Source organism: Nuphar pumila, chromosome 16 (assembly GCF_984573655.1).
Source record: "Nuphar pumila chromosome 16, dmNupPumi1.hap1.1, whole genome shotgun sequence".
Classification (NCBI taxonomy): domain Eukaryota; kingdom Viridiplantae; phylum Streptophyta; class Magnoliopsida; order Nymphaeales; family Nymphaeaceae; genus Nuphar; species Nuphar pumila.
The window spans coordinates 2,548,848-2,614,838 of record NC_143264.1 but is presented as its reverse complement, the minus strand read 5'-3'; the positions used below and the strand labels follow the sequence as shown (position 1 = coordinate 2,614,838).

General features: G+C 37.1%; 1 protein-coding gene and 1 long non-coding RNA gene across 2 annotated transcripts; both read left to right on the top strand.

The window, feature by feature from the left end:
• The first annotated feature begins 24,189 nt into the window (after positions 1 to 24,189).
• On the top strand, positions 24,190 to 26,953 carry LOC149812665 (disease resistance protein RPM1-like). Its single transcript, XM_089992270.1, has 2 exons — positions 24,190 to 24,992; positions 25,918 to 26,953. The coding sequence occupies exons 1-2, from the start codon at positions 24,190 to 24,192 to the stop codon at positions 26,951 to 26,953; spliced, it is 1,839 nt and encodes a 612-aa protein (XP_089848396.1).
• Positions 26,954 to 28,078: 1,125 nt separating this feature from the next.
• LOC149812664 (uncharacterized) lies at positions 28,079 to 33,479 on the top strand. Its single transcript, XR_016428287.1, has 2 exons — positions 28,079 to 28,332; positions 33,266 to 33,479. It is a non-coding gene; the product is annotated as an uncharacterized LOC149812664 (long non-coding RNA).
• Positions 33,480 to 65,991: the final 32,512 nt, after the last annotated feature.

Here is a 65,991-nt window from a genome sequence, read left to right as displayed (position 1 = left end):
TTTACCAATCGGGGCTCTGCTTGGTAAGAGGAGCTAGCGTACGTTACCTTCTGTTGGGACGTTGTAACTTCAAATCCCAATGGTTTGAATCTTAAAATGCAAGATGTATGTAGGGATAGAGGATAAGGATGAGCCTTAGGCCTATTTGGATATTCAGGGTAACATTGTGCAAAAAGTTTTTGCCGTCGTATAGTAGATGGGAAATCATTTTGCCGCTCGGATCAAAAGAGAGAAAAACCAAAGGGCAGACCAAAAGAGAAATGGTTGAAAGAGGACGGCAAAAACTTTTGTCATCCGGTGATTAGATGGCAACAAGGTTTTACTGTCTTGCTAGTGTGTGTGTGATTTCACTATTAGGTTCTAAAACATTATGTTTGCTTTTGTTTGCATATGTCTTGCATCTGCACTCATGGTATGTTTTGCAATAATGGCTCTGTGTCTGTAACTCTATGTGGATGTCCACGTGCATGATAAAATGGGTGAAGGTTTATATGTTTTCTCTGTAACCTTTGGGTAGGATATAAGACCCTAGTCTCACCCAAGTTTCAATTAAGACCCACAAATTTTCTGTGTAAATATGATAAAAAAATAATACTTTACCAGTTCTGGTTCATGTAGTTTTTATCGGGTCCGAGTATGATTTTTCTTATAATAGACCCGATTAAACCTGAGTCCAAACCCAATACCATACTCAAAAATCTAGTCAAGTCTGATTTCACCTAAGAGGCATGAACAAAAAAGGTGGTCCACCGTTTGCTCTGTTTTTTTTAACAAAAACAACATTTACTGGGCATTGACAACCCAAGAGACGATAATGAGTGAGCAAACAGTGGTAGTGGCCCTTGAACAACATGACTTTAGGAGGGTGTATCATGAATTTTTGCATCAAACAAATTTAAGGGTTAGAGAGATCCTTTACAATCACCCATCCCATTTGGCCAGGCAAGCAGCATTGCGATCCCAAGGAAGCTTGACTCCCAAGCACCATTCCTCTCTAGTTCTCCATACCTTATTCCAAACCACTAAGTGAATGTGAGTATTGAAAGGTGTATCGTACCATAGAAAGTTCTTCATGATTCTTTTTATTTTCCATATCACCAAAACAGGAATAAAGAAGCATGACATCCATTAGATAGGGAAGATGCCAAGATGGATTTAATAAGCACTAACCTTCCTGCTACTCCAATTTTCAAGCCTGTTTCAAAACTTTTTTAAGAGTGGCTCACACAAGGATGCACTAAGCCGTCGTTTAAAGAAAGGCAAGCCCAAATACTTGATAGGAAGTTGAGCCTTTTGCCAATTACAACTGAACCCACTTCGATGCATCTGATTTTGAAAAATGTTAAAGGGAATGAAAACCATGGTTTTAAAACCCGATGACTTGTCACTTGGCTCGTTTTGAGTGACTCATCACTTGGTGATTCGGCCAGGTCATGTTAAATTTTTTTATTTTATATGATATATATATATATATATCATGTATATTTTATAGTATCTTATCAATATATTATATATAATATGCATTATATGATAGTTTTTTTATAATATTTTAATATATAATATTATTAATGCATGTTACAAATCTTCTCATCTTACAGTTACATGATTTCATACTCATATAAATACGTTTATTTTTCTTTACTTTGTAAAAATTCTCCTCAATTATTTTAATCATATTCGAAGGTTCGTAGTGTGCGATCGTGAAAAGGTCAACCCAAATATGTGGCAAATCTCCTTGGTGATTTCAACCATATTTGAAAGTTTGCAATATATTTATGTGAATGTTGTGAATCTTTTTAGTTTGATTTTAACCATATTTGGAGGTTCTCAACGTATTTGTGCAAATGTCACGAGGTTCGTACAAATATGTTGTGAATCTCTTTGATAATTCTAACTAGATTTAAAATTTCATAACATATTTGTGGGAATGTTAAAAAATTTGCACAAATATGCTCTGAAGAGAAAAGTTGTCTTAAAAAAAACAAAAATCGATGGTTTCAGACATGATGGAGATTTCGGTATATATTTAGGTTTTGCACAGTGTTATTTATATAGGGCAATATGATCATTTTTTATTTTATTATTTTGATGAAAGTTTTTGTGTTTTTTTTTTTGCTAGAAACCATGCTGCTTGATTTTTTTTGGAGACAATATACATGACATTTTGATTTTTTTAGGCAATAATTTAGACAAGTGGCTAATTTTTTAATCAAAAGAAATGATGAAATCATTGAAAAAAAATGTTGATTTGTCATTTTTTGAGTCTTGGTAGGCTACTTTTGTGAGAAGTTTTTTTGACTTGTTCAACTCACAAAATTGGAACGAAATGATGCCAATAGTGTAATGTCCTTTTTGTCATGTACGTGTGGACAAGTCTGTCATTGATAAAGATATGGACCGAATTATTGATGTGCACGATCTTGCTTGACTTGAATGATGGACCAATTGCAATAAAGTCTTCTCATGTTCGTACAAATATGCTGTGAATCTCTAAATATGGTTAAAATCATCAAAAAGATTTACCACACATTTGTATGAACGTTATCTTGCGTGAAAATCTCTCCGATAAATATCCTTACCAAGATAATACTTGAACATCATAGGTGACTATGGTTTAAAGTTATCCATAATTTTTTAGGTCAAATCAGAGACGAGTTCATATTGTGCCCAAGTACAGGCACACTTCTACTAGTAAAACTGATGGTAAAGCCGAGTAGGTTGTCTCAAATCAAGGGGAGTTTGAAATGTTCTAGTGTATGCGGTACTTTCTAATCAACAAGTAGATCCTTGTGAATTATCCTCATGGAGCTTCTCATGGTCATTATTGCACCAATTTTTTTATGGTTTTTATACACTTCTTCAATAAAAAATTCTAATAACTGTGAAAATTTAAACTCTAATTTCAAGTTATACTAAGAAGCGAGAATTCTTCAAAATACATTGAAACTAAAGCAAACAAATAGCAACGGTGTGATCATGTGGCAACTTGATAATAGGGCTTGTAAACAAGCTGAATGAACTGAAAAGAGGGTGTTTCAAGCTCTGCTCATTCTTGTGGTGAGCTCATGTTGAGCCTGAGTTAAACAAGCTGAGCTCGAGTCAGCTCATTAACCAAGACTTTTTAAAATTGAAAAATAATAGAAATTATACTTTAAACCGACTGGCGCGTGCTCAAACTGGCCAATTTACAAAATAAATACAGTTTTAAATCTGTAAGTGGGAATTATACTCTTGAACTTATTGTTTAACCATCTGCACTCTACGTTGCAAGATATATTTATTACCAGCGACCAGGTTTCCGTGCTGGGTGCGGTTTCTTCAGGTTATAAATCCGAAAAAAAGAGTTAATGGTGGGAAGATACCAACAGAACTGACAATGTGCTGAAGAATGTCATTGAATATACGGATGTAACGTGTTCCCTATGTGGTGGATGATGTTATTTGTCATCTTATCCTCATATTCCTGAAAATAGTGATCGCATTTATTGATTCCTGATCAAGTAAAATAAATATAATATTGTTGAAAGCAATATTGATATTTAAAAAAAATCATGATATATTCGGTTACCATTTTGAGTGCTTTGTTTTTATATTTTTAGTTTTATATAAATTATGAAAAAGAAAAGGAAATATTTTTTTGTTACTAACTTAGGGCTTCTATTTAGAACAAAGTTGATGATTTGAAATGCAGGACGACACAAGGACATCAAGTTTGTATTAATATGGTTTCATGTAATAGTGAAACCATAATTAGTATTACAAACTGATCGCATAATGGTGAATTATGTCACATCCTAATCTGAATCTCAAATTCAAACTGTTGATCTGATCTGAATCCATTGAGATAGGGTTGAATTCAGATTGAAAAAATATGTGGTACTACTCGATTAGGTAAATAAATGTTAAAAACAAGCTCTTTACATGCAGGATTGCATTTTGATCCGAATCCAACATTGATCAGAACCCAATTTGGATCCAAAAACAATTTAATTTGACATATGTGATTGTGATCCAAATGCACATTCAGAACTTACTTTAAGGATCCAAGTCTGACATTAGCATGTTGGGTTCATGTTGATATTCAGCTCTATCCAACATGTTTTTCTCTCTATCAAGGGTAGAGGTGTCAATGGATCAGGTTTGACTCAGACCATGGTGAAACCAAACCCAAACTAGATTTGAGATTATGCTACCGAACTTGGGTCTAATCGGATCCACCATAAGAGAAACCATATCCAGGATCCTATAAAGATTACATGAACCATATCTTATAAAATAATATTTTTTATCATTTTTACATTGAAATTGGGGATATTAATTGGAACTCGGATCAGACCAGACACTACAACAAAGCAGTAGATTAGCGACGACCACATTCCGTTGCTAATCCGTCGCTAACAGGCGTAGCGACGTATTAGCGATGACGAGGCGACGGTATGCTTACGTCACGAATTTTTCGACGCTAACTGGCGACGGATTTATTCCGTCGCCAGGTCCGTCGCTAATTGCGACGGACTAACGAGCGCTGTATTCCGTCGCCAATCCGCCGGTACTAAACGGCGACCACGGCTTGGCGACGGATTTACGTCCGTTGCTAGGCCGTCGCTAGATTTATATGAATAGCGACGGATGGTTCCGTCGCTAATCCGTCGCAAACACGAAAAAAAATTAAAAAAAATTTATTTGAAAATTAAATACCGAGAACGGTACAATTTATATTTTCTGTAAATAAAAAACAAACCACACAAAAATTTGCATATAAAAAGAATCTACAACAATTAATCGTTCCACCTTAAAATTAACAAGTTTAATTATTTACAATTCAACAATTACAATTAGGAAACATAAAAAAATAGAACTTCTTCAACACAGTTCTCTAATCATCGCCAAGATTTTTTGCGTCTTCTTGTTCATTGCCTTTATCTGTCCCTTCAGCACCGCTACGCTGATTATCGCTAGCAGCCTACACAAGAAAAGAACAGTCAGTATTGATAAACAAAATATAATGAAATAAATTACACACTATATGTGATTCTATCATGTGCTCATGTGTGTTCTAAGGCAATAAAAAAACTCTATATGTGATTCTATCATGCTCATATGTGCTCTAAGGCAGGCAAAAAGTTATATATGTGATTCTATCATGCTCATATGTGTGCTAAGGCAGTCAAAAAATTGAATATGTGATTATAGCATGTTCATATGTGTTCTAAGGCAGCTAGAAAAACTCTATATGTGATTCTACCATGCTCAGATGTGCTTTGAGGCAGGCAAAAAACTATATATGTGATTCGATCATGCTCGTATGTGTGCTAAGGCAGTCAAAAAATTGAATATGTGATTATAGCATGCTCATATGTGCTCTAAGGCAGGCAAAGCAAAAAAATTTATATGTGATTCTATCATAAATGATATATGTTCTAAGGCAGTAAAAAAATTCTATATGTGATTTGTGCATGCTCATATGTGTTTTAAGGTAGTCAAAAAACTGAATATGTGATTATAACATGCTCATATGTGTTCTTAGGCAGTCAAAAAACTGAATATGTGATTATAGCATGCTCATATGTGCTCTAAGGCAGGCAAAAAAACTATATATGTGATTATAGCATGCTCATATGTGCTCTAAGGCAATAAAAAAACTCTATATGTTATTATAGCATGCTCATATGTGCTCTAAGGCAATAAAAAAACTCTATATGTGATTCTATCATGCTCATATGTGTGCTAAGGCAGTCAAAAAACTGAATATGTGATTATAACATGCTCATATGTGTTCTTAGGCAGTCAAAAAACTGAATATGTGATTATAGCATGCTCATATGTGTTCTAAGGCAGTCAAAAAAACTTTATATGTGATTCTATCATGCTCATATGTGTTCTTAGGCAGTCAAAAAACTGAATATGTGATTATAGCATGCTCATATGTGCTCTAAGGCAGGCAAAAAAATTTATATGTGATTATAGCATGCTCATATGTGCTCTAAGGCAATAAAAAAACTCTATATGTTATTATAACATGCTCATATGTACTCTAAGGCAATAAAAACACTCTATATGTGATTCTATCATGCTCATATGTGTGCTAAGGCAGTCAAAAAACTGAATTTGTGATTATAAGATGCTCATATGTGTTCTTAGGCAGTCAAAAAACTGAATATGTGATTATAGCATGCTCATATGTGTTCTAAGGCAGTCAAAAAAACTTTATATGTGATTCTATCATGCTCATATGTGTTCTTAGGCAGTCAAAAAACTGAATATGTGATTATAGCATGCTCATATGTGCTCTAAGGCAGGCAAAAAAATTTATATGTGATTATAGCATGCTCATATGTGCTCTAAGGCAATAAAAAAACTCTATATGTTGTTATAGCATGCTCATATGTGCTCTAAGGCAGGCAAAAAACTCTATATGTGATTCTATCATGCTCATATGTGCTCTAAGGAAGGCAAAAAGTTATATATGTGATTCGATTATGCTCATATGTGTTCTAAGGCAGACAAAAAACTGAATATGTGATTATACCTGAGAGGGACCTGGAATCGAAGATCCCCTGTTCAGAACAAGATTGTTGATCTCATTTCGGAGAAAGGGGCGACGGTGTCATGGAAGTAGTTATTCAGTGATTCTGTAACGATCTGGCGTACATCATCACCGGAAAGAATAGTCTGCTGCTTGGAGCTTATGTCGGCGCAAGAAGTCGGTGAGCCGTAACTGGAAGAAGCAATAACTGGTGAAGTGTTCATATTACTCCCAAACTCGAACACACGACCTTTTTTGGGTTCACCTGCTGCAGTCACCCATGCTGTAGGATCAAATGATGGATGCTGAGTAGCGTCATCGCCATATCGCTCTATCATCTGTGGCTCATATGCCTCCTACAAAATAATGTTTAAAGTATTCATTAATAATTAATGATAACATTATGATAACTTGCATATATATTGCAACGATTATTAATAGAATAAATACATACCGTTGTCGTTCTCGCCTTCTCTGATACGAAGACACCCGTGGTCTTCCGTTTATGTGTTTCAACAAACACATCCTTATATGGTACACTGCCTCCTTTTTCTGCTTCCTGCGAAGTTAAATGACAAAAGATTTAGTACACAAGTTTGCAACAATACTTATAAAATTAATATTATATATTGATGAGTTACCATTTTCTTCAGGTGGCTCCCAAATGTCTTAGATCCACCTGTGTGTAGATGGGCTTCGGGCATCTTCGATCGATTTTGTGCAGCCTTCGCAGAGCGATTTCTAAATGCATCTCCCGCCCACTTATCGCACATTTCATCCCAGTAATCTCTCCTGATAGTAATAGGGCCATGGCCCTTCCACAGTAATGGACCATCTACTACGCCAGATGTTTTTTTTGCTGCAGTCTTCATAGTGTGCAGCATGTCTGCAAATCGATTGGCAACCACCTTCTGCCACACCTTCCTTGCATCATTTTCTTCCACGGTAGTTGCGAAGCGATTCGAAGCCTACAAATATTTTCAGAAAGTTAGTAGACATTACTTAAATAAATTAAATATGAAACACATTAACTATGAGGAACAACTGTATACCGTGAATGAGGACCACAATCTGTCTAACACCTCCTTTGGGTACTCTTTCCATTGAGCAACCGGTCCTGGTAGATGTTGAAGAAGTGAATTTCTAATCTCCCGTACTACTTCTTGTGGCTCAAACCTCGTGCTGCATATGAATTGTTACACAGTAAATATCAATATAAAATATTTATAAGATATGCAATAATTGAAAACAAAATACTTACGGTCGATTATCGATATACACTATTCGAATGAGTCTTCTTGTGCCAGACTGAGAAGACCCTGCTTCCTGTGTTGGCTCCTGACTTGTGTGATCAACTGGTGTAGGTGGGTCATCTATAGGCGAAACATCATCTGTAAAAAAATACGTTAGAAGTTCTCAGAATGCGCATTTGAACTAATCAAGCATCCAATTAGTTAATCAATATACCTATCACAGGAGCCCGTGAAGATAAAGGTTGGGCCTGGCTACTACTGGATGAGCGACCACTGTAACCTCCACGAACCATATTGTAACAAATAACATATGTCATACAATGCATTCAAATAATTCACATCAAGTATTACAATACATTCAAGTCATTCGCATCAAGTATTATAATAATTCAAATCATTCATATCAGGTACTGCAATGCATTTAAGTCATTCACATCAAGCATTGCAATGCATTCAAATCATTCGCATCAAGTATTACAATGCATTCAAATAATTCAAATCATTCACATCAAGTATTGCAATAATTCAAATCATTCGTTGCATAAATTATAATACATTCAAATAATTTAAATCATTCACATCAAGTATTGCAATGCATTCGAATCATTCGTATCAAGTATTACAATACATTCAAATAATTCAAATCATTCACATCAAGTATTACAATGCAATCAAATAATTCGTATCAAGTATCACAATACCTTCAAATAAAAATTTTAATCATTTACATCAAGTGTTGCAATACAACTCATGCATTCGCATCAAGTATTACAATACATTCAAATAATTCAAATCATTCACATCAAGTATTGCAATGCATTCGAATCATTCGTATCAAGTATTACAATACATTCAAATAAAATTTTTAATCATTCACACCAAGTATTGCAATACAACTCACATCAAGTACTGCAATGCATTTAAATAGAGGTTTGTAGTATAAGATTTTGCTCACTAGCTTGAGAATTCTTCCTCGTCACTAGTTTGACTTTCTTCTTCTTCTTCTTCTTCTTCTTCATTATTTGCCCATCCACTTGGTACATCATTTGGATCACATTCCTCTATGAATGTTTCATCGGCCAATGGAGATATGACATGCATATCATGCGCAACATCGTGACCATAAGCGAAGTCATACACATCATCTGATTGATAGTAATCGCTATCTTCAACTAACTCATCTTCCTGTAACTGATCATACTCGGGGTATAGTTTGGACTTCACCTTGCAAACTGCCCACCATTCATTTCTATCTGACTTTTTTATACTCGGATATGAAGTATAATAAACTTGTTGAGCTTGCGAGGCTAATATGAATGGTTCATATGTTCCAAACCTGGATTTATGATTCACCTCCACAATGCCTGAAGCTTTGTCGAGTCTTGTTGCAGTTGGATCAAACCAATGACACTTGAATAAAGTTACCCTGTTATTCATGCCTAAGTAAGTCAACTCCATTATTTCCTCTATAACACCGTAGTAATCATGTTCATTTTCACCGTAGTTGCTACCCTTGACACACACACCACTATTTATCGTTGATTTGTTTATACCGTAATCTTTTGTATGGAATCGATAACCATTTACGATATACCCGTTGTAGCATTGCACAACTTTGGTCGGACCATTTTCTAAATCACATATTTCTTGATCTTTAACATCACCATGGCGAACCTACACACAGACATAAACAATGATTGTGATCACGATCAATTAAGTAACTTAGTGTTGTTTATAAGTACAAAATTTATGTTAGCTTCTTTACCAACTGTTTCAACCACTCCACAAACTTAGTTTCACGTTCTTTTTGTACTTCTTCATCAGTGAAATGTGAAACTTCGCTTTGCAACTCCAGATCAAATCGTCTGCAAACCACAAATACTTATATTACCGAGCCATGTATCCACATATAGAACATAAAAGGATTTATAATTGAGTTGCATATACATATACTTACTCGATGTATGGGTCGATCGCTGAGCAATTAAAAAGAATATAGATGTGTGCTGCATCTTGCTCTCGATATGTCAATAGCCTTGATCGGCAACTACCAAATGCATGCCCAAGTGGTTGAAATATCGACAGCTTGTCAGCTACAGTTACTTGTTCTCCATCATCGTTACGGGGCGGGCATGTGTAACGTGTTGGAATATGAGGTTCGAACATAGATGAGAAATTTGAAATCTCTTCTAAAGTGTACGCCTCACAAATAGAGCTTTCTACTCTTGTTTTATTACGAACCTTTTTTTTAGGTCGAACATACATCTGACAAGAATATACATTTCAAATTTGAAATATCTGTCATTAAAGAGACAAATATAAATAAACATATACCTTTCAAATGGGTACATCCATCGATATTGCACAGGGCCACCAACCCTTAGTTCATATGGCAGATGTATGATCAATTGTTCCATAACATCGAAAAATGCTGGTGGAAATATCTTTTCTAGCAGACAAACAGTGGTGATGACAGAGTCCTCGAGATTCTTTACATCTAATACTACGACCTCCGATGCGCACAATGTTCTGAAAAATCCGCTCAACTCAGACAATACCCCGCATATAGGTTTGTCTAACATATCATGGAATGCTAGGGGTATCAATCGTTGCATAAAGATATGACAATCATGGCTCTTCAACCCATATAACTGTCCATCGTCAATCTTCACAGCCCGAGCAATGTTAGAGACATATCCATCTGGAAATCTCAGTTGTCTCAACCATTGACATACATGTTTTATTTGATCAGGTCCGAGCACGTACTTTGCCTTTGGTTTCAGTACTTTGCCATTATACTCTTTGAGTTCCAATTCTGGTCTTTTACATATTAATTTTAAATCCATACGGGCCTTCGGATTATCCTTCGTTTTTCCTTTAATATTCATTACTATATTGAACACATTATCAAACACAATTTTCTCTACATGCATCACATCCAAATTATGTCGTATCAATAGGGTCGGCCAATACGGTAGTTCCCAAAAAATAGATTTCTTCATCCAATTGTGATCCTTCCCAAATCCACGGAAGGGTGTAGGACTGCGGGCATCTGTTAATACATTTAGAAAGTATCGCAATCTTCTTAGAATCTCTATGCCAGACAATCTTGAGGATGGACCTTCTGTTTCAGTTGTGCCTGCTTTAAACACATTCTTTTATCGTCGGAACGGATGATCGCTGGGTAGAAATCAACGATGGCACTCAAACTAGCAAGGCTTCCTTCCATGCCTCAATCTAAAAGCTTTGGAATCCTCCATGCAGTACAGACTAGCCAACCTCCCATGTGTGCTCCAACCAGATAGCATACCATATGCAGAAAAGTCACTGATTGTCCATAGAACAACGACCTTCATGTTGAAATTTTGTTTTTTGTGGGCATCATACGTTGTAACACTGTCATCCCACAGTACTTTTAGTTCATCAATCAATGGCCTTAAATTTACATCAAGATTTTGGCCAGGTGAGGTCGGACCAGGGATCAACAGAGACAAGAAAAGATTTGGACGTTTCATACACAAGCTTGGTGGAAGGTTGTATGGAGTTACAAATACTGGCCAACATGAGTATGGAGTTGATCTACCCCCAAATGGATTAAATCCATCTGTACATAGACCGAGTCTAACATTTCGCACTTCCGTTGCGAAGTTCTGATGAGTACGATCAAAGTGCTTCCAAGCTTCAGCGTCAACAGGATGCGTGATCTTGTTTTCATCGTGTCAAACTTTATTTGCATGCCATCTCATGTGTTTATCTGTCCTTGAAGACATATACAATCGCTGCAATCTAGGAGTGATAGGAAAGTAGCGGAGCGACTTGTATGAAACTTTCTTTGATCTCGTGCTACCATTGCCTCTTGTCTTTGGCTTGAACCGAGGATGCCCACATGACGGGCATGATATGTTGTTTTCCTGCTCCTTGAAATACAACATGCAGTGATTTGGACAAGCATCAATCTTTTTGTAACCCATACCTAGAGCGTTGACCATAACTTTCGCACGATAGAAATTTTGTGGCAATTTCTCATCTTTGGGCAACATACTCTTCAAAATCATGCACAAACGGTCAAAACATGATTGACTCAAATTATACTCGGACTTCAAATTCATTAGTTGAAGAACTGCAGACAAGATAGTGTGACTCTCACAACCGTTCCAAAGTGGCTCATCAGCATCTCTAAGTAAATCATAAAATCTACTAGCTGCATCGTTTGGTGATTCTTCATCTACGGCAGTTCTTAAATCACTAGAACTCATAGTAGAACCCAGTTTTGTTCTTGCGGCATCAAATATCAAATCCGTATATGGATTATTGTGCACCACATTCACCCGTGCATCAAAATCGTTTCTAAATTCTTCTCCATGAAACATCCAGTTTTGATAATCACTCACAAAACCCTTCCTGTATAGGTGATGTCTAACGCTATGAGGTTCTACAAATCGATTATTCTTACAAATCTTGCAGGGACACCTAATCTAACCTGTAGGATCCACTGTACTGACACTTGCCGTTGCAAATTCAATAAAACTGTCAACATCATCCATATATTCATGCGATAACTCATTGTCTACTATCCTACGGTACATCCATTTACGGTTTGCAGTCATTTTTTTATAACGTTACGAATAATAGCCTAACGAATTAAAAGAGAACAATCAGAATGCTACGATGAGGAACATATCAAATTTATCATGCAATATATGATGTCATACAATAACAAGAATTTTGATGCATGCATTGATAACTTAATATTTTCATGTGCAAACTATTAATGACACGATACAATCATTTGAAGCATGCTTTCATTATACAATTTCACATGGAAGTCATAATCAAATTGAAAGTAACTACATGCAAGCATGGATACAATTACATCAAACATTGCAATCATTCATATCAAACAAATGGCAAACATGTACCTGCAGCAAACACACTTCAATATCTCACTAACTACTACCATGCCTAGCATGGACTCCGTACTCCAAAAATAAGAACACTTCAATATTCATACATTAAAATCATGCTCAGCATGATCTCCAAACTCCAACAAAGCAACCCTAAATATTAACAACTAAGTGAGTGTGTGAACAATAAAGTGTTACATCTAATCAATTAAATAACATGTGATACGCTTGCATCACTTACTCACCACAGGTATTTACCCAATTTGCATTGTTTTTGTCCCTTACTTACCACAAGTGGCTGAGCACGAGCTGGTTCCGTTGAAAAATCTGCACAAAAAAAATGTTGTTTTAAAATGAAGTCACCACGAAAAAAAACCCTTTCAAACTTAGGACAATAGGATCCTGCCAACTCATCCTTGGGCGGATATGGATCCACGAATATCATATTTGTAGGAATTGTGACTAAATTTGCTAGAAAAGTTATAAATTGGGGTCTACCCCACCAGTATTCTAGTATATGAAGTATGAGATCTAGACATAACTACACTATTGAATTATCTGCACTAGACCTAATACCTCTAGCCTAGCTAAGCCAACTTAGCCTAGCATAGGAACCAAATCTCCTATCTCATCCACCTCTGGTGCTCACACCTAACTATAGTACTGCTCGAGTTTCACCACGCTGGTTACTTCTAGGTTCTATCCATTAACAACACATCACTGCTCATGACTTGAACCAGTTAGAAGTCATTCAGATGACCTCCCCATTGTAATGGAGAAAAAAACCTTTACAAAGAGTCGATGAATACTAGGGATGGCAGAAATTGCCATGAGGAAGGTAAGAAGCTTGTTTCAAACAACTTTTTTTATGCTTATGAAACCTTATAATGACACTTCTCAAAAATGAAAAATTTGTTTTTCTAAATGTGAAATCAAACTTTCTTGATGTTGAAAATGCACTTAACATTAGAACTTTACTTTTTTTAATTATATTTTTATTATCAGACCTAATGGGCAGCGCCGTTTGGAAAATGAGGTGTGGAGGGGCCCCGCTGAGCATTCAACGGGGCTCAACTCTTGTGGAAGATGAGTTGAGGTGGCTCTAACGATTGGAGGCACATGTAGGTGACTCCGATGAGGCTCCGACGGACAGGGGAAAGGCTCAGGAGGCTGCGGATGGAGAGGTGTGAGGGTTGAAGTCGAGCGCAACGAAGGAGAGGGTGCAATGGGAAAGGGCTTTTCCTTGCCGAGGTCGACCCCCTGACGAGGTCGAGCGCCTGCCGGGGTCAACCCTCTACCAGGGTCGACCCTCTACCAGGGTCGACCCCCTGCCGGACATGACAAGGGGTTGACCCCCTGCCGGGGTTGACCCCCGGCCGGACACGTCAGGGGGTCGACCCCCTACCGGGGTCGACCGCCTGGCGGAGTCGACCCCCTGCCGGAAAACGCAGGGGGTCGACCCCCAATCCATTTAACGGTGGGGCTCGGAAATACCTGCGCTTCTTCCGGGCGGCGGTGGTGGAAGGTTGACGGAGATCGACTTCCGGCGAATGGTGGGGGCCGGCAGAGAGGTCGACGGGATGGATAGGGCGACCGAAGGAAGAGGGCGACAGGAGGGAGAAGGCGGCGGGCGGGAGCGGGAGCAACGAAAGAAGAAAGGAAAAAGAGGGCTGGGATTAGGGGTAATGCGACATTTCGTGACGGCTTAGCGACGGATTAATTCCGTCGCTAAGGCCGTCGATATTTTGCGACGGAATTTTATACGTCGCAATTCCGTCGCTAACTGCCGTATTTATTGCGACAAAATATTCTCTCGCAAAATCCTTCGCTAAGTAGCGACGAATTTTGCGAGGGAATATAATCTGTCGCTAGTTTCGTAAAATTCTCCAATTATAGCGACAGATTCATTTCTCTCGTTAATCCGTCGCTAAGTAGCGACGGCATAATGCCGTCGCTAAATTCTGTCGCTAATCAACTGTTTTTTTGTAGTGAGACTCTGGTATGAAATTTCTTATTTTTTAGAGAATTGGTCTGGTATGAAATTTTACCAAACATACCTGGCTTCATATATTAATCGGATCCTTTAGGTCCAACCTGGATTCTAATTGGGCCTTCTTATCTATCACTAAACCCTGACCCAATGGCATTTGGTACGGGTCGGGGTCTAGGTCAAACGTGAAGATGTTTGCACAAAAGTATAGTTTTCTTCAGTGACTTTAACAATATTTGGAAGTTCATAACATATTTGTGTTGTTGTAACGTGAATCTCTTTAATGATTTTAACCACATTCAAAAGTTTGCAATATATTTGTGTGAATTGTGAGAAAGTTTGCACAAATATATTGTTAATTTTTTAAGCAAAAAATTGATGAAATCGTTGAAAAAAAATTGGCAGATTTGTCATATTTTGAGTTTGAGTAGGCTAATTTTGTCAAGAGTTTTTTGGACTTGTTCAACCCACGAAATGAGAACAAAATGGTGCCAATAGTGTCATATCATTTTTGTCATGTACGTGTGGACAAGTCTCTTATTGATAAAGACATAAACTGAATTATTGACGTACATGATCCAGCTTGACTTCAAGGATGCACCGATTGCAATAAAGTCTCGTGTGGTCACCTTGCTCTGGACGCTAGGAAACCTGACGTTTTTGCGAAGCAGGTTATATGTCCCCCCCCCCCGAATAGGGCATCTAATGCTCGGGGGTCCCAAAAAGCACCACGTATTTAAGCTTGTGTGTTTCGTATCCCCATGTTTGTCAGCATTAATTAACATTGGAGTTTGATGTGATTGCAAAGACTTAAGTACCCTATCCTCCATTGGTGCCAAAAAAAATAACGATTCTAGAAAAGGAGTGATTGTAAAGACTTAAGTGCCCCGAAGATGATTATTTAAGACTCAGTCTCTGCACTGCAAGATTATCCGAGAAAGAAATCTCTCCTGGAGGAGGCCATGAGCATCAACCCTCTCACTCTCTCTCTCCCTTCTCTTTCTACTTCTGTGCACATCCAGCAGAAGATCCTACATTGCTCCATCAAGCACCGACTGACCTGCACATTGACTGTTGTGGAGCCTGATTCAGAGTTTTTACCCTTACAGGAGGAGGGTTTGGGGGCTCCTCCCAGCGTGGGTAGCATCATTCAACTAAATGAGTTGTGGATCTTGATTCAGAGTTTTTACCCTTACAAGAGAGGGGTCTGAGGGCTCCTCTCAGAGTGGGTAGCATTATTCAACTTGAAGAGTTGTGGAGCCTGATTCAGAGTTTTTACCCTTACAGAAGGGGGGTCTGAGGGCTCCTCCCAGCGTGGGTAGCATCATTCAACTTGATGAGTTGTGGAGCTTGATTCAGAGTTTTTGCTCTTATAGGAGGAGGGTTTGGGGGCTCCTCCCAGCGTGGATAGCATCGTTTAACTTGATTCATTGTGGAGCCTGATTCAGAGTTTTTGCCCTTACAGGAGGGGGGTTTGGGGGCTCCTCCCAGCGTGGGTAGCATCGTTCAACTTGATTCATTGTGGAGCCTGATTTAGAGTTTTTATCCTTATAGGAGGAGGGTCCGGGGGCTCCCCCCCGACGTGGGTCCCTTGTATAATATTTTTATTTTCTTTCCCTCTTTTAACTATCGAAAAAGAGCAATAAAGCAATTTGTTTAATCATGGGGCTCATGTTTCTTTCGGTTGTTTCTTGCTCGAGGTTTTCGTAACACCCCGCCCCACGATTTTTCTAATTTTCTTTTTCTGTTTCTTTCCCACGATTTTTTCAATGACTCCCCTACAACGATTTTTAGTGTTATTGGGTCTCCAACGATCCCCACAGCGATTTATAGTATTGTTCGGTCTTTTAACAATGATTTATAGTATTGTCGGGTCTTCCTACAATGATTTATAGTATTTTCGGGTCTCTAACGAGCCCCACACCGATTTATACTGTTATTCGGCCTTCCAACAATGATTTGTAGTATTGTCGAGCTTTCCTACAGCGATTTGTAGTATTTTCGGTTCTTCAACGAGCCCCATAATGATTTATAGTGTTATTTCGCCTTTCAACAACGATTTGTAGCGTTTTTTCGCAAATCGCTATAGCGATTTATAGTGTTTTTGAGTCTCTAACGAGCTCCACAGTGATTTATAGTGTTGTTGGATCTCACTATAGTGATTTATAGTGTCTTCCACAAATCACTATAGCGATCTATAGTGTTATTCAGTAAGCAAATCGCTACCCAAATTATGACCAAATTGTCTGGGTCATATCTTCCTAACCGGAGGTCATATTCCAAATCCATAAAAAATAGTGTCTTTGTTATTGAGTCTAGTTTATTCCTGTAAATTTTCAGCGATTTCTATTGTCATTCATTCCCCATTTTAACTAAAAACCAGACCCTTGGACCCCCTCTGGACCCTCGCCCGCTGACCGCGCAGCGGGACCCACGTCGGGGGGGAGCCTCCGGACCCCCTTCTGTAAGAAAAAAAACTCTAAATCAGGCTCCACATCGAATCAAGTTGAACGATGCTACCCACGCTGGGAGGATCTCCCAAACCCTCCTCTTATAAGGGCAAAAACTCTGAATCAGGCTCCACAACGAATCAAGTTGAACGATGCTACAGTCAGTGTGCAGGTCAGTCAGTGTTTGATGGAGCAATGTAGGATCGTCTGCTGGATGTGCACAGAAGTAGAAAGAGAAGGGAGAGAGAGTGAGAGGGTTGATGTTCATGGCCTTCTCTAGGGGGAACTCTTTGCCTCCCTTGATTTCTTCTCTAGAGAGAGAGAGAGAGAGAGAGAGGGTTTTACAGTGTTTTATGAAGAAGGAAGAAGAAGAAGATGACGATGAGAAGTTCAAACATACATTTTTGATGGCTCAGGTTCGTTTCGTCGGATGACCATCGGATCGTCGGCTCACCATCGGATCGTCAGCTCACCATCGTTTCGCCGGATCACCATCGAATCGTCGGCTAAGGTTCGTTTCGCTATGTAGACTTTGAAGAGTCAACATCATCTTCGACTTTCTAGATGAAGGACATGTTTATCCTTTTTTTGAACCGTTTGTTTTCCTTTTTTAAATGAAGGACATTTTTATCATTTTCTCAAACCGTCGTTTTATGGCAAGAACAACAAGAAAGGGTACTTAAGTCTTTGCAACCGAACCAGACTCCAATGCTGATTGATGTCAACATACACGGAAATGCGAGCTCCATGTGCTTATATACGTGGTGCTTTTTGGGACCCCCGAACACAGACGTGGGATTCAGTGAATCATCGGGGGTGAACATACACCACCCTCTCACGTTTTTGTCTAATGGGTAGAAAAAAACATAAAATATGAATTGGTTGCATGTGAACACAAATTGAGTGTGTATGTACAGTTTGGCGAGTACTAATATATTCACCCAGACCTGTCTTTGATTGCGGATGGAAAGTGAGAAAGGCAATCCCATCCATCCATCCACCGCTCTTTGGTATTGGTCCTGAATTCATTAGGCGGTCGATTCAGCTGTATCGGCATATACTGATACTCGATTGATTTATTCTCTATCGGCCTTAAAATAATAAAGAAATGATTACGTGTTAATCATAATGTGACGTGTTAAAACCATTAAAATAATTTAAAAATAAATTAGTTTTTTGTTTTTTTACATTTATTAAAAAATAGTGGAATCGGCCCAGCAGCATATAAAAATTCACTGATACTGATAACATTGCTTTCAGTGTTAAGTTCATATCCTCCTCTGTGTGTCTGATTTCTCCTAGTGTGTGTGTGATTTCTCTATTAGGTTTTAAAAAATTATGCTTGCTTTTGTTTGCAAATGTTTGTGTGTGGTTTCTCTGAATGTCATGTGTGCATCCGTATATGGACATGCTTGTACAGATCTTGCATTTGCACTCATGGTACGTTTTGCAATAATGACTTTGTTTGTGTGTTCATGTCCACGTGCATGATAAAATGGGTGAAGGTTTGTACATTTCTTCCCTATAACCTTTGGGCAGGATATCACACCCAAACTCCCACCCAAGTTTCGATTAAGACCCACAAATTTTTAATGTAAAAATGATAAAAAAATAATATTTTATCGGGTATAGACCGGTTCTGGTTCATACGTAGTTTTTATCGGGTCTGAGTATGATTTTTCTCATAATAGACTTGATTAAACCTGAGTCTAGACCCTATACTATACTCAAAAGTTTGATTTCACCTAAGAGGAATGAACAAAAAGGTGGTCTACCGTTTGCTCTATTTTTTTTAAACAAAAACAACATTTACTGGGCATTGAGAACCCAAGAGACGATAATGAGTGAGCAAACAGCGGTAGTGGCCTTTGCACAACATGGCTTTAGGAAGGTGTATCATGATTTTTTGCATCAAACAAATTCAAGGGTGACTTGTCACTTGGCTCGTCTTTGAGTGACTCATGACACGGTCGGGTCATGTTAAGTTTATATTTTATATGAATATATATGTATATATATATATATATATATATATATATATATATATATATATATATATATATATTGTGTGTATTTTATAGTATCTATCAATATATTATATATAATATGCATTATATGATATTTTTTATAATATTTTCATATATAATATTATTAATGCATGTTACAAATCTTCTCATCTTACGGTTACATGATTTCATACTCATATAAATACTTTTGTTTTTTTTTTTACTATGTTAAAAATCTTCTCAATTATTTTAATCATATTCAAAGGTTCGTAGTTTGCGATCATGAAACGGTTAACCCAAATATGTTGCAAATCTCCTTGGTGATTTCAATGATATTTGAAAGTTTGCAACATATTTATATGAATGTTGTGAATCTTATTAGTTTGATTTTAACTATATTTGGAGGTTCTCAATGTATTTTTGTGAGTGTGAGGACGTTCGTAACATGTTTGTGAAAATGTCATGAGGTTCATACACATATGTTGTGAATCTCTTTGATAATTCTAACTATATTTAAAATTTCATAACTTATTTGTGGGAATGTTAAGAAATTTGCACAAATATGCTCTAAACAGAAAAATTGTCTTAAAAAAACAAGAATCAATGGTTTCGGACATGCTGGAGATTTCAGTATATATTTAGGTTTTGCATGGTGTTATTTATATTGGATAATATGATCATTTTTTATTTTATTATTTTCATGAAAGTTTTTTTTGTTTTGTAGAAACCATGGTGCTTGATTTTTTCTTGGAGACAACATACATGATATTTTGATTTTTTTAGGCAATAATTTAAACAAGCGGCTAAATTTTTATGCAAAAGAAATGATGAAATCATTAGAAAAAAATTGGCAATTTTGTCATTTTTCGATTTTAAATAGGCTACTTTTGTCAGAACTTTTTTTAACTTGTTCAACTCACAAAATGCGAACCAAATGATGCCAATAGTGTCATATCATTTTTGTCATGTACGTGTGGACAAGTCTTTCATTGATAAATACATGAAACGAATTATTGATGTACATGATCTGGCTTGACTTGAAGGATGGACCAATTGCAATAAAGTCTTCTGGGGACACCTTGATTTGGACGCCAGGAAAGCTGACCTTTTTGTCTAGTGGGCAAAAAAAAAACATAAATATGAATTGGTTACGTATGAACACAAATTTTTTTTTTGAAGTTTCACGAGTCACCATCTCGACATAAACTAATGTCTCGATGACATCCGGTGAACCTTCTCATGTTTGTACAAATATGTTGTGAACCTCCAAATATGGTTAAAATCAATGAAAAGATTTACGACATATTTGTGTGAACGTTATCTCGTGTAAATATCATGCAATTTTTTTTAGTTTGATTTTAACCATATTTAGATGTTTGCTACAAATATGTAAGATCATGAAAAAAAATGCATGAATGTGGTGTGAATCTCCATAGGGATTTTAAGCATAGTTGGAGGTTCACAACATATTTGTGCAAACGTGAAGATGTTTGTATAAATATATTGATTTCTTCATTGATTTTAACAATATTTGAAACTTCACAACATATTTGTGTTAACGTAAGGACATTCATGCAAGTATATTACGAATGTCTTCATTGAATTTAACTACATTAAGAAGTTTGCTACATATTTGTGTAAATGTGAAAAAGTTTGCACAAATATATTGTGAATCAATTAAGTGATTTTAACTACATTCAGAGGTTTGCAATATATATTTGTGTGAACGTCAACAGTTTCGCCCAGATATGTTGCACACTCAAATCTTACGAGATGTATGTAGAGATAGAGGATAAGGATGAGCCTTAGGCTTATTTGAATAGTCAGGGTGGGCAAAAAGTTTTTGCCGTCATACAGTAGATGGAAAAAAATTTGCCGTTCAGATCAAAAGAGAGAAAGACCAAAGGGCAGACCAAAAGAAAAATGGTTGAAGGGGGACGGCAAAAACTTTTGTCATCTGGTGATTAGATCGCAAAAAGTTTATAGTGTCCGAACCAAAAGGAAGCCAACTAAAGGAGGACAGTAAAAACTCTTGCTGTCAACGGAAAAAAGTTTTTGTGGTGAAAAAAAATTGAGAAAATTAGTGAATTTTTGGTGTTTTGGACATTTTTAAAGGTTTTTCTTAGAATTATATGGGTTGTACCCATCTTTAGGGGTTTTTTTAAGTGAAGGCGTGCTGAATGAACTAAGATTTTCGGATTTTGAGATCTTGAAAAAACAAATTTTGAATTATTAGAACCTGAGCGTGTAAAAAAACATATGAGACTCAGATCTGATATCCGATCATATCCAACCCATTTGCAGCTCTCATACTAATCGATCTTTTCATAAATTTACAGTTTGCTACACCTGGACCAGGGTCTTTGATTGCTGGTGAAAAGTGAGAATGGCAACCCTAATTAATGAAGATCCTACACATTTCTCCCCATTGAAGGGACAACTCTCGCTGTATCAGTCATTACTGTCAACTACCCAACAATGCTCACTGCTCATGTCTTCTTCATGCTTGACTTGTAACGACTGCAGCACTCATCCAAGTTTTTTACATTGGTGAGTTCTACTGGTTTTTTACTCGGTTATTTAAGTATTGGGTCGGAGTCAACCCAGTCACCAATATAAGCGATATTTTGAAAAATATCACGAGAAATGTTGATATTTTAAGGTAACCGATGTTAAAGGTAATATCATGATACTTTCAAAATATCATCATAAGACAAAATATCGAGATATTATGACGATATTTTTGGAAAAACTATTTTATATAATAAATCCTTTCAAATATGTTTTTTATATTTTTTGAAAAAAAAAAAAATGCAAAACTTATTATTTTCTTAACTTTTTTTGTTGTTATTTATATTTTATTAATTTTTTAAACTCTCAAAAATATTCAACTTTTGAAAATCTCTTGGAGAAATATCCTCACCCAGATAATACTTGAATGGTATAGGTGACTATGGTTTGAAGTTATCTAATATTTTTAGCTCAAATCAGAGACGAGTTCATATTGTGCCCAAGTACAAGCACACTGCTACTAGTAAAACTGATGGTAAAGCCGAGTAGGTTGTCTCAAATCAAGGGGAGTTTGAAATGTTCTAATGTATGGGGTACTTTCTAATCAACAAGAAGATCCTTGTGAATTATCCTCAAGGCGCTTCTCATGGTCATTATTGCACCAATTTTTTATGGTTTTTATGCACCTCTTCAATAAAAAAATTCTAACAACTGTGAAAATTTAAACTCTAATTTCAAGTTATACTAAGAAGCGAGAATTCTTCAAAATACTTTGAAAATAAAGCAAACAAACAGCAATGGTGTGATAATAAGGCTGGTAACAAGCTGAATGTATTGAAAGGAGGGTGTTTCAAGCTCCCCTCATTCTTGTGGTGTGCTTGAGCTCATGTTGAGCCTGAGTTAAACAAGCTGTGCTCGAGTTGGCTCATTAACCAACACTTTTTAAAATTGAAAATTAATAGAAATTGTACTTTAAACAGACTGACCCATGCTCAAACTGGCCCATTTACAAAATAAATACATTTTTAAAATCTGTAAGCAGTGGGATTTATACTCTTGAACTTATTGTTTAACCATCTGCACTGTTCATTGCAAAATACATTCTAGACATATTTATTAGTGGTTTTCGTGCTGGGTGCGGTTTGTTCGGGTTATAAATCCAAAAAAAGAGTTAATGGTGGACATATCTAACAATGTGGTGAAGAATGGCATTGAATATACTGATGTAACGCGTTCCCTAAGTGGTGGATGATGTTAATTGTCATCTTATCCTCGTATTCCTGAAAATATAGTGATTGCATTTATTGAATCCTGATCAAGTAAAATAAATATAATATTGTTGAAAGCAATATTGATATTTAAAGAAAATCATGATATATTCGGTAACCATTTTGAGTGCTTTGTTTTTATATAAATTTTAAAAAAGAAAAGGAAATATTTTTTTGTTACTAAATAAGGGTTTCTATTTACAACAAAGTTGGTGATTTGACATGTAGGAAGACACGAGGACATCAAAACTTAATTAGTATTACAAACGGATCGCATAATGGTGAATCATGTCACATCTTAATCTGAATCTCAAATTCAAACTGTTGATCTGATCCGAATCCAACGAGGTAGGGTTGAATTCAGATTAAAAAAATGTGGTACTACACGATCAGGCAAATAAATGTTAAAAACAAGCTCTTTACATGTAGGATTGCATTTTGATCGAAATCCAACATTGATCAGAACCCGAACTGGATCGAAAAACAATTTAATTTGACATAAGTGAAAGTGATCCAAATGCACATTCAGATCTTACTTTAAGGATCCATGTCTGACATTAGCATGTTGGGTTCAGGTTGATATTCAGCTCTTATCCAAATGCACGTTACCTTGTGTTGGGACAATTAGTGAATTTTTTTTTTGGTTGAAGTGATTAGGATAAGGATGGGCCTTGGGCCTATCCGGACATTAAGATAAAAAGAGAGAAAGACCGGAGGACAGACCAAAAGAGAAATGGTTGAAGTGATTAGATGGCAAAATGTTATTTCTGTCCAGTGATCAACAGAAAAAAGTTTTTGTTGTGAAATTTTTTTTGAGAAAATTAGTGAATTTGGTTGTTTTGGACATTTTCGAAGGTTTTTTTTTAGAATTATATGGGTTTTACCTATCGTGGGATTTTTTAAGTTAGTGTGTGAAAAGGTATATCGGACTCGGATCAGATATCGGACCATATCCAATCCATTTGAAGCTCTAATACGAAACCATCTTTTCATGTATGTACAATTTGGGGAATATTAATATATTCACCCAGACCTGGACCAGGGTCTTTGATTGGTATTAATGCTGATGGAAAGTGAGGGGTCAGCTCTAGCTGTATCAGTCATTGCTCTCAACTGCTCAACTGTACTGGTTTTTTACAAATGGGTATTCTCTTGTCTCGGATGCAAAAACGAGTGGCTCTCTCCATTCACTACCACATTGCTTTTAAAAAACAGAGCATGATCAAGAGGTACATAGTGAGAGAGGTAGGAGGAAATCAGGGAATAGGACGAGTTTGAGCGATGGCTCAATTTCCTGTGGAGTACCTGCTCAATAAGTTGGAAGCCTTGGTGGTGGGCGAAGTGAAATTGCTGAAAGGAGTTGGAGATGAAGTGGACGAATTGAAGATGGAATTGAGAAGCATAGAATCCTTCTTAAAGGACGCTGATAGAAGAAAGGATGATGATGAAGGTATAAAGGAGTGGGTCGAACAAGTGAGGGAAGTTGCATATGATATCGAGGATGCCCTTGATGAGTTTCTGCTTCAATTTGGAGGACAACAATCAAGTGGATTTAGGGCTTCCTTGAAAAAGGTTTCTTCCTCACCGTCGCGTTGGATAACCCGTCATCAACTTGCAAAAAAAATGCAATCCATCAAGGCCAGAGTGGTGAGCCTCAAGGAAAGACAAAATAGATATTCTTTCAAGGAATTGCAAGAAGGAATTTCTTTTGGAGGGCTCCAAGATCGCAGAGAAGCGCCTCTTGATGAACAACTAGATTTGGTGGGACTCGACCAAGACATCACAAAAGTAATAGGGTGGTTGAAAGGGGGAGACCAACAACTTACACCAATTTCTCTGGTCGGGATGGGAGGTTCAGGAAAGACTACCCTCGCAAGGAAAGTCTTTAATGACAATGCAGTAAAGAGACACTTTGACTGTTATGCTTGGGTTTCTGTCTCCCAAACTTTCAATGTTAAAAATATTCTAGTATCCTGCGTAAGAGATTTTTACAAGTCAAGGAGCGAGATTTGTCCAGATGGCATACAAGAGATGGACATTTCAAGTCTTGAGCAAACGCTCCATTCTTACCTTCAAAATAAAAGGTACGTTCTTGTGTTAGATGAGGTACGTTCTTGTGTTAGATGATGTGTGGAGTCAAACTGTTTTAGAAAAGATCCAAATTGCATTACCAAAGACTCTGCGTGGAAGCAGAATCATGATCACAACTCGCAAAAATGATGTTACTCAACCAATAGAATCTAGAGTTGGTTTGACGAGCCATATCCACAGCCTAAAACCCTTACCTAATGAAACAGCAATGCGCCTATTTTGTAAGAAGGCATTCAGAGATGAGCCTCAAAACATTTGTCCTTCGAATCTTAAAAAAGTATGCAATGATTTGGTAAAAAGATGTGACGGTTTACCTCTTGCCATCGTAGTCTTAGGAGGTATTATGCGGCGCAAAAGGAAATATGAAGATGAATGGAGAATTGTTCATGATAGCCTTAGTTCAAACTTCAATGATGTGCATTCAATCCTTTCTTTGAGTATTGACGAGTTACCCTTGCACCTCAAATCTTGTTATTTATATTGTGGTGTCTTTCCAGAGGATTATTTAATCAAAACAAATAAGCTGATCAGACTATGGGTGGCTGAGGGCCTCGTAGAAAACAAAGAGGGCATAACATTAGAGGAGGTAGGGAAGCAGTACCTTGACGAGCTTATACAAAGGAGCTTACTCCAAACCGTGAGCTGGAATGAAGGAGAACGTGGAGTAAAATTATGCCGAATTCATGACCTTTTGCGTGAATTAATTATATCCACATCAAAGAATCAGAACTTTTGCAATGTTTTAACAACAAAAAATTCAAGGATTAATGAAAGAATTAGGCGTTTGTCACTCCACAATGACAGTCATGAAGGCATTTTGTTGAGCAATCAAAGTGCATCGCATCTTCGTTCCCTATTATTGTTTGAGAAATTAGCTATCATGCCATCTTCCTTCTTTACCATGCTTTCCTGTTTTAGATTGATGAGGGTGTTGGATCTAGAAGGCATTCTCATTGAGGAATTGCCCGATGCTCTGGGTGATTTATTTCATTTGAGGTACCTGAATCTGAGTCGATCTAAGATCAGGAGACTCCCAAGCTCCTTCGGGAAGCTCCACAACCTACAAACGTTAGATATCCGAAAAACCCCAATTAAAAGTCTACCAGAGGAAACATCAAACATGAAGAGCTTGCACTACTTATGTGTTTTTCCGCTTCTTGAATTTCCCTTTACCTTGAAGCAGTATGTGGGATGTGAAATGCCAAAGGGAATATGCATGGTTACAGGCCTTCAAAAACTCTCGGGCATAAATGCTACTACAGAGATTGTTCATGAGATCGGTAACTTGGCCAAACTGAAAAATCTTGCGATATTCAAGGTGAGAAGTGAACATGGGAGTGACCTTTGTGCCTCCATTGCAAATATGAAAGACCTGCTTACACTCAGTGTAGCTGGTATTATGGAGGAAGAGCCTCTCCAACTGGAATTGGACCCACCAAGACGTCTTGAAGATATCCGAATAAGTGCACGTCTGAATGAGTTGCCATGTTGGATCCGCTCTCTTGGCAACCTCGCTGTCTTGAGACTGAACTTTTCCAGATTAAGCCAAGATCCATTTTCTTCCCTCCAATCGTTGCCAAATTTGGTGTGTCTTTCCCTCTATGAGGCTTACGATGGGAAAGAATTACGATGCAGCGAATCAGGAGGTTTTCCCATGTTAAAGGAGCTCTATCTTTTAAGACTTGCAAGATTAGAAAATGTGTGGGTGGAAGAGACAGCGATGCCCAAACTTCAAATGCTATCCATCTTTGGGTGCAAGGAGATGAAGAGGGTGCCTCGTGGAATTCAACACATCAACACCATCCGACAACTTCATTTGTTAAATATGTCGGAGGAGATGATAGATAGCATACAAAGGCATGGTGGGAAAGATCACTCCATGGTCAATCACATCCCTAAAATCAACGTGGGTGGCCTACTTGAAGATGGGACGTGGTACAACAAGTATCTCTAGTGACGTAGGATCGTAACAGCGAACGATCCCAAGCAACCGTGAGGAAGCATGATCAGGTGAATTCACATATTTCAGAAAATTTTATTCACAAGTGTCCTTTTTCTATTTCACTTCTTTTCCAACTTTTGCCTTTGCTTCATTCCCTTGCGATTTCATACGATTTTGTACTTTCAATGTATCTAGGCATCATGTGTGTGTACTAGGCAGGTTGATCCAAATTTCTTTTTTAGAGAATTGCTCTGGTATGAAATTTCACAAACCATACCCGACTTCATATATTAATCGGACCCTTCAGGTTCAACCTGGATTTTAATAGCGCCTTCTTATTTATCACTAAACCTTGACCCTATAGGGTCTGGGCCAAACTCGACCAGTACCCTGTGTTTTAATTTAGGACATGATAAAGAACAAAGTTGGTTTTCTATGTCAGTCCTAAATGCGGAAAATTATATTTTTTGTTTTTTATTGACGACTGCCTAGAAACGGGGGTCTCTTATTAGATATTAAACCAAAGGTGAGTGCTAAGGACACCCATCTAGCAATCCACTGGTGTAATTCCACTAAAAATTGATTTCATGTCTGGGTTTCCACCATTTTACATCAAGTACCACCCTAACCACTTAGGGGTGTCAACGGGTCGGGTTTGCTTCGGACCCATTTTGAACCAGATCTAACCCCAAATTTCGTGTGTGGTATCAGGTCTGAGCTTGAGTCTAATTGAACCCAATATAAGAGAAATCACACCCAGACCCGTTAAGAACTACATCAACCAGTCCCGGGCCATACCGATTGAAAAATCATAGGTCTTAGGGTCGGGCTCAAGTCTAATTTAAAATATCACAAAATATACCATTGCTTGTTTAGGGGCTCCATTCACTACCACTGCGAGCTTAGGGGCAGACACACATTGCTTTTAAAAAAGAGGGCAGAGTGAGAGCGGTAGGAGGAAATCAGGGAATAGGACAAGCTTGAGCGATGGCTCAATTTCCTGTGGAGTACCTGCTCAATAAGTTGGAAGCCTTGTGTTGCATGAAGTGCCTCTTGATGAACAAATAGATTTGTTGGGAATAGACCAAGACATCACAAAAGTAATAGGGTGGTTGAAAGGAGGAAACCAACAAATAGATTTCTCTGGTCGGGATGGGAGGTTCAGGAAAGACTACCCTAGCAAGGAAAGTCTTTAATGACGATGCAGTAAAGAGACACTTTGACTGTTATGCTTGGGTTTCTGTCTCCCAATCTTTTAATGTTCAAAATATTCTAGTATCCTGCATAAGTGATTTTTACAAGTCAAGGAGCGAGATTTGTCCAGATGGGATACAGGATAGGGACATTTCAAGTCTCAAGCAAACGCTCCATTCTTACCTTCAAAATAAAAGGTATGTTCTTGTGTTAGATGATGTGTGGAGCCAAACTGATTTAGAAAAGATTCAATTTGCATTACCAATCACTCTGCTTGAGTTTCTGTCTCTCAATCTTTCAATGTTGAAAATATTCTAGTATCTTGCATAAGAGATTTTTACAACTCAAGGAAAGAGATTTGTCCGGATGGCATACAAGAGATGGACATTTCAAGACTCGAGCAAACGCTCCATTCTTACCTTCAAAATAAAAGGTACGTTCTGGTGTTAGATGATGTGTGGAGTCAAAATGTTTTAGAAAAGATCCAAATTGCATTACCAAACACTCTGCATGGAAGTAGAGTCATGATCACAACTCGCAAAAATGAAGTTATTCACCCAGTAGAAGATAGAGTTGGTTTGAAGGGTCTTGTCCACAACCTAAAACCCTTACATAATGAAACAACAATGCACCTATTTTGTAAGAAGGCATTCAGAGATGAGCCTCAAAACATTTGTCCTCCGCATCTTAAAAAAGTATGCAACGATTTGGTAAAAAGATGCGACAGTTTACCTCTTGCCATTGTAGTCTTAGGAGGGATTATGTGGCGCAATAGGAAATCTGTAGATGAATGAAGAATTATTCATGATAGCCTTAGTTCAAACTTCAATGATGTCGATCATCCTTTGGGTAGTAGGGTGGGGTCAATCCTTTCTTTGAGTTTTGACGATTTACCCTTGTGCCTTAAATCTTGTTACTTGTATTGTGGTGTCTTTCCAGAAGATTATTTAATCAAAACAAATAAGCTGGTGAGACTATGGGTGGCTGAGGGGCTCGTAGAAAACAGGGAGGGTATAACATTAGAGGAGGTAGGGAAGCAGTACCTTGACGAGCTTATACAAAGGAGCTTACTCCAAATTGTGAGCAGGAAGACAGGAGAACTTGGTGTAAACTCATGCCGAATTCATGACCTTTTGCGTGAATTAGTTATATCCACATCAAAGAATCAGAATTTTTGCACTGCTTTAACTAATGAAAGAATTACGCGTTTGTCACTCAACAATGACATTCACGAAGGCATTTCATTGATCAATCAAAGTGCATCCAATCTTCGCTCCCTATTGGCTCCCTACCTAAGTGTATACTTGGCTTCAACCTTGCAAGCAAGGGATGCCCCCTCATGAGTTTTTTTTTCAAAAAAGATGCCCCTCATGAGTTTCAAACTCATGATGTCCTATAAACTTGGTGGCAATCAAAAGTCTACCTTACAGAGCCCTTGTGGGTGTTCGCCCACCCTAATTGACCCTTGATGTAATGTAATATGGCATGTTTTGGTACTTAGTCATTTTATAATTTTAACAAAAATTTGGCTACGTCTGGGAGATAAATCATTTGAAGCTCGATTTTTAGACTATTGTCCTTGAGTCTGGGCTTGACCCAGGTCTCATCGACAAGGTCGAGGCGGGCCAAACGAAGCATGAGAAAGAGTTTTAATTTTGACCTTTAAATTCAAGCAAAATTTGGGTTATTTTTTGTTGAAATTCAGAATTTGATATTCGTGTAATATGTCGATGGATGCGTCTCAAAATTATGAGTGCAATGATATTTTATTTTCTTTCATTCGGGCTACGGTTGGTCTAAAAATTACATTTTTCTGAAAATTGAGCAGTTTGTCAAAACGAATCTGGAGTTAGATTAGATTGGATCCAATGCATAAGATCCCAATTTTTATGGATTTGAATCTTATTTAAGACTCACTTTAATCTGAATTTAATCCAAATATTGATCTATTTTCGTTTTGGGTATGGGTTTGGATTTGTGGTTCCAGATCTAAATCTTAGCCCCATGATTTTTCCTGCTTTAAATTAAATATAAAGCTTTAATCTGGGGTTTAATAAGGTTAAGAAGCCTTTTGGGTTAATTTAGTTATTTTTGGGTTTATTTAGATAAATTTTAATTAATATTAATTTTGGATTTTTATTTTAGGACTGAGTATGACTCCTTAAAAGAGTCCTCATTCTTACTTAAAGAGAGTTTTAAAAGGGATTGGAAAGTTCAAAAAATTAACAAATGTAAAAAAGTTAAGTTTTTAAAGAGTTTCAAAAAATTAGAAAACAAAGGGAGAGAGAGAGTCCCATCTTTTGAAAACTCTTTTAGAAAGACTGGAGACAAGGGTGTGCGTCACCCCCTCTCCCATTCATTATACACAAAAAAGAGAGACTAAGAGAAGAAAAAAGAGAAAGAAAGAGGGAAAAAGGAGAGAGAGAGAAAGGGAATGAGAGGAAATAGAGGAAGGAGGAGGAAGAAGAAGGAGATCTTCTTCTTCAGCCATCCAAGCCTTCTCCATCATTGTTTTTCATATTTTCTTCAATCTTTTGTAAGGTACAAGTCTCTTCTCTTGATATAAGTGATAAATTGAATATCGATTCGATTCTCATGCTATACCATGATCTAAAACCATGGTAAATGAGTAGATTAATGTGATCACTCTAAAATATATGAAAGCGGATCCTTGGATCCTCTTCCATATATGTGTTTTTGACTCTTTTCATCTTTCACAAATAAAAATCCTGTACATACTTATTTCTATGTCAAAACAAAATTTTTAAATAATGCATATTCGTTCGTTTAATGCCTAGTCCTTATGGTAATCAATGTTTCTATGGGTGAATCATGATAAATATATGTGAACTCATATTGTATGCATGTATTTACTGAAAAACGTGTGTGTGATAGTATGCCTATTGCAAACAAACAAATAAGTATGCACTGTCGGATAAGTATTCACAAGCAAGCATAACGCCATGTTAGATCTCTGAACATGCTCATGTTTCCATATGTTTTATAAACATATGAAGATATAATAATGCTATATCATGCATAGTTGAGCTATGAACCTTGTGAATGCATGACTGTCCAAGTCAAATCGTGTTTCCAATATTGTTTTTAATGCATGCGCTATGTGCTATCCACACTTTTTTTGGAAGGAAAGGAAAAAAAAAAATTTTTTTCTGGATAGTACAGGAAAGTTTTTCCTTGATCACACGGTCTGGCCAGACCTGTCAATGCTTGATAGGTCTGCCAGCCGAGTGACTTGGTTGAGCTGGCTCAGGTGCAGCAGCAGCAAAAAAAAAAGGACCTATGTTTTGGGCTGATTAGGCCAGCCCGGCTTGGTGGGAACCTGCCTGGCCCAGTCTGGCCCTTGGGCAGGACTGGGACAGGCCTGACAATCCCTTGCCAGGCCCTGCCCGATGTTGACCAGACCGACCCAGCTGACTAAGAGCAGCTAGTCCTGTTTAGAACCCCAACCAACTAAGTTGGCTGGGTGTAAATCATAAAAAAAAGGAGAGGCTTATGCATCAATTTCAAAGGGGCATAGTGTAGTTATAGTGGACTATATACTTGAAAAGAAAAAAAGGGGAGCAATGCATTTACAATTATGTAAGCATTGATAAAACATGTATTGTTGTGTGTGTTGTGTGTATGCAAAGTAATGAGAGCATGCACTGATATGTATAGGCTAACTTATTGAGATCATATAATTGACATGAATAAGTACACTTGATGGGGATATGCATGTACCTGGATATGTACACTCAAAGCAAACATGCATTGATTTGAATAAGCCTATAATGAAAATATGCAATTGACATATTTATGTATAGTGAATGAAAGCATACAATGGACTGAATATGTGCATTACATGAAAGCATGCATGTGTCCCTATCATGTGAATTGAGTAAGAAAATGCATATAAATATTCTTGTTTCACGCGCATAGTTGAAATATGCAAATATGAATGTGTACTTAGAAAGCATGTAATTTATTTTTATACATGGCATGTTGTTATGGTTTTTGTATATGGTACATCGATGATAAAAATAAATCATCGTGAGCTTGGTGAGCCTCAAGCTTTAGTTTGCTCTTTCTTTAATCATTTCAAATGCATCGTAAAAATCATATTTATTTTTATCGCAATGTAATGCACTGTTCTATGTGTTTTCCACGGGCAAGAGTCTCGTGATGACTCTTGTAGGGGTAAATGTGAGTTTTTGCCTTTGCTTTTGCATGTTGAATTGCAAAACTTAATAATTGGTATTTAATAAAAAGATAATGAATAAGAGCAGTGTAATATACGTTCTGAGATCTCTCATCAAAACAATGAGCATCTTGGAGATTCGGTTTTGGAAAACCACAAGGATACAAACACTTTGTATGCATTATTGTTTACCTCTGAACTCGATATTGAGGTTCTTTTTTTTTACCACGGTTTTAGGGAGAGTCTGTCACTTGACCTGGGGGTGGTGTGTTAGACACATGTGTTATTTTGATATACCAAGAAAGTGATACTATTAGATGTGGAGATCCTTAGTGCTTCGACATTAGATGTAGAAGTCTAATATTTCAAAGGTGATTCAGTTGAGGGCTAAGTTTGGAACTCAGTAATAGAATACAACTTGTGTATTAAGTTACCCTGAAAACCTTACTTGACCTCGGAAAATTATACATGTTTGGTGTATCCGCGGGCAATAGTAGTTAAAAAGAGAAACTTAAATTGTGTGCATTTAATAGGGACATGCATATGAAAGAAAAACTATAAAGAAAGATAATAATTTACTCATACATTGTACTGAAATCATGCATATTTCTGCTATGCATTAGATCATACATGTTTGCCTGTTTCTTTAACTGTTAAATGTTAGTAAATGTATAATATTGTTCTCTAAAGCTTGTTAAATGATTGTATTGCTTAAATTGTGACCCTTGTTACTTATTAAATGTTCTATCATGCTTAATAATTGTCTTGATTGCATGAATACTTAATTAAATTATGTATTTGTCATAGTTGCATTTCTCTAAGTTATTGCATGAATTCTTATTTGTATTTTTTATGCTTATTTATTTCATTAGAGGGATTCGTACGTAAATTTTTTTGAATTTCTAACACTCTTTTTCTGTGGTTTTTCACAGTTGCAGGAGATCAGTGAAGCGATTGACTTCTGAAAGAGCTACGAATGTCACATTTTTGCTAGACAATTCACAGATGGAAAGTGTGAGTCTGCTTTCTTTGCATTTTATTTACTTTAAATTGTTATTGCATTCTAAAAATTTTTTATGTGATTATCTCGAGACTATCATTATTTATTAAATAAAAGTTTGTTTTGGTTTGACACGGATGATAAAGGTAAAGATTCTTGTGGTTGGTTTTTTTATCCAATTGAAAATGGAACTGTAAAGGCCCCGAGTCTCTAAGTCTCTAGGATGATTTTCACAAATTGATTTAAAACAAAAATCTACATTTTCAAGGGGTATGAGTTGGGGTCGTTACATGTAACCTGTCAAGTTCATCCTCGACTATGTACTCTTGCTTGAACCTCAATTTGGTCACCTTGTGTTTGATGCACTGTCACCAATATTAGTAATATTTTGAAAATATCATGAGAAATATGAATATTTTAAGGTAGCCGATATCATAAAGGTAATGTCATGATATTTTCATAATATCATCTGAAGACAAAATATTGCGATGTTATCATGATATTTTTGAGAAAACTCTTTTTCTTTTAGTTTGCATTTCTTATTTTTGTTTCTTTTATATTTTAAATCCTTTAAAACATGTTTTTGTATATTTTTTGGAAAAAAATAATGCAAGACTTATTATTTTTTAGCTTTTTTGTTGTTATTATATATATATATATATATATATATATATATATATATATATATATTCTATACTCTCTTAGATTTTTCAACTTTTGAAAATCTCTCTTGAGAAATATTCTCACCGAGATAATACGTTGAACGATATAGGTGACTATGGTTTGAAGTTGTTTAACATTTTTAGCTCAAATCAGAGTTCATATTTGAGCCCAAGTGCAAGCACACTGCTACAAGTAAAACGGATGCTAAAGCCGAGAAGGTTGTCTCCAATCAAGGGGAGTTTGAAATGTTCTAAGGTACCCGGTACTTTCAAACCAACAAAAAGATCCTTGTGAATTATCCTCATGGTCATTGTAGCACCAATTTTTTGTGGTTTCTATGCACTTCTTCCACAAAAAAATTTAAACTCTAATTTCAAGTTATACTAAGAAGCTAGAATTCTTCAAAATACATTGAAACTATAGCAAACAAATAGCAATGGTGTGATTATGTCACAACTTGATAATAGGGCTGGTAAACAAGCTGAATGAACTGAAAAGAGGGGATTCAATCTCCGCTCATTCTTGTGGTGAACTTGAGCTCATGGTGAGCCTGAGTTAAACAAGCTGAGCTGGAGTTGGCTCGTTAACCAACACTTTTTAAATTGTACTCTAAACCGACTGACCCATGCTCAAACTAGCCTATTTACAAAATAAATACATTTTTAAATCTGTAAGCAGTGGGATGTGTACTCTTCATGAACTTATTGTTTAACCATCTGCACTCTACGTTGCAAAATACATGCAAAATATATTTATTACTAGCGACCAGGTCTTCCAGATTTGGATACATACATAGCTAACAATGTAGTGGAGATTGCCCCTGAATATCGGATGTAACGTGTTTCTTAAGCGGTGGATGATGTTAATTGCCATCTTATCCTCATATTCATGAAAATAGTGATTGCATTTATTTAATCTTGTTCAAGTAAAATAAATATAATATTGTTGAAAGCAATATTGATATTTAAAGAAAATGATGATATATTCGGTAACCATTTTGAGTGCTTTGTTTTTATACTTTTAGTTTTATATAAATTATGAAAAAGAAAAGGAAATAATTTTTGTTACCAACTAAGAGAAGGTGATGATTTGACACGCATGTAGAAAGGCACAAGGATATCAAGTTTGTATTAATATGGTTTCAGGTAATAGTGAAGCCATAATTAGTAGTACAAACGGATGTCATAATGGTGAATCATGTCACATCTGAATCTGAAATTCAAACTGTTGATCTGATCTGAATCGAGGTCGGGTTGAATTCAGATTGAAAAAATATGTGGTACTACTCGATCAGGTAAACAAATGTTAAAAACAAGTTTCTTACATGTAGATGGATTGAATTTTGAACAGAATCCAACAGTGATCAGAACCCGATTTGGATCCAAAAACAATTTAATTTGACATATATGAATGTGATCCAAATGCACATTCAGATCTTACTTTAAGGATCCAAATCTGACATTAGCATGTTGGTTTCAGGTTGATATTCAGCTCTATCCAACCTGTTCGCTCCTTATCATGTGTAGAGGTGTCAATGGATCAGGTTTGGTTCGGACCCAGGTGGAACCAGACCCAAACTCGATTTGAGATTATGGTATGGGACCTGGGTCTAATCGGATCCACCATAAGAGAAACCATACCCAAGATCCTATAAGGATTACACGAACCATACCTGATAAAATAATATTTTTTATCATTTTTACATTGAAATTGAGGATATTAATTGGAACTCAGGTCAGGCCCGCCTCTGGTATAAAATTTCTTGTTTTTTTTTTTTGAGAATTGCTCTGGTATGAAATTTCACAAACCATACCCGGCTTCATATATTAATCGGACCCTTCAGGTCCAACCCAGATTCTAATTGGGCCTTCTTATTTATCACTAAACCCTGACCTTATAGGGTTTGGACCCAAACCCATAAATCAAGAGGTTCCTGTATTTTAATTTAGGACATGCTAAATAACCAAGTTGGTTTTCTATGTCAATCCTAAATGCAGAAAATGATATTTATGTTTTTTAATGACGAGCAACCTGCCTAGAAATGGGGGTCTCTTATGGACCCCCTTCTTAGTTATTAAACCCAAGCTGAGTGCCTTAACCCGCAAAGGACAACCACTAAGCAAGCCACAGGTATAATTCCATTAAAAATCGATTTCATGTATGGGTTTCCACCGTAACCACTTAGGGGTGTCAACAGGTCAGGTTTGGTTCGGACCCAGGTAGAACCAGATCTGACCCCAAATTTCGGGTATGGTATCGGGTCTGGACTTGAGTCTAATTGAACCCAATATAAGAGAAATCATACCCAGACCCGTTAAGAACTACATGAACCAGACCCGAGCCATACCTAATTTTTTTATGATTTTCACATTAAAAAATCACAGGTCTTAATCGGAAGTAAAAAAAATCACAAACTATACCCCAGACCATATATTAATCGGACATTTGGGTATCGGGTCTTCTTATTTATCACCATACTCAGAGACCCTATAGGGTTTGGTATGGATCGGGTCCTCATAAATCCGACCCGTTGACACCCCTATAACCACTGCGAGGGTTTTACAGGAAATTGGGTGGGCCTGTCCTGCAAGGTAAACTTTGGGTGGAGTCACCAACACCCAAGCTCTCACTAAGCCCACCACTTAAAGGCAGTGAGAGATCGAGAGTCCAACGGACAGTGAGAGATCGAGAGGACCGAATATGGAGTGGGGGTCGCCAGCGTTGGGTGGTCGGAATACGGCAAGCAGGAGAGAAGACTCACCCGAGAGAAAGGGCTGACAGAGGGAGAACGACCCAGGGAGGAGAACGGGAGGTGGCCGACGAGGTTTTTGGAGGGAGTTGTCGGTGGGTCACCAAAGAGCAGGGCTGGAGATGGCGAGCAACGCAGGGGCAATCGACAGAAGAGGGGGGGGAGAGAGAGAGAGAGAGCCGGTTTGCAGATTTAATTTTGTGCCCTAGATGAGTCGTTTACATCAAAAATTTGAGACAAAAAAAACCTTTTGTCTCAAAATCCATCAATTCTCAATGTAAAAAATGACATTTAATTTGTTTTAAAAAAGGGGTCACTTAAGGCAATAATTTAGACAAGCGGTTAATTTTTTATGCAAAAGCAATGATGAAATCATTGGAAAAAATTGGTAGATTTGTCATATTTCGAGTCTCGATAGGCTACTTTTGTGAGAAGTTTTTTTGACTTGTTCAACTCACAAAATGGGAATGAAATGATGCCAACAGTGTCATATCATTTTTGTCATGTACGTGTGGTCAAGGCTGTCATTGATAAAGATATGAACCGAATTATTGATGTGCATGATCCGGCTTGACTTCAAGGATGGACCAATTGCAACAATGTCTCCTTGGGACACCTTGATTTGGATGCCAAAAAAACATAAATGTGAATTGGTTGCATAGAAACACTGAGATTTTTTCAAAGTTTCGACCTTTATAAAAAATGTCCCGATGGCATTCGGTGAACCTTCTCATGTTCGTACAAATATGTTGTGAACTGGTTAAAAATCATCGAAAAGATTTACAACATATTTGTAAGAACGTTATCCTGCATAAATATCATGTGATTTTTTTTAGTTTGATTTTAACAATATTTAGAGGTTTGCAACAAATTTGTGTGATCATAAAAAAAATCTCATAAATGTGGTGTGAATCTCTTTAGGTATTTTAAGCATAGTCGGAGGTTCACAACATATTTTCGCAAAGCACAAATATATTGTTTTTTTCAATGATTTTAACTATATTTGAAAGTTCACAACATATTTGTGTTTACAGGACGCTCATACAAGTATATTGTGAATCTCTTCGTTGATTTTTAACCACATTCAGAAGGGTCAAACACGACCCATACATATAAATCAAGAGGTTCCCTTGTAAATAACAAAGTTGGTTTTGGATGTCGATCCTGAATGCAGAAAATGATATTTAATTTTTTTAATGGCGACGAACCTGCCTAGAAAAAGTGGTCACTTAAGGACACCCTTCTTAGATATTAAAGCCTAAAAATGACACCCACCGAGCAAACGACGTCTATGATTCCAATAAAAAAAGGATTTATGGATTTCATGTATGGGTTTACACCTTATTACATCAAGTACCACCCTATAACCACTTACGGGTGTCGACGGGAGGAGTTTGGTTCGGACCCAAGTGAAACCAGACCTGGCCCCAAATTTTCGGTATGGTATCGGGTCTGGAGTTGAGTCTAATTGAACCCAATATAAGATAAATCATAGTTGAACCTGTTAAGAACTACATAAACCAGACCTGGGCCATACAGTATTTTTTTTATCATTTTTACATTGAAAAATTGTGGGTCTTAATTGGAATCGGTCTTCTTATTTATCACCATACTCGAACCTTATACCTATAGGGTTTGGTATAGATCGGGTCCTGGTATACCCAATCCGTTGACACCCCTGTAACCACTGCGCGAGGGTTTTACAGGAAATTATATTTGATACCATCTGCAAAGTGGGTCCCACGTAAATTTCATGGTACAATGACGTCCATGCCATGGATAAGCATCAAACTGTGTATACTATACGTCGTCCAGGGTCGACAGTGACTTTTATCTTTTTTTTAATGACGAGGTACCCTCGGCACGAATCTGGTCACTTAATGGGCCTGTTTTGCACGCTAAACTTCGGGTCGACAAGCAACTTTTTTTTTTTTACCAATGGGGGCTCTGCTTGTCTGGTAGTAGGAGCTAGCGTACGTTACCTTGTGTTGGGACGTTGTAAGTTCGAATCCCAACGGTTCGAATCTTAAAATGAGAGATGTATGTAGAAATAGACGATAAGGATGAGCCTTAGGCCTATTTGAATATTCAGGGACAAATTGGACAAAAAGTTTTTGCCGTCATATAGTAAATGGTAAAAAAATTTGCCGTTCAGAGCAAAAGAGAGAAAGATCAAAAGCCAGACCAAAAGAAAATTGGTCAAAGGGAACAGCAAAAACTTTTGTCATCCAGATCCCAAAAAGTTTATAGTGTGTAGACTAAAAGGAGGATGACGAAATTTTTTGTTGTTTGATGATCTAATGACAAAAAAGTATTTGTCGTCCGAACCAAAAGGAGGACAGTAAAAACTCTTGCCGTCAATGAAAAAAAGTTTATTTGGTGAAAAAAAATAGTAAATTTTAGTGTTTTGGATATTTTTAAAGGTTTTTCTTAGAATTATATGGGTTGTACCCATCTTTAAGGGATTTTTTTAAGTTAGGTTGGGGGGAATGAACTAAGATTTTGGGACTTTCGAAAGAGATGTTGAAAAATCAAATTTTGAGTTATTAACACTTGAGCATTATAAAAAATTGGGTGTAAAAGAACATATGCGACTTCGGATCAGATATCCGATCATATCCAATCCATTTGCAGCTATAATACTAATCGATCTTTTTGGCGAGCATTAATATACTAACTCAGACATGGACCAGGGTCTTTGATTGCGGATGGAAAGTGAGAAAGGCAATAGCAACCATCAACCCACCCTAATTAATGCAAATCATACACATTTCTCTCCCATTGAAGGGACAGCTCTGGCTGTATCAGTCATTACTGTCAACTACCCAACAATCAATCAAAAGAAAAGATGGGTGAAGTTGGAAGCAGATCAGGTCATGCTGAAAAAACCATTTTGATATATCTCTCGCTGTATCAGTCATTTAAAGATAATCATGATATATTCGGTAACCATTTTGAGTGCTTTGTTTTTATATTTTTTATTTTATATAAATTATGAAAAAATGTGTGGTACTACTCGATCAGGTAAATAAATGTTAAAAACAAGCTCTTTACATGTAGGATTGCATTTTGATCCGAATCCAACATTGATCAGAACCCAATCTGGATCCAAAAACAATTTAATTTGACATATGTGAATGTGATCCAATTGCACATTCAGATCTTACTTTAAGGATCCAAGTCTGACATTAGCATGTTGGGTTCAGGTTGATATTCAGCTCTATCCAACCTGTTTTTCTCTCTATCAAGGGTAGAGGTGTCATTCTTGGTTAAAACCTTTTTAGTTTTTTCATTCTTGGTTAAAAGAACTGAGATTAGAACCCCAGACAACTATGTTATGATAGTGCCCCTCACAGTCTAGCTATCTCTTTTGACATTGAACCATCTCAACTTAATTTCTCCACGTTCTAGTGGTGAACTAAAATACAACTATATTGGTCAAGTATAGTTAGAAAAAAAAATCATAATAAGAATTTCAGACAATGTCGTGAATGACCCTCACTTTTATTAGAAATACCATAGCTAACTACAAGTTAGAAAATATAACGAACAAGGCTAAATTATTGTTTACTCGATACATTTTTCCTTTGTCACCTAAAAATTTAGGCACTTAATTTTTCTTGCGATAACTTACACGGGGACCAATTTTTTCAGGCAATAATTACATGGCGCCTGATTTTTTCAGGCGACAATTACATGACAACGGTGTCTAATTTGTTGGGTACCCAAAAGAGTAAAACTATCAACAACAAAAATCAAGGTCAATTTGAGTAGTAAATTGGAATGGTGCCAAAAGTGACCATCTACGTCATTTCTGGTAAGATTTTTTAGGGAGTTAACAGAGTTTAAAACCAGACTTTTGATGAGTGCATGTACTCCTTGTTGGACTCAAATCCGACTCACAATACAAATCAATGATGTAAACATGTGGGATTGGGTTCATATACAGGCCACACTACATCCTCCATGAGTAACCGGATATGACTTAATAGACTTTGGATCGGAATTCGGATGAGAAAACCGATATACTTCTGAAAAAATGTAGTACTTTTAGAATATCGTCTATGTATAGGATCACGATTTGGTGATGATATTAACATGACATTAAGATTTGTTTGTATTTGTATTATTCGTTTATATGATTATAAAGTTTCTATATTTTCAAATATCATATATGCCTATATTTTCTTGTGTTTATCTTGGAAAAAAAATAAATTCATCTAATTTATCGTGAAATTCTCCCTTCCACGATATGAGACGTGACATTTGGTAATTCCTGACCGAAACTAATCAAAGATGAGCATTTTTTTTATTGTTATGTTTTTTTTATTGAAAACCACAACCTGAACGAAGCACGAGATAAAGACACAAGATTTATGTGGTTCCACACTTAGGCCTACGTCCATGGATGAAAGAGGAAATGAAAAAAAAAAAATATAATACCGAGACACAAAGCTCTCAAAACCCTAATCTCTGATACACTTGAAAAACTCTCATACTCAACTTTCAAAGGAGGATGCTATATATATTTGCTACAGTAGCAAATGGGACGAATCCAATAAAAATCACTAAACCCAGACCCTATAGGGTTTGGTACGGGTTGGGTAAGGGTCAAACCCGACCCATACATATAAATCAAGAGGCTCCCTGTGTTTTAATTTAGGACATGGTAAATAACAAAGTTGGTTTTCTATGTCGATCCTGAATGCAGAAAATGATATTTAATTTTATTAATGACGAGGAACCTGCCTAGAAAAAGGGGTCACTTAAGGATACCCTACTTAGATATTAAACCCAAGGTGAGTGCCTTTAACCGCAAAGGACACCCACCAAGCACACGACGGGTATAATTCCAATAAAAATGGATTTATGGATTTCATGTATGGGTTTCCACCGTATTACATCAAGTACCACCCGAACCCACTTAGGGGTGTCAACGGGAGGGGTTTGGTTCGGACCCAAGTGAAACCAGACTTGGCCCCAAATTTTGGGTATGGTATCGGGTCTGGACTTGAGTTTAATTGAACCCAATATAAGATAAACCATACTCGGACCTGTTAAGAACTACATAAACCAGACCTGGGCCATACAGTATTTTTTTTATCATTTTTACATTGAAAAATTGTGGGTCTTAAACGGAACTCTGGTTTGGGCCGAATCTGGTATAAAATTTCACAAACTATACCCCAGACCATGTATTAATATCGGACCTTTGGATTCAGACCCATGACTTAATCGGGTCTTCTTATTTATCACCATACACGAACCCTATACCCATAGGGTTTGGTATGGATCGGGGCCTGCTATACCCGATCCGTTGACACCCTACAGGAAATTATATTTGATACCATCTGCATCGTAACTTCATCACAGGTTTATTTATAGAAAATAAATAAGGGTTATTGTAAAGTGGGTCCCATGTCATGGTACAATGACGTCCATGCCATGGATATGCATCAAACTGTTTATACTGTACGTCGCCCAAGGGTCGGACAGTGACTAGGGATGGCAGTGGACCGGGGGAAAGCGGGGCCCCGCCCCGCCTCGCCCCGTTTGGACCGGGGATGAAGGGTATGAAACGGGGATGGAGGCGGGGACGAAGGTTAAAATCCATCCCCGTCCGGGGGTGGAGGCGGGGATGGACTGGCACGTTCCCCCGCCCCGCCCCGGCCCATCCCCGCCCCGGCCCCGGCCCATCCCCATCCCGGCCCCGCCCCGCCCCATCCCCGTCCCGGCCCTGCCCCATCCCCGCCCCGAACCCTTTATATTTTTACTGTTTACTAACCCTAACTCCCTTCCCTAATTTCCTAACCCTGGAGCCGCCGAGCCGGGCCGTCGCCTCTTCCCCTTCCCCATCCGCATTATCATTGTAGTCGGGCCGTCGCCGACCACCGTTGGCCGTCGCAGGGGGAGGCCTCCACCCTCATACTCAGCCTCCTCTGCAAGCTCGACGGGAGGGCGGAGCTCTACCGAGACGTACCCCTCTCCTACCTCTTCCTTACGAACAATCTTCAGTACATCATCGTTAAGGTGCAGAGCTCCGATCTCCGACTCGTCCTCGGCGACGCTTGGGTGCGAATGCACACCAAGAAGCTTCGGCAATACGTCACTAACTATGAGCGCATGGCGTGGAGCGAGGTCGTGGCGGTCATGGCGGAGATGCCGGTGGTGATCGATGCCGAAAGCGCGAGGCGGGCTTTCAGGCGGTTCAACTCCGCCTTCGAGGAGGCATACCTGGCGCAGACTGCGTCGATCGTGGTGGAGGACATGAAACGGGGATGAATGCGGAAACGGGGATGAAGGCGGGGGTGGAGGATAAAATCCATCCCCGCCGCGGAGGCGGGGCGGGGGTGGAAACCTTGTCCCCCGCCCCGCCCCGCCCCGCCCCACTGCCATCCCTAACAGTGACTTTTTTCGCGAGCGTGAATCGGGTCACTTAATGGCCCTGTCTTGCAAGGTAAACTTTGGGTCGACAACCAGCCTTTTTTTTTTACCAATCGGGGCTCTGCTTAGTAAGAGGAGCTAGCGTACGTTACCTTCTGTTGGGACGTTGTAAGTTCAAATCCCAATGGTTTGAATCTTAAAATGCAAGATGTATGTAGGGATAGAGGATAAGGATGAGCCTTGGGCCTATTTGCTCAAAGGTATTATAAATGTTTTTGATGATTTTTACCATATTTTGGCAACATGTTTGTGCAAATGTAATGAGGTTCACACAAATAGGTTGTGAATCTCTTTGATAATTCTAACTATATTTAAAATTTCATAACATGTTTGTGGGAATGTTAAAGCAATTTGTGCAAATATGCTTTGAAGAGAAAAATTCTCAAAGAACCAAGCATCAATGGTTTCGAATATGCTGGAGATTTTGGTATATATTTAGGTTTTGCACAATGTTATTTAGATAGGACAATACAATCATTTTTTATTTTATTGTTTTCATGGATGTTTTGTTTTGTTTTGTTTTTTTGTTGGAAACCATGGTGCTTGATTTTTTCTTGACAACAATATACATAACATTTGATTTTTTTAGGCAATAATTTAGACAAGCGGTTAATTTTTTAAGCAAAAAAATGATGAAATCGTTTGAAAAAAATGGAAGATTTGTCATATTTCGAGTCTGGGTGGGTTGGGGGTAAAGCTGGTAAATGAACCAGACAGCTCGTGACTCGGCTTGGTTCAGCTTGTCATGAACTCATTCATGATTAGCTCATATACCTTGTGAGCCAAGCCACGAGCAACTCGTTTGGCTTAAGTGAGGCAAGCATGAACACAAGGGTGTTCGGATCATATAGATAAAAATGTATATATTTTTCATGTGTGATGTATATTTTCAAGTGTAATATATAAAGGGGGATGCAGAAAGTATATATTAAGAGAAGGATGCATGAAAAATATACATATATAATATGAACTATTAAGTTTAATATATAAAATATATATTTTAAGTGCAATATATATTAAAATATATATATTCTATGTATAAATAACACAAGCCATCTCGTTTTCGGCTAGGAGCCGAGCCTGAGCTAGGCTATGCTAAACTCGAACACGAGCACAATCCCCTTGGTAAATAAGCCAAGCCCAAACATGCCCTGTTTAGCTGGTTGGGCTCATTTATCGATATTGGTCTTGAATCATTAGGCTGTCGATTCAGCTGTATCGTCCTCTACCGATACTCAAGTGAATTATTCTCTATTGGCCTAAAAATAATGAAAAAACGATTACGTGTTAATCATAATGTGACATGTGTTAAAACCATTAAAATTATTTAAAATTAAATTACTTTTTGGTTTTTTTACATTTATTAAAAAATAGTGGAATCGGTCCAGCAGCGTATCAAAATTCACCAATACTGATAACAATGCTTTCGTGTTAAGTTCATATCATCCTTCTGAAGATAACTTGTTGATTACACTGCATCCTTGCCAGTGTGTGTGTGTGATTTCACTATTAGGTTTTTTTTTGTTTGCATATGTCTTGCATCTGCACTCATGGTACGTTTTGCAATAATGACTCTGTGTCTGTAACTCTATGTGGATGTCCACGTGCATGATAAAATGGGTGAAGGTTTATATGTTTTCTCTGTAACCTTTGGGTAGGATATAAGACCCAAGTCTCACCCAAGATTCAATTAAGACTCACAAATTTTCTGTGTAAATATGATAAAAAAAATAATACTTTACCAGTTCTGGTTCATGTAGTTTTTATTGGGTCCGAGTATGATTTTTCTTATAATAGACCCGATTAAACCTGAGTCCAAACCCAATACCATACTCAAAAATCTAGTCCAAGTCTGATTCCACCTAAGAGGCATGAACAAAAAAGGTGGTCCACCGTTTGCTCTGTTTTTTTTAACAAAAACAACATTTACTGGGCATTGACAACCCAAGAGACGATAATGAGTGAGCAAACAGTGGTAGTGGTCCTTGAACAACATGACTTTAGGAGGGTGTATCATGAATTTTTGCATCAAACAAATTTAAGGGTTAGGGAGATCCTTTACAATCACCCATCCCATTTGGCCAGGCAAGCAGTATTGCGATCCCAAGGAAGCTTGACTCCCAAGCCCCATTCCACTCTAGTTCTCCATACCTTATTCCAAACCACTAAGTGAATGTGAGTATTGAAGGGTGTATCGTACCATAGAAAGTTCTTCATGATTCTTTCCATTTTCTAGATCACCAAAACAGGAATAAAGAAGCATGACATCCATTAGATAAAGAAAGATGCCAAGATGGATTTAATAAGCACTAACCTTCCTGCTACTCCAATTTTCAAGCCTGTTTCAAAACTTTTTTAAGAGTGGCTCACACAAGGATGCACTAAGCCGTCGTTTAAAGAAAGTCAAGCCCAAATACTTGATAGGAAGTTGAGCCTTTTGCCAATTACAACTGAACCGACTTCGATGCATCTGATTTTGAAAAATGTTAAAGGGAATGAAAACCATGGTTTTAAAACCCGATGACTTGTCACTTGGCTCGTCTTTGAGTGACTCATCACTCGGTGATTCGGCCAGGTCATGTTAAATTTTTTTATTTTATATGATATATATATATATCATGTATATTTTATAGTATCTTATCAATATATTATATATAATATGCATTATATGATAGTTTTTTTATAATATTTTAATATATAATATTATTAATGCATGTTACAAATCTTCTCATCTTACAGTTACATGATTTCATACTCATATAAATACGTTTATTTTTCTTTACTTTGTAAAAATTCTCCTCAATTATTTTAATCATATTCGAAGGTTCGTAGTGTGCGATCATGAAAAGGTCAACCCAAATATGTGGCAAATCTCCTTGGTGATTTCAACCATATTTGAAAGTTTGCAATATATTTATGTGAATGTTGTGAATCTTTTTAGTTTGATTTTAACCATATTTGGAGGTTCTCAACGTATTTGTGCAAATGTCACGAGGTTCGTACAAATATGTTGTGAATCTCTTTGATAATTCTAACTAGATTTAAAATTTCATAACATATTTGTGGGAATGTTAAAAAATTTGCACAAATATGCTCTGAAGAGAAAAGTTGTCTTAAAAAAAACAAAAATCGATGGTTTCAGACATGATGGAGATTTCGGTATATATTTAGGTTTTGCACAGTGTTATTTATATAGGGCAATATGATCATTTTTTATTTTATTATTTTGATGAAAGTTTTTGTGTTTTTTTTTTTTGCTAGAAACCATGCTGCTTGATTTTTTTTGGAGACAATATACATGACATTTTGATTTTTTTAGGCAATAATTTAGACAAGTGGCTAATTTTTTAATCAAAAGAAATGATGAAATCATTGAAAAAAAATGTTGATTTGTCATTTTTTGAGTCTTGGTAGGCTACTTTTGTGAGAAGTTTTTTTGACTTGTTCAACTCACAAAATTGGAACGAAATGATGCCAATAGTGTAATGTCCTTTTTGTCATGTACGTGTGGACAAGTCTGTCATTGATAAAGATATGGACCGAATTATTGATGTGCACGATCTTGCTTGACTTGAATGATGGACCAATTGCAATAAAGTCTTCTCATGTTCGTACAAATATGCTGTGAATCTCTAAATATGGTTAAAATCATCAAAAAGATTTACCACACATTTGTATGAACGTTATCTTGCGTGAAAATCTCTCCGATAAATATCCTTACCAAGATAATACTTGAACATCATAGGTGACTATGGTTTAAAGTTATCCATAATTTTTTAGGTCAAATCAGAGGAGTTCATATTGTGCCCAAGTACAGGCACACTTCTACTAGTAAAACTGATGGTAAAGCCGAGTAGGTTGTCTCAAATCAAGGGGAGTTTGAAATGTTCTAGTGTATGCGGTACTTTCTAATCAACAAGTAGATCCTTGTGAATTATCCTCATGGAGCTTCTCATGGTCATTATTGCACCAATTTTTTTATGGTTTTTATACACTTCTTCAATAAAAAATTCTAATAACTGTGAAAATTTAAACTCTAATTTCAAGTTATACTAAGAAGCGAAAATTCTTCAAAATACATTGAAACTAAACCAAACAAATAGCAACGGTGTGATTATGTCCCAACGTGATAATAAGGCTGGTAAACAAGCTGAATGAACTGAAAAGAGGGTGTTTCAAGCTCTGCTCATTCTTGTGGTGAGCTTGAGCTCATGTTGAGCCTGAGTTAAACAAGCTGAGCTCGAGTTGGCTCATTAACCAACACTTTTTAAAATTGAAAAATAATAGAAATTGTACTTTAAACTGACTGGCGCGTGCTCAAACTGGCCAATTTACAAAATAAATACATTTTTAAATATGTAAGCAGTGGGAATTATACTCTTGAACTTATTGTTTAACCATCTGCACTCTACAATGCAAGATATATTTATTACTAGCGACCAGGTTTTCGTTCTGGGTGCGGTTTCTTCAGGTTATAAATCCGAAAAAAAGAGTTAATGGTGGGAAGATACAAACAGAACTGACAATGTGCTGAAGAATGTCATTGAATATACGGATGTAACGTGTTCCCTATGTGGTGGATGATGTTAATTGTCATCTTATCCTCATATTCCTGAAAATAGTGATCGCATTTATTGATTCCTGATCAAGTAAAATAAATATAATATTGTTGAAAGCAATATTGATATTTTAAAAAAATCATGATATATTCGGTTACCATTTTGAGTGCTTTGTTTTTATATTTTTAGTTTTATATAAATTATGAAAAAGAAAAGGAAATATTTTTTTGTTACTAACTTAGGGCTTCTATTTAGAACAAAGTTGATGATTTGAAATGCAGGACGACACAAGGACATCAAGTTTGTATTAATATGGTTTCATGTAATAGTGAAACCATAATTAGTATTACAAACTGATCGCATAATGGTGAATTATGTCACATCCTAATCTGAATCTCAAATGCAAACTGTTGATCTGATCTGAATCCATTGAGGTAGGGTTGAATTCAGATTGAAAAGATATGTGGTACTACTCGATTAGGTAAATAAATGTTAAAAACAAGCTCTTTACATGCAAGATTGCATTTTGATCCGAATCCAACATTGATCAGAACCCGATTTGGATCCAAAAACAATTTAATTTGACATATGTGATTGTGATCCAAATGCACATTCAGATCTTACTTTAAGGATCCAAGTCTGACATTAGCATGTTGGGTTTGGGCTAATGTGCCTGAAACCTATAGTTATAATTGAAAAGGGAGGTGAGTCTATAACCCAGTAAAAAATAATTATAAGCAAATAAACACTTAAACTTACAACTTTAGTGGGCTCTAAGCCCCTAGTCTGTGTTTAGCTTTTGACACAATATTCAAGTTTGTATGTTTTAATTATCCCCCCAATACCCTCTTAATGCAACATAAAAATGATATCGATGACGCCCTTGATGAGTTTCTGCTTCGATTTAGGGGACAACTGTAACACTTCGATTTGAGACCTCAGGAGTCTGAGTTCGGTTGGTATTACTTTTTAGAGAAAAAGTATACAAAGTTCACACAGAGAAAACATGGTTAAATTTTTTTTTTCATTATCATTCAATAACTTATTTTCTTTGCAATGTTCATCATTCATTGCAAAAGAAAATAAAAATTACATAAATGTTCAATGACAAGAAAGTAAAAACTACCAACTACTTTATCAAAGCAGTCGATCAAGTCCTATCTGTGCTAGTGTGCTTGGAACCTACAGTTGTAATTGAACAGGGGATGAGTCTACAACTCAATAAAAAATAATTATAAGCAAATAAACACTTAAACTTACAACTGTAGTGGGCTCTAAGCCCCTAGTCTAAATTTAGTTATTGATACACTACACAAGTTTGTATATTTTAATTATCCCCCAACACCGTGTGATAAATGATGCGCGCTGTATTCATTATCATCACTCAAAAAATTTGTCTCCTGATATGCTCATCACCTAATATGCTCTCATTTTGCTGGGTATTGAAAACCAACATCATCAACCCCTCCTACAAGCTGAAATTCTAAAAATGGTGCAAAAGAAAAGTTGTTTGAGGCAAATCGATTCCACTCATTCCTTATGTTATCCCTATGGGATAAAACAACCATCTTTCCCTTGACCAACCGACAATGATAATGCTTATCACCCGATATGCACTTGTTTTATTGGGTACTGAAAAACAACAACATCAACCCCTCCTGCTAGCTGAAATTCTAAAATGGTGCAAAAGAAAGGTTGTTAGAGGCAAATCGATTCCACTCATCCCTTATGTTATCCCTATCTTCATAGTTGTTATTATGATTTTATTGATACAAGTTGTTTTGATCGAATCAGACTTCATAGATGTGATTTATGTTACTTATTTATCAAAAAACAACATTTAAATTGCCAAAATTCAAGTTTTTCTATAGGATTTTTGGTGATTAAAAAATGAAAGTTTAACAAAATACAAAATTTTGTAACTAAATCAAGTGGATTTAGGGCCTCCTTGAAAAAGGTTTCTCACTTGCCGTCGGGTTGGAGTACCTATCGTAAACTTGCAAAAAAAATGTAATCCATCAAGACCAGAGTGGTGAGCCTCAAGGAAAGACAAAATAGATATTCTTTTAATGTATTGCAAAAAGGAATTGCTTTTGGAGAGATCCAAGATTGTTGAGAAGCGCCTCTTGATGAACAACTAGATTTGGTGGGAATCGATCGAGATATCACAAAAGTAATAGGGTGGTTGACTGGGGGATACCAACAACTTACACCAATTTCTATGGTCGAGATGGGAGGTTCAGAAAAGACTACCCTAGCAAGAAAAGTCTTTAATCACGCAGCAGGCTTTCTACGAAAGACTCTTTTAGGATTATGTTGGCACTTGTGACTCATTATGATTTGGAGTTGCATCAGATGGATGTTAAGATTGCATTCCTTAATGGTGACATTGATGAGACAATATATATGATCCAACCAGAATATTTTGTCTTAGGCGATGCAAAGAAAATGGTTTACAAATTAAAGAAATTCATCTATGTACTTAAGTAGGCTTCCCGTCAATGGTATCATAAATTTTATCAAGTTGACCTCTTATTTAGTTTTGAGACGAATGTGATTATTAAATGCATATACCATAAGTTCAATGGGAGTAAATATATTTTTCTGGTTTTATATATTGATGACATATTGTTTGCCACAATGATATAGGCATACTGCACAAAACAAAGATATTTTTAACAAAAAAAATTGAAATAAAAGATCTTGGTGATGCCGCTTTTGTATTAAGGATCCAAATACATTGAGACCATTCTTAGAGTATCCTTAGATTATCACAAAAGAGCTATATCGAAAGGATTCTTGATAGATTTTGCATGAAGGATTGCAAACCAGTAATTCTTCTGTTGCTAAGGGAGACAAGTTTAGTCTTGCTTAGTGCCCCAAACACCAGTATGAAATTAAGTATATGAAACTGATTCCCTATGCAATTATTGTGGGGAGTCTTATGTATGCTCAGGTGTGTACGCATCTGGATATAACGTATATTGTTCAGATGTTATGCAGAATTATTGAGTTTAATATACATATAAAATATGAACTATTAAGTTTAATATATAAAATATATATTTTAAGTGCAATATATATTAAAATATATATATTCTAATAACACAAGCCAGCTCATTTTTTGCTAGGAGCTGAGCTTGTGCTAGGCTCTGCTAAACACGAACACGAGCACAGTCCCTGTGGTAAATAAGCCAACCACAAACATGCTCTGTTTAGTTGGTTCGGCTCATTTATCAGACCTAGTTTTGGGGTATGGGTGGGGTGAGGGGGAGGTGGTGTGTAGTGCTAAAACATATCCTATTAGTTGTACCTTTTGTATGGTTCTTTTTAAGGAAATCCTCATTTAGAATTAAAATTGAAGTCACCTTGGTGGCTCTTTTAAGATTGTTCATCTTCATCAAAGGAATGAAATGGTTTTACTTCAGTTGGATTCCTATTAAAATGTGTTTCTTGTGAAAATTTGATATTTACATCTTTGGGTGTTGCATAAATTTTTCCTATATCTTTTGCTAGATATCTGGATCCTCAAATCAATGTGTCCTGACACTACAAGAAAATCATGGATTAGCGACGACTTATATCCATCGTTAATCCGTCGCTAAACAATTTAGCGATGGATTAGCGATGGATAGAGGCCATCGCAAATTTTTGCTCGCTAATTAGCGGAAAAACTTATCTGTCGTTAATTACGTCGCTAATTTGTGACAGATTAGCGACAGACATTATCTGTCGGTAATCCGTCGCTAAATTTTAAAAAAAAATAAAAAAAATGATCCCTGTCGGGCGGTATTCCGGCAGCAATAAGCCGGACTTATACTGCACCCGACAGACATCGCCGTCCTCCGTGAACCGGCGTCGTCGTCCTCTGTGAACCGGCGTCGCCGTCGTCCTCTGTGAACCGGCGTCGTCGTCGTCCTCCGTGAACCGTCCTCCGTGAACCGATGCTCTTCGGCGTCGCCGTCCTCCATGAATCGGCGCCATCATCTTCCGTGAACCGGCGTCGCCGTCATCCTCTGTGAACCAGCGTCGCCGCCCTCCGTGAACCGGCGTCGTCGTCCTCTGTGAACCGGCGCCGACGTCCTCCAGCGATCGCCGACCGTCCTCCAGCGTCGCCGTCCTCCGTGAATCGGTGCTCTCCGGCGTCGCCGTCCTCCATGAACCGACACCATCATCTTTCGTGAACCGGCGTCGCCGTCATCCTCCATGATTAACCAGCGTCGCCGTCCTCCGTGAACTGGCGTCGTCGTCCTCCGTGAACCGATGCCGACGTCCTCCGTGAACCGACGCCGACGTCCTCCAGCAATCGCCGACCGTCCTCCGGCGTCACCGTCCTCCACTCTCATGTACATGCTCTCCAACGCGCTATCCAACGTCGCCGTCATCCTCCGTGATTAACCAGCGTCGCCGTCCTCCGTGAACTGGGATCGTCGTCCTCCGTGAACCGGCGCCGACGTCCTCCAGCAATCGCCGACCGTCCTCCGGCGTCACCGTCCTCCACTCTCATGTACATGCTCTCCAATGCGCTCTCCAACGTCGCCGTCCTCCGAAGAAGTCGGTTTAAATCGAGCGCGATCGATTTAAATTTCAAACAGGGAGAGGGAAAATTTCGCGCTCGGTTTAAATAAAAAATTAGCGAGGGATTTAGCGAGGGAATTTTTCCATAGCTAATTAGCGACGGATTAGCGACAGAAAAATTCCCTCGCTAAATCCCTCGCTAAAATGTTTTTCTTGTATTGAGAATTAGCGACGAAACAATTGTTGTCGTTAATCCGTCGCTAATTAGCGATGGATTAGCTAGAGAAAACTTTCATCGCTAATCCGTCGCTACTGAGCGATGGATTCATGAAGAAAGTTTTCTCTAGCTAATCTGTCACAAATTTGCGACGAAAAAAATCCGTCGCAAATTTCCGTCGCTAATTAACAATTTTCTTGTAGTGTGACTGCATTGGGGTAACTTCACTTAAAGTTGTTAGTTGAGAAAGCAAGAGCGGAAAGTGACTCGAGAAGCAAAAGTTGGAAGTGAGACACTTTCAAAATTTTAGAAACCGGGAAGCATGGATGACTTAGAAGTGAACTAGAAGCGACCTTGGAAGCGAAGGTGAAGCAAAAAAGAATAATAAAAAGAAAATTACAAAAAAAATGAAAAAAGAGACAACTGCAGGAGGAAGCATGCTTCTCATTTTTTTGTGTGTTTCCTAACACATTTCGGATGTGTGCTTCCCCATTCCTTATGGTGCTTCTAGTAACTCTGGTTTCATGAATGTTGTCGGTATTGGTATTGGTCCTGAATCATTAGGCCGTTGATTCAACTGTATTGGCTTATACTGATACTTGACTGAATTATTCTCTATCGGCCGAAAAACAATAATAAAATGATTACATGTTAATCATAATGTGACATGTGTTAAAACCATTACAATAATTTAAAAATAAATTACTTTTGATTTTTTTTACATTTATTAAAAATTGGTGGAATAGGCCCAACAGCGTATCAAAATTCACCAATACCGATAGCATTGCTTTCAGTGTTAAGTTCATATCCTCCTGTTGATTACGCTACATCCCTCTGAGTGTGTGTGTGTGTGTGTGATTTCTCTATTAGGTTTTAAAACATTATGCTTGCTTTTGTTTGCATATGTTTGTGTGTGGTTTATCAGAATATCATGTGTGCATCGGTATATGGACATGCTTGTACAGATCTTGCATTTGCACTCATGGTACATTTTGCAATAATGACTCTGTTTGTGTGTGCATGTTCACGTGCATGATAAAATGGGTGAAGGTTTGTACGTTTCTTCCCTGTAACCCTTGGGCAAGATATCACACCCAAGCCCACCCAAGTTTCGATTAAGACCCACAAATTCTTAATGTAAAAATGATAAAAAATAATATTTTACCGGGTATAGACCGATTTTGGTTCACGTAGTTTATATCGGGTCTGAGTATGATTTTTCTGATAATAGATTAAGCCTGAGTCTAGACCCTATACTATACTCAAAAGTCTGATTCCACCACAACAAAGTCTTGGATTAGCGACGACCACATTCCGTCGCTAACAGGCTTAGCGACGACTAGGCGACGGTATGATTACGTCGCGAATTTTTCGACGCTAACTGGCGACGGAATAAATTCGTCGCCAGGTCCGTCGCTAATTGCAACGGAATAACGAGCGATATATTCCGTCGCCAATCCGCCGGTACTAAACGGCGACCACGGCTTGGCGACGGATATACGTCTGTTGCTAAGCCGTCGCTATATTTATATGCATAGCGACGGATGGTTCCGTCGCTAATCCGTCGCAAACACGAAAAAAAAAATAAAAAAAATTATTTGAAAATTAAATACCGAGAACAGTACAATTTATATTTCCTGTAAATAAAAAACAAACCACACAAAAAATTCCATATAAAAGGAATCTACAACAATTAATCGTTCCACCTTAAAATTAACAAGTTCAATTAACTACAATTCAATAATTACATTTAAGAAACAAAAAAAAATAGAACTTCAACACAGTTCTCTAATCATCGCCAAGATTTTGTGCGTCTTCTTCTTCATTGCCTTTATTTGTCCCTTCAGCTCCGCTACGCTGATTATCGCTAGCCGCCTACACAAGAAAAGAACAGTCAGTATTGATAAACAAAATATAATGAAATAAATTACACACTATATGTGATTCTATCATGTGCTCATATGTGTTCTAGGGCAATAAAAAAACTTTATATGTGATTCTATCATGCTCATATGTGCTATAAGGCAGACAAAAAGCTATATATGTGATTCGATCATGCTCATATGTGTGCTAAGGCAGTCAAAAAATTGAATATGTGATTATAGCATGCTCACATGTGTTCTAAGGCAGACAAAAAAACTCTATATGTGATTCTATCATGCTCATATGTGCTCTAAGGCAGGCAAAGCAAAAAACTTTATATGTGAATATATCAAGAATGATATATGTTCTAAGGCAATAAAAAAAATCTATATGTGATTTTGGCATGCTCATATGTGTTCTCAGGCAGTCAAAAAACTGAATATGTGATTATAACATGCTCATATGTTTTCTCAGGCAGTCAAAAAACTGAATATGTGATTATAGCATGCCCATATGTGTTCTAAGGCAGTCAAAAAAACTTTATATGTGATTCTATCATGCTCATATGTGCTCTAAGGCAGGCAAAAAACTTTATATGTGATTATAGCATGCTCATATGTGCTCTAAGGCAGGCAAAAAAACTTTATATATGATTCTATCATGCTCATATGTGCTCTAAGGCAGTCAAAAGAACTTTATATGTGATTCTATCATGCTCATATGTGCTCTAAGGCAGGCAAAAAACTTTATATGTGATTATAGCATGCTCATATGTGCTCGAAGGCAGGCAAAAACTCTATATGTGATTCTATCATGCTCATACGTGCTCTAAGGCAGGCAAAAACTTATATATGTGATTCTATCATGCTCATATGTGTTCTAAGGCAGACAAAAAACTGAATATGTGATTATACCTGAGAGGGACCTGTAATCGAAGATCCCCTGTTCAGCACAAGATTGTTGATCTCATCTCGGAGAAAGGGAGCGACGGTGTCATGGAAGTAGTCACTCAGTGTGTCCTTAATGATCTGGCGTACATCATCACCGGAAAGAATATGCTGCTGCTTGGAGCTTATGTCGACGGAAGAAGTCTGCGAGCCGTAACTGGAAGAAGCAATAACTGGTGAAGTGTTCAGATTACTCCCAAACCCGAACACGCGACCTTTTTTGGGTTCACCTGCTGCAGTCACCCATGCTGTAGGATCAAATGATGGATGCTGAGTAGCGTCATTGTCATATCGCTCTACCATCTGTTGCCCATATGCCTCCTACAAAATAATGTTTAAAGTATGCATTAATAATTAATGATAACATTATGATAACTTGCATATTGCAATGATTATTAATAGAATAAATACATACCGTTGTCGTTCTCGCCTTCTCTAATACAAAGACTTCCGTGGTCTTCCGTTTATGTGTTTCAACAAACACATCCTTATATGGTACAGTGCCTCTTTTTTCTACTTCCTGCGAAGTTAAAGGACAAAAGATTTAGTTCACAAGTTTGCAACAATACTTATAAAATTAATATGATATATTGATGAGTTACCATTTTCTTCAGGTGGCTCCCAAATGTCTTAGATCCACCTGTGTGTAGATGGGCTTCGGGCATTTTCACTCGATTTTATGCAGCCTTTGGAGAGCGATTTCGAAATGCATCTCCCGCCCACTTATCGCACATTTCATCCCAATAATCTCTCCTGATAGTAATAGGGCCATGGCCCTTCCACTGTAGTGGATCATCTATTACGCCAGATGATTTTTTTGCCGCAGTCTTCATATTGTGCAGCATGTCTGCAAATCGATTGACAGCCACCTTCTGCCACACCTTCCTTGCATCATTTTCTTCCACCGTAGTTGCGAAGCGATTCGAAGCCTACAAATATTTTCAGAAAGTTAGTAGACATTACTTAAATAAATTAAATATGAAACACATTAACTATGAGAAACAACTGTATACCATGAATGAGGACCACAATCTGTCTAACACCTCCTTTGGGTACTCTTTCTATTGAGCCACCGGTCCTGCTAGATGTTGAAGAAGTGAATTCCTAATCTCCCGTACTACTTCTTGTGGCTCAAACCTCGTGCTGCACATGAATTGGTACACAGTAAATATCAATATAAAATATTTATAAGATATACAATAATTGAAAATGAAATACTTACGGTCGATTATCGATATACACTATTCGAATGAGTCTTCTTGTGCCAGACTGAGAAGACCCTGCTTCCTGTGTTGGCTCATGACTTGTGTGATCAACTGGTGTAAGTGGGTCGTGTACAGGCGAAACATCATCTGTAAAAAAATACATTAGACTTTTTCAAAATACGCATTTGAACTAATCAAGCATCCAATTAGTTAAATGATATACCTATCACAGGAGCCCGTGAAGATGAAGGCTGAGCCTGACTACTACTGGATGAGCAACCACTGTAACCTCCACGAACCATATTCTAACAAATAACATATGTCATACAATACATTCAAATAATTCACATCAAGTATTACAATACATTCAAGTCATTCGCATCAAGTATTACAATAATTCAAATCATTCGTATCAAGTATTGCAATACATTCAAATGATTCACATCAAGTATTACAATACATTCAAATCATTCATATCAGGTACTGCAATGCATTCAAGTCATTCACATCAAGCATTGCAATGCATTCAAATCATTTGCTTCAAGTATTACAATGCATTCAAATAATTCAAATCATTCACATCAAGTATTGCAATAGTTCAAATCATTCGTTGCATAAATTACAATACATTCAAATAATTCAAATCATTAACATTAAGTATTGCAATGCATTTGAATCATTCGTATCAAGTATTACAATACATCCAAATAATTCAAATCATTCACATCAAGTATTACAATGCATTCAAATAATTCGTATCAAGTATTACAATACATTCAAATAAAATTTTTAATCATTCACATCAAGTATTGCAATACAACTCATTCATTTGCATCAAGTATTACAATACATTCAAATAATTCAAATCATTCACATCAAGTATTGCAATGCATTTAAATAGAGGTTTGTATTACAAGATTTTGCTCACTAGCTTGAGAATTCTTCCTCGTCACTTGTTTGACTTTCTTCTTCTTCTTTTTCTTCTTCTTCATTATTTGCCCATCCACTTGGTACATCATTTGGATGACATTCCTCTATGAATGTTTCATCGGCCAATGGAGATATGACATGCATATCATGCGTAACATCGTGACCATAAGTGAAGTCATAGACATCATCTGATTGATAGTAATCACTGTCTTCAGCTAACTCATCTTCCTGTAACTGATCATACTCAGGGTATATTTTGGACTTCACCTTGCAAACTGCCCACCATTCATTTCTATCTGACTTTTTTATACTCGGATATGAAGTATAATAAACTTGTTGAGCTTGCGGGGCTAATATGAATGGTTCATATGTTCCAAACCTGGATTTATGATTCACCTCCACAATGCCTGAAGCTTTATCGAGTCTTGTTGCAGTTGGATCAAACCAATGACACTTGAATAAAGTTACCCTGTTATTTATGCCTAAGTAAGTCAACTCCATTATTTCCTCTATAACACCGTAGTAATCATGTTCATTTTCACCGTAGCTGCTACCCTTGACACACACGCCACTATTCATCGTTGATTTGTTTATACCGTAATCTTTTGTATGGAATCGATAACCATTTACGATGTACCCGTTGTAGCATTGCACAACTTTGGTCGGACCATTTTCTAAATCACATACTCCTTGATCTTTAACATCACCATGACAGACCTACGCACAAACATAAACAATGATTGTGATCACGATCAATTAAGTAACCTAGTGTTGTTTATAAGTACAAAATTTATGTTAGCTTCTTTACCAACTGTTTCAACCACTCCACAAACTTAGTTTCACGTTCTTTTTGTACTTCTGCATCAGTGAGATGTGAAACTTCTTTTTGCAACTCCAGATCAAATCATCTGCAAACCACAAATACTTATATTACCGAGCCATGTATCCACATATAAAACATAAAAGGATTTATAATTGTGTTGCGTCTACATATACTTACTCAATGTATGGGTCGATCGCTGAGCAATTAAAAAGAATATAGATGTGTGTTGCGTCTTGCTCTCGATCTGTCAAGAGCCTTGATCGGCAACTACCAAATGCATGCCCAAGTGGTTGAAATATCGACAGCTTGTCAGCTACAGTTACTTGTTCTCCATCATCGTTACGGGGCGGGCATGTGTAACGTGTTGGAATATGAGGTTCGAAGTGTATAGATGAGAAATTTGAAATCTCTTCTAAAGTGTACGCCTCACAAATAGAGCCTTCTACTCTTGCTTTATTACGAACCTTTTTTTTGAGGTCGAACGTGCATCTGGCAAAAATATACATTTCAAATTTTAAATATCTGTCATTAAAGAGACAAATATAAAAAAACATATATCTTTCAAATGGGTACATCCATCGATATTGCACAGGGCCATCAACCCTTAGTTCATATGGCAAATTTATGATCAAATGTTTCATAACATCGAAAAATGCTGGCGGAAATATCTTTTCTAGCAGACAAACTGTGGTGATGACAGAGTCCTCGAGATTCTTTACATCTGATACTATGACCTCCGATGCACACAATGTTATGAAAAATCCGCTCAACTCAGACAGTACCCCCATATAGGTTTGTCTAACATATCATGGAATGCTAGGGGTATCAATCGTTGCATAAAGATATGACAATCATGGCTCTTCAACCCATATAACTGTCCATCGTCAATCTTCACAGCTCGAGCAATGTTAGAGACATATCCATTTGGAAATCTCAATTGTCTCAACCATTGACATACATGTTTTATTTGCTTAGGTCCGAGCACGTACTTTGCCTTTGGTTTCAGTACTTTGCCATTATACTCTTTGAGTTCCAATTCTGGTCTTTTACATATTAATTTTAAATCCATACGAGCCTTCGGATTATCCTTCGTTTTTCCTTTAACATTCATTACTGTATTGAACACATTACCAAACACATTTTTCTCCATATGCATCACATCCAAATTATGTCGTATCAATAGGGTCGGCCAATACGGTAGTTCCCAAAAAATAGATTTCTTCGTCCAATTGTGATCCTTCCCAAATCCACGAAAGGGTATAGGACTGCGGGCATCTGTTAATACATCTGGAAAGTATCGCAATCTTCTTAGAATCTCTATGCCAGACAATCTTGAGGATGGACCTTTCGTTTCAGTTGTACCTGCTTTAAACGCATTCTTTTGTCGTCGGAACGGATGGTCGCTGGGTAGAAATCGACGATGGCACTCAAACCAGCAAGGCTTCTTTCCATGCCTCAATCTAAAAGCTTTGGAATCCTCCATGCAGTACGGACATGCCAACCTCCCATGTGTGCTCCAACCAGATAGCATACCATATGCAGGGAAGTCACTGATTGTCCATAGAACAACGACCTTCATGTTGAAATTTTGTTTTTTGTGGGCATCATACGTGGTAACACCGTCATCCCACAGTACTTTTAGTTCATCAATCAATGGCCTTAAATATACATCAAGATTTTGGCCAGGTAAGGTCGGACCAGGGATCAACAGAGACAAGAAAAGATTTGGACGTTTCATACACAAGCTTGGTGGAAGGTTGTATGGAGTTACAAATACTGGCTAGCATGAGTATGGAGTTGATCTACCCCCAAATGAATTAAATCCATCTGTACATAGACCGAGTCTAACATTTCGCACTTCCATTGCGAAGTTCTGATGTGTACGATCAAAGTGCTTCCAAGCTTCAGCATCAACAGGATGCGTGATCTTGTTTTCATCGTGTCGAACTTTATTTGCATGCCATCTTATGTGTTTAGCTGTCCTTGAAGACATATACAATCGCTGCAATCTAGGAGTGATAAGAAAGTAGCGGAGCGACTTGTATGAAACTTCCTTTGATCTCGTGCTACCATTGCCTCTTGTCTTTGGCTTGAACCGAGGATGCCCACATGACGGGCATGATATGTTGTTTTCCTGCTCCTTGAAATACAACATGCAGTGATTTGGACAAGCATCAATCTTTTTGTAACCCATAGCCAAAGCGTTGACCATAACTTTCGCACGATAGAAATTTTGTGGCAATTTCTCATCTTTGGGCAACATACTCTTCACAATCATGCACAAATAGTCAAAACATGATTGACTCAAATTATACTCGGACTTTAAATTATACTCGGACTGCAAATAAGATAGTGTGACTCTCGCAATCGTTCCAAAGTGGCTCATCAGCATCTCTAAGTAAATCATAAAATCTACTAGCTGCATCGTTTGGTGATTCTTCATATACGGCAGTTCTTACATCACTAGAACTCATAGCAGAACCCAGTTCTGTTCCTGCAGCATCAAATATCAAATCCGTATATGCATTATCATGCACCACATTCACCCGTGCATCAAAATCGTTTCTAAATTCTTCTCCATGAAACATCCAGTTCTGATAATCACTCACAAAACCCTTCCTGTATAGGTGATGTCTAACGCTATGAGGTTCTACAAATCGATTATTCTTACAAATCTTGCAGGGACACCTAATCTGACCTGTGGGATCCACTGTACTGACACTTGCCGTTGCAAATTCTATAAAACTGTCAACACCATCCATATATTCATGCGATAACTCATTGTCCACTATCCTACGGTACATCCATTCACGGTTTGCAGTCATTTTCTTATAATGTTACGAATAATAGCCTAACAAATTAAAAGAGAACAATCAGAATGCTACGATGAAGAAAATATCAAATTTATCATGCAATATATGATGTCATACAATAACAAGAATTTTGATGCATGCATTGATAACTTAATATTTTCATGTGCAAACTATTAATGACACGATACAATCATTTGAAACATGCATTCATTATACAATTTCACATGGAAGTCATAATCAAATTGAAAGTAACTACATGCAAGCATGGATACAATTACATCAAACATTGCAATACATCGTAATCATTCATATCAAACAAATGGCAAACATGTACCTGCAGCAAACACACTTCAATATCTCACTAACTACTATCATGCTTAGCATGGACTCCGTACTCCAAAAATAAGAACACTTCAATATTCATACATTAAAATCATGCTCAGCATGATCTCCGAACTCCAACAAAGCAACCTTAAATATCAACAACTAAGTGAGTGTGTGAACAATAAAGTGTTACATCTAATAAATTAAATAACATGTGATACACTTGCATCACTTACTTACCACGGGTATTTACCCGATTTGCATTGTTTTTGTTACTTACTTACCATAGGTGGCTGAGCACGAGCTGGTTCCGTTGAAAAATCTGCACAAAAAAACATAGTTTTAAAATGAAGTCACCACGAAAAAAATATATTTATATGAAGTCAGCACGAAAAAAATATATTTATATGCAAAAAAACACAGTTTTAAACCCCTGCCGGAAAGGCAGGGGTTAAACCCCCTGCCGAAACAGTAGGGGGTTAACCCCCTGCCGGAAAACGCAGGGGGGGGGGGTGCCTTCCTTTACCTGTCTCCGGGGGTTGGGACCGGCGGATGGTGGGACCGGCGAACGGCGGGAGTGGGACCGGCGAACGGCGGGAGCGACGAACGGCGAACGGCGGGAGCAGCGAAAGAAGAAAAGGAAAAGTTGCCTGGGATTAGGGTTATTCGAAAATTAGCGACGGATTAATTCCGTCGCTAAGCCAACGTAAATCAAATTTACAGAAATAGCGACGGACTATATTCCGTCGCCACGTCCGTCGCTAAGTAGCGACGGACTAGATTCCATCGCCAACTTCGTCGGTAAATGGTGCGACCGTAACGACAAAACAGTACGTCGCAAAATCCGTCGCTAAGTAGCGACGGACTATATTTCGTCGCTATTTTCGTAAGCTTCATTAATTATAGCGACGGATTTTTGTCGCTCGCTAATCTGTCGCTAACTAGTGACGGAAAGATTCCGTCGCTAACGTCCGTCGCTAACAACATATTTTCTTGTAGTGTTCCACCTAAGAGGAATGAACAAAAAGGTGGTCCACTGTTTGCTCTGTTTTCTTTTAACAAAAACAACATTTACTGGGCATTGAGAACCCAAGAGATAATGGGTGAGCAAACAGTGGTAGTGGCCCTTGCACAACATGACTTTAGAAGGGTGTATCATGAATTTTTGCATCAAACAAATTCAAGGGTGACTTGTCACTTGGCTCGTCTTTGAGTGACTTGTCACTTGGCTCGTCTTTGAGTGACTCGTGACTCGATCGGGTCAACTCGGTGATTCGTCCGGGTCATGTTAAGTTTATATTTTTAATGAAATATATATATATATATCATGTATATTTTATAGTATCTTATCAATATATTATATATAATATGCATTATATGATATTTTTTATAATAATTTTAAATATATAATATTATTAATGCATGTTACAAATCTTCTTATCTTCCAGTTACATGATTTCATACTCATATGAATACTTTTATTTATTTATTTTACTATGTTAAAAATCTTCTCAATTATTTTAATCATATTCGAAGGTTCGTAGTTTGCGATCATGAAAGGGTCAACCCAAATATGTTGCAATCTCCTTGGTGATTTCAATGATATTTGAAAGTTTGCAACATATTTATGTAAATGTTGTGAATCTTATTAGTTTGATTTTAACCATATTTGGAGGTTCTCAACATATTTGTGTGAATGTGAGAGCATTCACAACATGTTTGTGCAAATGTCATGAGGTTCGTACAAATATGTTGTGAATCTCTATGATAATTCTAACTATATTTAAAATTTCATAACATATTTGTGGGAATGTTAAAAAATTTGGACAAATATGCTCTAAAGAGAAAAATTGTCTTAAAAAAACAAGAATCAATGGTTTCGAACATGTTGGAGATTTCAATATATATTTAGGTTTTGCACAGTGTTATTTATATAGGACAATATGATCATTTTTTATTTTATTATTTTCATGGAAGTTTTTGTTTTTTTTTTTTGTTGAAACCATGGTGCTTGATTTTTTCTTGGAGACAACATACATGACATTTTGATTTTTTTAGGCAAAAAATTAGACAAGAGGATAATTTTTTATGCAAAAGAAATGATGAAATCATTGAAAAAAAAAATGGCAGATTTGTCATATTTCGAGTCTAAGTAGGCTACTTTTGTCAGAAGTTTTTTTGACTTGTTCACCTCACAAAATTGGAACGAAATGATGCCAATAGTGTCATACCATTTTTGTCATGTACGTGTCGACAAGTCTGTCATTGATAAAGACATGAACCGAATTATTGATGTACACTATACGGCTTGACTTAAGGATGGACCAATTGCAATAAAGTCGCCTGGGAACACCTTGATTTGGACGCCAGGAAAGCTGATCTTTTTGTCTAGTGGGTGGAAAAAGCATAAATATGAATTGGTTGCATATGAACACTGAAATTTCTTCGAAGTTTCAAAAGTCACCATCTCGACATAAAAAAATGTCCCAATGACATTCGGTGAACTTTCTCATGTTCATACAAATATGTTGTGAACCTCCAAATATGGTCAAAATCACCGAAAAGATATTTGTGCGAACGTTATCCCACGTAAATATCATGTAAATTTTTTTTAGTTTGATTTTAACCATATTTAGAGGTTTGCAACAAATTTGTGCGATCACAAAAAAATTTGCGTAATTGTGGTGTGAATTTTCTTAGTGATTTTAAGCATAGTTAGAGGTTCACAAGATATTTGTGCAAACGTGAACATGTTTGCACAAATATATTGATTTCTTTAATGATTTTGACAATATTTGGAAGTTCACAACATATGTGTGTTAACGTAAGGATGTTCACCTAAGTATATTGTGAATCTCTTCATTGATTTTAACTATATTCAGAAGTTTACAGCATATTTGTGTAAATATGAGAAAATTTGGGCAAATATATTGTGAATCTATTTGGTGATTTTAACTACATTGAGAGATTTGCAATATATTTGTGTGAATGTCAAGAGTTTCTCTCATATATGTTGCAAATCTTTGTAGTAATTTTAACTATATTTAGAGGTTCATAATATATTTGCACGAATGTGTAGAGGCTTGCTCAAACGTATTACAAATCTCTTTGATGATTTTAACCATATTTTGGAGGTTCACAACATGTTTGTGCAAATGTCATGAGGTTCATACAAATATGTTGTGAATCTCTTTGATAATTCTAACTATATTTAAAATTTCATAACATATTTGTGGGAATGTTAAGAAATTTGCATAAATATGTTCTGAAGAGAAAATATGTCTTAAAAAATCAAGAATCAATGGTTTCAGACATGGAGATTTTGGTATATATTTAGGTTTTGCACGATGTTATTTATATAGGACAATATGATCATTTTTTATTTTATTATTTTCATGAAAGTTTTTTTTTTTTTTGGTCGAAACCATGGGGCTTCATTTTTTCTTGTAGACAGTATACATCACATATGATTTTTTTAGGCAATAATTTAGATTAGCGGTATGATGAAATCATTAGAACAAAATTGGCAGATTTGTCATATTTCGAGTCTGAGTAGGCTACTTTTGTCAGAAGTCTTTTGACTTGTTCAACGCACAAAATGAGAACGAAATGATGCCAATAGTGTCATATCATTTTTGTCATGTACGTGTGAACAAGTCTGTCATTGATAAAGAGATGAACCGAATTATTGATGTGCACCATCCGGCTTGACATGAAGGATGAACCAATTGCAATAAAGTCTCCAGGAAAGCTTACCCTTTTGTTTAGTGGTCGGAAAAAACATAAATATGAGTTGGTTGCATATGAACACCAAAATTTCTTTGAAGTTTCAAAAGTCACCATCTCCGCACAAAAAAATGTCCCGATGACATCTTGGGAGCCTTTTTATGTTTGTATAAATATGTTCCGAACCTCTAAATAAGGTTGAAATCATCGAAAAGATTTACAATATATTTGTGTGAACTTTATCCCACATAAATCACTAAACCCTAACCCTATAGGGTTTGGTAGGGGGTCAAACCCGACCCATACCTATAAATCAAGAGGTTTCCTGTGTTATTAATTTAGGACATGGTAAATAACAAAGTTGGTTTTCTATGTCGATCCTGAATGCATAAAATGATATTTAATTTTTTTAATGATGAGGAACCTGCCTAGAAAAGGGGCCACTTAAGGACACCCTTCATAGATATTAAACCCTATAGGGTATGGCATCGGGTCTGGACTTGAGTCTAGTTGAACCCTATATAAGATAAACCATAGTTGGACCTGTTAAGAACTACATAAACCAGACCTGGACTATACAGTATTTTTTTATCATTTTTACATTGAAAATTTGCGGGTCTTAATCGGAATCGATCTTCTTATTTATCACCATACTCGAACCTTATGCCTATAGGGTTTGGTATAGATCGGGTCCTGGTATACCCGATCTATTGACACCCCTCTAACCACTGCCAGGGTTTTACAGGAAATTACATTTGATACCATCTGCATCGTAACTTTATCACAGGTTTATTTATAGAAAATAAATAAGGGTCATTGCAAAGTGGGTCCCATGTCACTTTCATTGTACAATGACGTCCATGCCATGGATCTGCAT

What these genes read in the sequence shown, in the direction of transcription:
- LOC149812665 (XM_089992270.1), top strand. Translation starts at nt 24,190, where the DNA reads ATGGCTCAATTTCCTGTGGAGTACCTGCTCAATAAGTTGGAAGCCTTG. An exon ending in TCTTACCTTCAAAATAAAAG is followed by an intron (nt 24,993 to 25,917) that starts GTACGTTCTTGT and finishes TTCCTGTTTTAG; the next exon opens with ATTGATGAGGGTGTTGGATC.